This window comes from Brachyistius frenatus, unplaced genomic scaffold (assembly GCF_029030835.1).
Source record: "Brachyistius frenatus isolate BFR_SWC_R1_liver_20210118 unplaced genomic scaffold, ASM2903083v1 Contig_247, whole genome shotgun sequence".
NCBI lineage: Eukaryota > Metazoa > Chordata > Actinopteri > Embiotocidae > Brachyistius > Brachyistius frenatus.
In genome coordinates, this window is record NW_027210846.1 from 74,004 (window position 1) to 134,951 (window position 60,948).

General features: G+C 44.3%; 2 protein-coding genes across 2 annotated transcripts; both read left to right on the forward strand.

The window, feature by feature from the left end:
* The first annotated feature begins 6,003 nt into the window (after positions 1 to 6,003).
* Positions 6,004 to 14,635, forward strand: meox2a (mesenchyme homeobox 2a). The gene is given in 4 exon segments (XM_069720709.1): positions 6,004 to 6,825; positions 6,828 to 7,053; positions 11,095 to 11,267; positions 13,675 to 14,635. Coding segments are annotated over 4 exon segments (975 nt in total). The 5' UTR covers positions 6,004 to 6,468; the 3' UTR covers positions 13,894 to 14,635.
* Positions 14,636 to 16,221: 1,586 nt separating this feature from the next.
* agmo (alkylglycerol monooxygenase) lies at positions 16,222 to 60,609 on the forward strand. Its single transcript, XM_069720698.1, has 13 exons — positions 16,222 to 16,439; positions 21,375 to 21,505; positions 21,970 to 22,121; positions 34,300 to 34,403; positions 35,048 to 35,143; positions 36,608 to 36,674; positions 36,913 to 36,978; positions 38,128 to 38,207; positions 38,626 to 38,760; positions 41,083 to 41,199; positions 44,872 to 44,954; positions 45,892 to 45,997; positions 60,072 to 60,609. Exons 1-13 carry the CDS (start codon positions 16,320 to 16,322, stop codon positions 60,150 to 60,152), a joined length of 1,338 nt encoding a protein of 445 aa, XP_069576799.1. The 5' UTR covers positions 16,222 to 16,319; the 3' UTR covers positions 60,153 to 60,609.
* Positions 60,610 to 60,948: the final 339 nt, after the last annotated feature.

Below are 60,948 nucleotides of genomic sequence, written 5' to 3' on the forward strand. Positions count from 1 at the left end.
ACACACACACACACACCCACACACACACACACACACTAACACACCCACACACACACACACACACACTAACACACTGCTGCGCTCGCCTCGACGACGGCGCGGAGTGTGAAGGGGCCGAAAAATGAAGGAGGGAGCGTTTTACAAATTTAGTCTGGGAGGAAACGAGCTTTAGCGCTTTGCGGCTGGCTGAGGTCGGTGCCGCTTTTGGGTTTTTTTGGCGGCCGCGCCGGGTCCTGATCTAAATGGAGTTTTTTTTTTTAATGCGGCCGACCCCGGGCTGTTTGAGGTGTGGTCTGAACTCGGCGCGGGGGCCCTGCACAGCATCACACGCCTCTACTCAGGCTCCAGCGCCTTTCGAGCTGGAGGAGGCGGAGGAGGGTAGGGGTGGGGGGGTGGGGGGGGGCTCCCACCCCCCCATTATAGATGATGATCTCACCCCCGGGCTGTCCGCGGCCATTACAGGCTCAGAAAATGGCCACCTAAGAGCAGCAAAGTGTGTCAGATGACACCTTTTAGAGCAGCAAAACAGACTCCGCAGGCACATTTCTTCACCAAGACATCATGCGGCTTCTTTTGGTAGGCTTATTTTTAATCTTTGATTTTTGAATTTGTCAGAAGAAAAACTACTTTGACTTCTTTCATGTGATTGAAAATACAGCAAATTACCATTAAATCAGTTTGAAATAAATTAAAGAAACGATTGAGAAAGAGTTTCCTAGTAACACTCCAAAAATGAATACAAATATTATTTTAAAGTTGGGTTTCTGCCCTCAATCAGCAAGTTTGATTAAAAGCGAGTCTGCTACCTCAATTTCCATAAATGTTCTTGAAAGCAAAATAATTTGAACTGTATTTAAAACTTTCCCCCTCACAACTTATTTTTTTTGCCCTCATGCAAACGGAAATCCGTAAAATCTCCGAGTGAATACGCGAAACGGTTTTTCGTCCACTTCAAGCCAAAAGAAGTGAGATTTAAAAAATGACAAATGCTTTTGGAAGCCCCCACCCGCCCCACCCGCCCCCACCATCCCACCACCCCACCCCGGTTCCCCACCACTTAATGCGTTGGTGCTGTCACTCCCCGAGCAGGCTGCTGTTCTCTTCAATGTAACCCAGCTGTAAACGGAGACAACATTTACTGTCCGTCTTCGTCATAATTCACCCGACGTCCCGCTCTTCCTCGCGCACGGACAACGTCCCTGACAACTGCTGTAAATCTGCGGCTGAGAGTTTGAAAGGAAATGAGCGGCGGCGACGGTTTCCGCGCCTCATCTCAAAACGCTCCCGACACCCGTCTCCGTCTCCGTTGTTAGTCACAGGATCAAAACACCAGGGGAGACGTGTCGTTTACATTTGAAGCTGAGCGGACGTTTCAGGATCTTCACATGATGAAGAATCTCAGCTCTGAAAAGTTTATTTGAATTAATCCGTCCCCCCCCAAAAAAAGAAATGGGCCTTCGTGGTTTTTTTTGTTTTGTTTGTTATATATATATATATATATATATATATATATATATATATATATATATATATATATATATATATATATATATATATATATATATATATATATATATATATATATATATATATATATATATATTTGTTATTTGTTTCTTTGCTGATTGTTCTGGGACCATTTCAGATGCTGATTTATTTAATTTTTTTTTACTTATAATAAAATTGTATTGAATTTCACTGTCGCTGAAAGAGCGACTTTCAACATCAGACGTCAGGTTTTTTGAAATCTCGTAATAATTTTTTTTAAAAAAGAGCGAAAAATCTTCCGTCGTATTCAACCTCGTGACAAAAAATAAATAAATACAAAAATCTCCGCTCTTGCGCAGGTTTCCTTTTTTTTTAATTTATTTACAAGGGTGACGCTGACTCAGTACGTCTTCTTCATGAGGTTTTACTGCCGGCTACGAAACGCATCACGTCTTAATCTCACCGTGCTCGGCTGCGTGATTTACACATGGAGGGAAGCTCTGCTGAGTGTTATACGCTCTGAAAGGTTTCCATATTAACTGGAGGCTTAAACAAGAGGAAAATGTCTAATAATGATTCCACACACACACTTTTTTTTTTTTTAGTTTGAAATGCTCTTATTATACTCTGAAGCCGCCGGCTACATCAAAAGCTTCTTTTTTTTTTTTTCCTGCGGCGAGGCGTGCTACACATCCGGAGGCTGGTGAACTTTAGGGAAGCAAAGTGCAGCAAGTGGCGACAAAAAAAAAAAAAAAAAAAAGTAAATAAAACAGCTAAAAGGGATTTAAATTTGTAATCACACGGCCGTTGGAGAGCGAGCGTCGTACCGTACCGTGCAGCTATTACAGTTATCAGTCAGCGATGCTCGCATTTACTTCAGATTTGACCTTTTAGGGTCATCAAACACAACCTCTTCGTATTTTAACCCCAACTTAGAAACACTATATGAACATGTAAAAAAAACAAAAAACGGATTATGACACGCTCCAATGTACGTGGCTATAAGGACGTTTCAAATGTTTATTAGCAGAAAATATGAGTCTAACTTGACACACAAAGACTTGCCATACAAAGACATATTTCACATTGAAGGTCATGTATTTTACTATATTGTCGTGATTTATATGTTTTATATGACTTGTGGACACTCACAGGAGGAGTTATATTTGTAGGCACATAAATTGAATGCTCACTGGTCTTACGAAGTGTGTTTTAAGCCTTTTGTTAGCTGCTTATGTGGCCTAAAAAAAAATAGATTTAAAAAAAAACAACGATCCTTGATTTTGTTAAACTTTAGGAGCTTTTAAAAGACACCTCAAAGGCTGCTCTAATTTTTCAGTGTGCTCTTTTATTTTTAAAGTAGAAGCCACAGAAGTCACTGCTGCCGAGTGCAGTAACTCGAACGTTATCCAGGAGTGAAGTTTTGCTTATTTTTTTTGAACACGGCAGCAACTTAAAAAAAAAAAAAAAAAAAAAAAAGGGCCGATGTGGTCGTTGCAGTAGTTTGTTTTGGTGACACCGAGCTGCGTTCGGCTGTAACCCTTCCTGCCTGCGTGTGTGTGACTGACAGCCACAGGTTGGTTCCACCTTCGGTTTCTGTCTACTACGAGGAAAACACCCCCCCAACCCGGCCTCCCCCTCCCCTCCCAACCCCTCCCCCGGCCCGTCACGGAGTCACGATCTGCACGAACGAACAAACAAAAAAGCTCTCGGCATCCTCTCCTTTTACTCCTTTTTAAAAGCGTTACACCTGCTGACATTTATAAAACCTGCTCGTCTCCTGTTTTTTTTTTTTTTTTTTTTTTTTTTTTTAAATCCCCCATTTCATTTCACACGTCACCCCCCTGGAAAGTTAGACAAATATGTGCTTCTTCTGGACGCCAGCGCTGGTAGTTTTGGATCCATATCACTGGAATGTTTGTGTCAATATTTACAATAGCTTAAAAACCAAAAATAAATAAGAAGTTTTCCTTTTCAAGTTTTGCTCAATTTAGACAGAAATTGCATCATGGGACACTAAAACTCACGCAATCTGAACTAAAGACATTTTATTTTGAGGTTGGCAGCTTGTTAAATTCCCCCTCGATAATTCAGGGAAGAGATTTAAGGATACAGCAAAGTGGAAAAAAACCAAAACAATAACTCACAAATTAAAAGAGTAAAATGTGTAGAGATAGTAGCATTTAATTGATGCGGAAGTGGTTGACATGACGAGTGATGCCTCGTATTTTCACAATAAAAGTCCAGTATTGGCCCAGTGTGTGTGTGTGTGTGTGTGTGTGTGTGTGTGTGTGTCCCTATTTCCCACACACTGAGATTTTTGCCTCATATAGCTCACAAGGGGGGCAAAGACTGTAACTGACTGTAAAAGACCCGGGCCATCAGCGCCGCCGTGAGACCCGAGAGCGGATTGGAAACATGTGTGTATTAATACCTGCTCGAGGGCCCTGAGCGAATATACCGCCCGGGCTAACCTGCTAATAGCCTTAATTTGTAAGATAAACAGTAGAAGAGTTTGACACTCACTCACCTATAAGGTGCCTTTCCTCTGCCGCGCTTTGCCTCTGCTGCCTTTCGGAGGCTTCGGAGGGACTAGAGGAGGAGGAGGAGGAGGTGTGTGTGTGTGTGTGTGTGTGTGGTGGTGGTGGTGGTGGGGGGGGGGCAAAGTTACCGCCTGCCTCAGCCCTGCTATCTGTTAAAGTCATTTTCTCTCAAAGAGGAATTAATTTCCTTTCTCCGGCGGCCCACGGAGCCCCGTGGCACAGCCCGCCTTCGTCCAAACGGATCCCCCAGAGGAGGCGAGTTATTGTGACCGTCCCACCGTTAAAAAAAAAAAAAAGAACCCGACCGAGCCTCGGAAACTCTGACGCAGATTTATGTGTGCTTTATGTTTGATTTGTTTTTAATTTATACAGTATATATTCCTTTAATTTTACACTCCGATCAATACACAATATCGTGGACGCTGTGACCGACGTTGCTTTAAGTTTTTAAAGAAGGGGGAATGTGTGTCAAGTGGTTATTCATCTTTATCTTTAATCAAAGTGCAATAAATATTGATTTGTAAGATTTTTAATTGTCTGCTGCAATTACATAAAACCAGACTTTTGTCACTTCCCGGATTAAATCCGGATTATTTATCATCTTTACATTTCCATATTGTCTGTCTTTGTATCAGAAATGATGTCATTGAGTTCGAGAGCGATTGTATAAATAAATAAATGTCTTGAGCCATCATATAACTTCAGATAGTAATAATTAGTGAGACTAAGATAAATCGGAGACACATTTCAAGATGTTTACCGGCTTTTTATTTCTACTTTACTCCTTGAAAATGTAACTTTGAAATGGTCAAATTTATGTACTGAGACACCGACGTGAGTGATGACGACGTGTGACGCGAGTGCTTGATGTATTTTTAGGTGGTTGAAATATTTTATCTTAAATGATCTCCGGGGATTTCTGGGGGACATTTCTTCTGGTCTCTCAGACTTTAAGCGCTTTAAAACAGTATTTTAAAATAACAATAGAAAATTGTGAGCGATCTGATTCCATGGTATTGACATCTTAAAAAGTTATTTTTAAATTACAGATAATCTCAAAAGTAACTGAATGTGTTTATTAAATGCAGCTTTTTGGAATATATTAAAAAAAAAAAAAACAGACTTTGACCTTCGTGACCTCGTAGAAAAAGTCCAAACGGTGTCTATATTCAAGTGTTGGTCAGTTTGATGATGTGTTTCATTTCAAAATGAGATAAACACCATTTGTAAAAAAAAAAAAAAAAAAGACAACAACACTCAAATCGTTCGGTGAAACAACATCAGAATGAACTTTGGTTCTCTGTTGTTGTTTTTTTTGAGGTAGCAGGTCAACTTTTGTTTGTTTGTTTTCACATTTCAGTCTATATATAGATATATATATTGTACTTATAAATGGCTATAATAGAATAAAACATATTTTGCTTTAAGCGGGAGGGAAGGTCAGGCACACGGTGAATGAACTGGAGCGGTTCAACATCAGACGAGCGGACCGAACGATGGAAACCGTTCGTGGAAGCGTCCTCGCCTGCTTCCACAGCGTATCTGAAAGGGGTCAACGCTGACAAAGACAGGGTGACATGCTTAATTAACCTCTGACACCTCCCCACTCCACCCTTGAGTCCCTCCACTTCCCCTCATACGACCCCCCCACCCCCACACCTTCCACCCCCCCCCCTCCCTGACCCCACCCATCCACTGTTAAAGCTGTGTTTTCTTTTTTCTTGAAGGAAAAAAAGAAAAAAAAAAAAAAGATGGCCACCGGAGGTCAGATCCAAGTCCAAAATAAATTGCCTTCTTTTCCTGAGGCTCAGCCATTTTAATAGTGCAGATTTATTGTGCTGTGCTTTTTGGAGGGGCGATCATATGTATGTGGTCAGTAGCGCCTATGCGAGTCTGTGACCCAGCCTCCCTCTCACGTTACACCCTATTTATAACATCCCCTCCGCCGGCTCCCCTTCGTTCTGCAGTTCCTAGGAACCTCCTTCCTGCCTCGAGCTCCAGTCTCCCACTCCTCCCGACATCCGAGAGGCTCTCGCTGCAGCTCACCCCCGGGCTGACTGTTTATCCTGCGACCAGCCTGGCAACCGGCCGCACGCTCCGGATTATCGCAGGACGCCCCCGGTTTCAAAACACATTTTGCTTTTCTGCTCTCTTGACTGTTCCACTTTTCTGACTGAGAGGAGAAGTTTTGTGGATAGTCGAAGGAGGAAGGAGAAGAAAAACAAAACAAACAAAAAAAGAGAGAGAGAAGCATCTCGGATATGTGCTTGTGATCTTTTTCTGTTTCTGGTTGATTTAGTAACTTTACCTGCTTTCACTTGCCCTTCTCACCTTTCCTGGAAGGGCCCGTGTGTGTGTGTGTGAGTGAGTGTGTGAGTGTGTGTGTGTGTGTGTGTGTGTGTGTGTGTGTGTGTGTGTGTGTGTGTTTTTGCACACGATGGATCACACGCTGTTCGGCTGCCTGCGGAGCCCCCACGCCCCGGCGCAGGCCCTTCATCCCGCCTTCACCCAGTCGCCCCTGACTCTCCACGGACGCTCGGACCACGTCTCCTACCCGGACCTGGCCTCCTCCTCGTCCTCGTCCTCCACCTCCTCGCCGTCGCCCTGCATCATCTCCAGCTACCCGGGCGACGACGGCGGCGGCGGCCTGTTCCCCGGACAGCACCACCACCACCACCACCACCACCCCCCCCACCCCCACCGCGGCCACCTGCCCTCGCAGCAGCATCACCACCCGCCTCAGCACCACGCGTCCTGGCACATCCCACAGATGCCGTCGCCGGCGGCGGCGGCTCGCGCCACAGCCTCTGCCACCCGCACTCCCACTCGTCCCACGACAACGGGCCCACGCCTCCGGACCTGGGGCACCCCGGCGGGCCCAGTATGTGTGCCAGCACCCCGAGTCTGGGCAGCGGCAGCACCCCCACGGGGGCCTCCTGCGTGCCTGCCGACTTTGGCAGACAGACTCTGTCACCTGCTGAGGCCGAGAAGAGGAACGGCAAAAGGAAAAGTGACAGTTCAGGTAAGAAGAGTCGGGACAGAAGTTTCAATTTTTAACGAAGGCGAAACACTTTTAGAGTTGTTGTTTTTTTTTTTAAATTATTGTTCTCATAGTTTTTCTCCAAATATTAAAAAAAAAGAAAGTTTTTGGACATTTATCGCAACATTGCTGAGCTCTCCGCAGGCATTTCCAGCGCGTCTTTTCTTGTTTTTTTTTGTTAGATAAACACTTTTAACATAAATATCAGCATTTTACGAAATTCCACGCCGAGCTGAAGAATAACACAAACATCTGTTCGCGTCACTCTAAATCACTCGACGCCTCGGCCGCCGAGAATTCTGCAGCTCCGATAGAAAAACAAGAAAACTGTGTGAGAAGCAGTTCGTAGGTGTCGGCTGACGGTCCGCCTGCCGCCTGCAGCGTGGAGCGAGAAAACACACACAAAAATGTTTTTTTTTTTTAAAAATGGGCACATCAGAACCGGCGCGAGGCACATCTGACTTACTGGCATGTTTAGTTTAAAAAAAAAAAAAAATCACATCTGGTTGGTTGCGACGCTCCTCAGAGGGAAAGAGAATGAGGCACACGGTAAAGAATTAATGTCACGGATTGTAAAAAGACTACACCAGCGCCTCGCACCACACTAAACACCCCCGGATGGCTTTTCAGCCCCTTTTTTTTTTTTTTGTTGTTTTTTTTTTTTTCTCCTCTAAATCTGTCAGGTTAAAATAAATCACAGTCAGGTTTACTGAACTGAAATGAACGAGAATTATTCAGTGTCAAAGTTTAATAGGACTCTTGCTCGTAGTTTGCAAAAATGCCTTTATCTGTTGTTATTAATCATGAAAGAAATTATTATTTTAATATCTAAAGAAAACATCCCAACTTGTGCTTTGAAAAATACTTAAAGGACCAGTCTGGAGATGACCAGTATATATATATATATATATATATATATATATATATATATATATATAAATATATACATTTGTAAGTATATATATATATGTAGTGAACTGTGTTCAAAGGCTTTGAGCTTTAAGGACACTTTTTCTGTAGTTGTTATTGAATTTGTAACTTTGTAAAATTTGTGTTTCTGCAGCTTCAGGCTCCCTTAAAAACCACAACAACAACAAAAACATCCCTAAATTGTGCATGTAAATGTTTTAAATGACGTAGAGTCGCAAGAACTGATCATGTAGAAAAACTAGAAACCGCAGTGTTCATGAACCCGTATTCTCTCCACACATTTATAAAACCCAAATGCCTCCTCCCGGACCCCCCCCCCCCCCCCCCGATAGATAACTCGCCCTCCCCGACGTCTCCAGCCTGCGGTCACAACAATCAATCACAGCGGTGACAAACTTGCCGAGCTCGGGTCGTTGGAGTTCTCGCCGGGAACGTGATCTTAGTTTCCAGGCGAAACCGTGTTCGACCGTCCTCCTCTGTCCATTTGAGGATCACGAGGGCCCTTCGGCACTGATCCCCCCCCCACCCCTTTTTTTTTTTTTCTTTTTTTTTTTTTTTTAAGGCCTCTTTGTATTAAGACTTGGCATCGCACGCACTTGACTGTTGATATTCACATTAATTAGTCGTCGTGCAGGATGCCGGTTGCGAGGCCGACCGTTCCCCTCCTGACAACTGATCCTGATGAAGTTTGCACAATATAATGGAATGAACTCTAAACTGGCTGTTAATTAACACGCAATCAAACGGCCACAGGAGATGATGCCGTTTAAAACCCACATCCCCTGATCCCTGCACGATAAAATAACCCACAAATAATGACCTTTTTTTTTTTTTTTCTTTCCCCCAAAGCTCAACATGAATTTTGATGGTTTAAGTTTGTGTTAAATCTCCAGTTATCCGCACGTAAACCGCCGCACGAGTATATTTAATCCATTAATTGAACGCCCGACCTCCTATTTCCTCTCCTCGTTTGTCAAATCGTTGGGAAACCGAGCCTCTGCCTCCAAATCCCACATCCCCCTCCGACGATGCTTCACCCCCACACTCGTTGCATGTGCCGTGCCTTAACGCCAATCACGCACTGATTATCGTCTAACGAGGCCGCCGACTCAATCAGCTGTCTAAATATCGGCCCCCGTCGCACGAGATACAGAGCTTCTGATTAGATTTCAACCATCTGGACCCGAAACCTGAATTTAGATACAGAAATAATAACAACAACAAAAAAACTAATATGAAGCATCTTGACTTTCTGCCGTGTAATAACCTGCTTGTGATTGTTTCCTCCAGTGGTGGTGGTGGGGGGGGGGTATGAGTCAGGGTGTCTGGTTTCAAAGGGGGCGGGGGGGGGGCGGTGTTACCTGCTTGGTTTTGTAGCGAGGTGTCGTGGGAGTGGTTTCTGTCTGGAACAATAAAAAGTGCCCGAAGTCTTATTTTGTTGTAAAAAGGAGCAAACGAAAGCCTCTCGTTTTAAAAACAACAACAACAACAACAACAACATCGACGACAACGTGGACGTATCGTTGCGTTTTTCTTGTATACGCAAAAGAAAAATAAATCACAGCTTTTCACTCCCTTCATCGCGGGTTCTCGGGCTATTTTCCCGGACGGCATCCGTCCGTCCCGCTCCGCGTCGGGTTGATGGCGGCGCCCGTAACGACCCGCCCCCGTCTGGCTGCCTGGATTTTTCTCATATTATTGCTCCTTTTTATTTTTTGTGTGTGTTTTTTTTTTGTGGACAGATGAAAGTTACAGTGGAGCGACCTAATTGCTGCGGTGTTAGCGGCCGCGTCATAAAAGCCCGACGCTCGTTTTTTTAACTCCAGTCGTGCTTTTTATTTTTGTTGTTGTTGTTCCTCTTCACACGGCGTCTGTGTTTACCCGAGAGCCGAGGCGGACGCGTCTGAAGGGCACCTCCGCTTCGGTTTGGAAATTACAGGGAGGTGGACTGGAGAGGTCAAAGGGCGCGAGCCGGACTCGAGCGACGATCTCGTTTCATTTCATAAAATCTGAGTGGAAATTCTTTCCGTTTTTTTTTTTTTTTTTTTTTTTTTATATATATATCTGTTTTGTTTCGTCCGTGACAAATATAACTTCCCCTTTTCTTTTTTTTTTATTTTACCCCTCATCTTCTCTTCAGGCTTCGCTCTGGAAAAAAAAAAAACAAAAAACATCCACTTAATTAAAAGGAGGATTTTTTTTTCCTGGTGATAGAAAACAGAAGCAGCAGGGGTTCCAGCTGTGTGTGTTGGGGAGGGGGGTTCTTAGGTGCAGAGATAGTTCCTCCTCCTACGACATGGAAATCTGGCTCCCGGAGCTGCAGGACTATTTACAGTTTGGCTTGACGCAGGCCTGTTGGATTAACACACAACTACAAGAACAGGACCGCAGATGAATTAGCACGCGATCGCTGCCGAGTGCGACGTGCAGCTGAAGCGCGTCCAACAGGGAAAAACCACAAAGGGCTGCTCACAATAGGAAAGTTTTCAACCAGATGTGTGTCTTTTTTTTTTTTTTCTTCTTTTTTTTTTTTTTCTACGGAAAGTTTGTGGAACTACAAAAAAAACAACAAAAAAAAGTACTTTCTTCGGTTCGGGGTGACGAGCTCGTCCGTTTACGGCAGTTTTATTGTTTGACTGACTTTCTGGACTTAAAATACACAGAGGAAGGAAAAAACAACAACAACAAACCTCTTGCAAAGTTGTCGTACTTTGTCCGATTTCGCTTCGCTCGTTGTTTGGTTCCATATTAAAAGAAATGAAGCCGAGGAAAGCAGACTTTCTTCAAGACAAATTAAAGCCATGCTAGCGGTATATGAGCCCAGCTGCCGCAGTCAGACACATGTGTTGCCGCCCACGAGTCCTTCCAGCCACTTAAAGTATTCATAAACAATGACTGAACAATAAAGTGTGACTGACAGCTCCCATTGTTTCTCCCCTTTTTTTCTTTTACCTTTGCCTCCTTTTCCCTTTTCCCCTCCTGCTGACTTGCACCTGCCACATAACATTTGCCTTTTATTTTAATTTTTTTTTTGCTGCATATAAATCTGCTCCACAAAAAAAAAAAAAAACCTGTGTTGGTGTTCGGTTTCAGAGTCCCAGGACGGGAATTACAAGTCGGACGTGAGCAGCAAACCCAGGAAGGAGAGGACGGCGTTCACCAAGGAGCAGATCCGAGAGCTGGAGGCCGAGTTCGCCCACCACAACTACCTGACCCGGCTAAGGCGCTACGAGATCGCCGTCAACCTCGACCTCACCGAAAGACAGGTAGGTTCATCCAACCAACCCCCCCGCCCCCGCCCCCTCCACCCTCTCCATCCCCCGCCCTCACATTAGCACGTTAATGCCATGTTGTGAAAACAGAGGCGGCCCCCGAGACGACGAGGAGGCTTTTCAGCTCGCTACTGTGTTTTTGTAACGTGGTGCTCCAGATGTGGCCTTGTGTGTGACGGGGACTATCATATTCCAGATGTTCCTGTCTGTTTCTTCCAGGGCGGAGGCAGGGAGACGGGTTTTTTATTTTTTTTTTATTTTTGGGGGGGAGGAAGTGCGCTGTCTAAGCGAGTCATTGTAAAAAAAAAACGAGACGTCTCTATGTTAAATTAAGAAGTTGAACGACTGCGTCATCCAAAACTACAGAAACAAGCTTTTATTTTATTTTTTTAAGTCAACGTTACTCCACTTAAGGTGAATAATAAGGTTTAATAGACCTTCGTAAAAGCAGGTGTAAACAGATACCATCTACCGGGCTCCTGCTTTTTATCATGCATACTGGTTTAAAGGCGCTACATGAGTCATCACTTCTGCTTTTAGTTACACCTGTCACATATACAAATGTTTTGACGTGAGAAAGTGTTTTATAAAAGACAGATGAACAAAAGAAAAAAAAGTAAGGAAGTTAAGTTTATTTATAAAGCGCCTTTTCGAAAGCAGTTACACGATGCAACTGTCCCCTTTCAGTTTTTAACCTCGATCTGGGGACAACCGGAAAGGTCAGTCGACCTCGGTGATCGCACAACAATTCAGGAACATGACGTGGGTCCCCCGAAGAGATAAAACAGGTGAATTTGAGTCAATTTAGTGCAAAATACGGATCAACGATCCCAATTTTTCAATTTATTCAAAAAGGAAGTTATAAAGCAACAGAAGTCTAAGAGTTGGAGGAACACGTTTGAGTTTCTGGGTCGTGAAATGTCTCAAAAAACATCAAAAGTGACTTAAATCTGTCGTCCTACAACTGCTTTACTTCAGTAAGTAAACATTTCATATCTAAACGTCATTGATAATTCAGCTGAAAACAATCAGAGAGGCTCGATTCTAACGTCCAACACTCGTTGATGCTGTTTAAGGATCTTCAGATAAAAAGTGTCTTAAAAGAGAAATTTGACTTTTACGGCGGATGATTTTTTATTTTCTTCAGGTGTGTGTGTGTTTTTTTTTTTAGGGATTTTTCAAAGTGAAGCGAGTTGTAAACCTGCGCTGTCACATTGAGCTTCTTTTATTTTTTACTCCTCGCGGACCTTGATTTATTGTTGCGTGAGCTGTTTGGAGAAGCCTGATGGATGTTTTTAGGTCTTTGTTGGAAGCTGGAATATTTCTCACCTCGTGCACGCTCAGGGAGGTTAAACCAGACTTTAAAACCAGACTTTAAAACCAGACTTTAAAACCAGGCTGAATTAGGTTGAAAATAGATGTTTTTCCAGAGACCTTAAATACAAATGTTTTTAACAGCATTTAAAAGAGGTTATTTCATGGTGAAGTAGATACGAGGAGCAAATTGGCGATAAAAAGCTGTAAAACCACCAAACAATTTGACGTCTTTTTTTTTTTTTAACTTTGAGCCTAAAAGTCTAAAAAAAATTTGGGCTTGAAAACCAAATCAAACTGATTGAGTTGTGGTCGTGTCCTTTACGTGCGTTGATTTCTTGCATCGGTAGAGTGTTTTGTGGGTACGTTTCTCGAGCGGCCCCCGTTGGTGCTGCACTGAGGTTTAAATGAGCCATCGCGAACCTCCGCGTCAGCACTTCTCCTGCCCGGGCGCTGAGCTCAGGAGTCTCTTGAGTGTCACCAGTGAGTGTGAATGCTGCCCCCCCCCCCCCGCCCTCCCGTGAGAATAACACGTCTGTGTTGATATTAGAGCCATAAATAAACCATTACCTTTTTTTTTTATTTTTTTTTTTTTGCTGCTTTCAGAAAAAGGGCCTCGAGGCTTGTAAAGGAGCCGATACTCGGGCTCAAGACAAACGTCTGTGCTGTCGAACTGACTTCCTGAACATGTGACCGCCGCTCGGGTCCCCTCGGAATGACACTCCCCAAAAATAAACCCACCCGACCCCTCCACCTCCTCCACCTCCTCCACCCTCCCCACCTCCCTCCCTTCAGCGAGCCTCTGCTGCTGCTGCTGCTTCTTGACGTGTAAACCGTTTTAAGCAACAGCTTAATCATCAATCTGAGAGACGTAAATACGGGGGAGGCCGCTGAGTCAGGGAAAAGCGGCGAGACGCCGAGCAGCAGATGGAACAGCAGATCCACTGCATAATTGCCGCCGTAGAAAATAGCTGAGAGAAAGTTGCTGTCCTTTTTTTCCCTGACCTTTAAAGGGGAGGAGGGGTGGGGGGGGGAGAAGTGCTGAATGTGACATTATTTATTTATTTTCCTTTCCACGTCCCGCTAGGTGAAGGTGTGGTTCCAGAACCGGAGGATGAAGTGGAAACGGGTGAAAGGTGGCCAGCAGGGGGCGGCGGCGCGGGAGAAAGAACTGGTGAATGTGAAAAAGGGGACGCTGCTGCCGTCGGAGTTCTCCGGCATCGCGGCGCTGCACCACTCCACGGACTCCTTAGCCAACGAGGACAGTCACGACAGCGACCAGAGCTCCGAGCACGCTCACTTATGATGGAGACGCATCAGTGACCCCCCCCCCCCCCCTCCTCCACACAGCCCCTACAGAGTTCAGGCACCGCCCCCCGCCTCAGGACCGTCCCCAGACGGACTGCTGATTTGCCCGATCGTCACGCTAACGACGCTAAATAAGTGTACAGACGTACAGAGGAGTGATTGTATGTTAGAAAAAAAAAAAAAAAAAAAAACGGAGTCGTCACGCAAATGTAAATTTCAAGCACAAAAAAAAGTCTTTCAAAGTACCATTGGTTTAAAAAAAAAAAATTTTTTTTTAAAAATGACCTCGACAAAATGGCAGAAAAAAAAAAAAAAAAGGAACATTATAAATATTTAACGTGATGTCGTGGTCGGAGATTCGGTCACGTTCAGTTAAAAACTGTTTGCTAACATTCCACGTTCGCGCCCCGAAGTGGGGGGGAAGCAGGCCGAGGCTCCGATTTGCACTGTTTCAACATACAAGTCTCGCACCTCCGGAGGTTTCTACTGTATAAAAATGTAAATTATTGATCCAATCGAAGTGCCCGGGGGAAATCAATTTTTTTTTTTTTTTTTTTGCCCCCGCTAATATAAAAAAAAAAAAAAAAATGATGTGTAAATAATCCCTCACTATCGTCTTAAACCTTAACAGGTTGTTCTATACGTCAGCCGACACTCAGAAGACAAAATCTGAAACCTGAAATAAGTGTTTTATTAAATCTTTTTCAGGGACAAATTGAATAAAAAAAAATTTAACCAGTGGTGAAAATATTTCTTATGTATAATTTGTTTTTTTTCTTCCTTCTGTGCAGCCGTGTGAATCCGGAGGGGGGGGGGTATGAAGCAGTGAGTTGTAGAGAAGCTGGTAATGTGGCTGCATTGCTGAAAGGTTTTTTTGCCTGGAGGAGGGGGGGGGAGGGGGGAGTCGGGACCGCTGCCAGAGAAAAAACCCGCACGGGGGATCAGATTCTGTTCCAGAACCGACCCGGTTCAGAATAATTTCACGACCTCGATCTCGTCTTTCAGCGCTTTTTGTGATCGTGCATTCTAATGTGTCCAAGAGGAAACCTCGCAAAGACGTTGGAGGGATTTAACCCCACCTCCCCCCCAAAAAAAAAAGTATCCCAGAGGATGATCCATTTTCTTTTTCTTTTTTACTTTGCAGCTGTAATTCAGTGCAGAGTTTTCACAAACTCACTTCTTCCGCTGAGCTTTAAATATTCAGCGCACGCTCGCCTCCCCGCAGCGACCAAATCGCCCGAAGTGTTTCTTCATGTTAATGTTTCGACTCGAGGCTGAAGCTCATTAGCTCGTCTGGTGGAGAGTTGAATGAAAAAAAAAAAAAAAAAACTTAAAGCATAAAGACTGAAAACAGGTGGAGGCGGGTTCGGCCACCACACGACGGAGAGACATGCCGAACGACAGTAAAGAAATGAATAGAAACGGGTGCAAAATGGCCGCGGAATAATAGAAAACGAAAAACTTTCCACCGAGTCGTAAAAAATAACAAAGACACCAAAAAAAAAAAAAAGCTACTAAAGAGACGATATGAGCACAAAGACATCCTGTTCGCACCGCGGCATCAATGTTTGTTCTTCTGCTCCTTTTATTTTATTTGTTTTTCAATGGAAAAAAAAAAAAAAGCTTTTAGGTTGCATGGCCGCCACCTTCTGGCAGGAGTAACGCATTACAACCCGCCGCCGATTATAAAGGAAGGACAGTTCGTCGCGTGTATGTACACGATTCTCCTGTCCAGTCCCTATAATCTTCTTCTGTAAAATGTTGACCTGTTCCTTTAAATTTGACCACTAACAAACAAAAAACTGCATTCTGAAAAAAATATATATATGTTTAGTCAAAATAAACATGAAAATGTCAAAACTTGAGAAAAAAAAAAAAAAAAGTTTAGTGTAAAGGATCCCCCAGCCCCTTAAAATCCTGGTTTACGGCCCTGGTTATGTCCTTCAGTATATATGGGCCGTGCATAAGTCATACTTGTATAACAATTACCTAACATGACATTGAGTGACCATGAACCTGCTCAAATTTGCACGCTCTTAGTACTTGTAAACAGCAGACGGCGTGAACCACATCAACTCTCGCGAGATTACGTGACGTGGGCGTCTCACCCCGACGAAAGGTAAACAAGCGGCTGCGTTAATAAGTCGAGTCTCAGTAACTCGGGACACTTTTAAACCGTCACGGACATGTTGGTCTTTTTTTAGGTTGTTATTTTTTGCAGCACGTGAACAGTTTGCGGATCACCTCGCGCGCTCTTCATTTCGTAACTGACCTACTTCAACTTCAAAAAAAAAAAAAAAACAACCGGAGCTGGACATTTAAGAAGAAGAAAAAGAAAACTTCTGCTATTTTTTTATTTATTTATTTATTTATTTTTTTAACACACACCTGACTCAGGTAACAGAAAGAGGGGAGCTGACGACCATGTCTGCGGCGGTGGAGCTCGGTTCCGTGTCCAGTGGGTTCAGGTCCATTTTCTTCATGCTCACGCCGAACGAGTCCTCTTTCGAGCAGGTGGAAGACGTCCCTCAGTACGTGCAGCAGGTGGGTGTCGCCTCCTTCTTCTCCTCCTTCTCCTCCTTCTCCTTCTTCACGTTGAGGAAATGTGACGACAAGTTACTGTGGTAAAAAACAAAAAAAACAACGACTCTTGAAGCTGCAGCCACACTTGCTGCTTATTGTATTATTCATTTATTAGTGCGCGAGATGTTGTTATTATTATTATTATTATTATTATTATTATTATTACGTAAAGTGATTTTCCTTTTTGAAGGCTTTATCATATTCAAAAACTCATGAAAGTGGATACACGTATGTCTGCCTGTGAAAAATTTCTAATTCTAGTGGAGTCGCAAGTGGGCGTGGCCAAACGGCTCGAGAGCGCCCCCTACAGAGATGCCCCGGCGGCCACATCTACCTAAATTCACGAAATCCGGTGGACACGTGTATCGCACCGAGACGCACAAAAAAGTTACACTGCACCGTTACGTCAACTCGACGGGAAGTCCACCATTTTGAATTTAGTCGCCATTTTGGGCGATTCTGACACGTTGTACTTTGTCGAACTCCTCCGAGGGATTTTGTCGGACCGACTTGAATTTAGTTTCTATGGATAGAAAACATGTTTGGGATTTAAAGTTATCAAAATAATTTGTTTTCGTCGATACGTGTGCCCGTAAAGAGGCGGCCATTTTGAGTGTCTCGCCATGAAACTACGAGTTGCTTTAAATCTTATGCACATGGACCGACCTTCTCCAAACATCACAGGTATGATAACAGCCCCGCCCTGAAGACACCTGTGGGGTAATATTCGCTCATAGTCATAGCGCCCCCTGTTGGCCACCGGAAATGACACTTTTCATACTTTCACATTCTACGTCGAGCTGGTTGATCACATGAACGTAAAGTCGGGTCACAATAACCTAAATATGTAGTTGATGATATATTGAGACATTTGTTCGACTTTGTCAATGGGCGTCGCCGTGACGATACGGCAAAGTTGGATGTCTCGCCGTGACACAGGAAGTTGATGTTTAAGGTCAAAGGATGCTTGAAACCTCACGAAACGTGTCACATACATTTTCCGTGGTGAGACGATACATCTGATGTGTTTTGTGAGTGGGCGTGGCCAAACGGATCGCCAGCGCCCCCTGCTGGAGACAGGAAACGAGACAAAAATAGCAACTTTAAGCGGGTATACCTGGTCCCTTGCGCGCTGCACGTCGGGGAGACGGCTTCAGGGAGGAGGCGCGCCGGAGTGCGAGGGCCCGTACATCACTGCTTGCAGTTTTAAATATTTAACTGTTTTTTGTTTACTTCATAAAAAGTTTGATTCATTTTGTTTCTCACAAATGTTTTAAAATAGGCATTAAAAGCTGAAAAAGTGATTTCTGTCAAACTTTTACTAAAAGTAATTCAACGTAACTTGAATTTAAACTGGAACACTGTATTTTTTTTTTTTTTTTTTTTTTTTTTTTTAAAGCACAACCGAACCGAAACCAATCACGAGTTTGGAAGGAAAAATGTTCCCAGAAACCTGAAAGCCAACACCTGCGATTAACATCCGACCCTGATGGTGAGCTAAAAGTACTCGTGGACTCCAGAAGAAATCATTTGAGGCTGAACAAATAAAAACAAACGATCACAGCAATAACACAAAGCTGACAGAGATGAGATGGTAACCACAGTTGAGCTTTGAGTTAAACTGTTTAACTCTCAAATGAAGGAAGATTTAACCTGTAAGATGAATTCAAATCAACAAAAACATCAAATTTAAGAAGGTTATATGAGAAGCTTAGAAACTTTTTTTTTTTTTTGGACTGTGACTCAGACCTCTAAGTGTCGTCAGAAGATGTGTTTTACGAGTTTATTTGAACAACAAGGCAATTCAAAAGTGCTTCACATAAAACCATTAAAAGCATCAAAACATCAGGAAAAAGAAAAGGACAAGTGATTAAAACATTAAAAACAGTCGTTAAAACAGTAAGCAAGCTATAAAACAAAATTACAGTAAATTGCACTCGACCTCTAGCAAAATATACGCCAAAATATCTGCAGCTGTATTTATTTCACCCAGAAATCAACCTGTTTTTTGTGCCCTGTGTTTAACACACTCAATAAACACATCGATTCTTCTGTCCGGCAGCAATTAGTAAAAAAAACAAAAAAACAAAAACTTTTATTTGGTTGTTCGGGAACAGCTGCAAGCCTCCTTTCAGACGCCTTAATTTGAAAATCCTTTAAAGTCAGTGGCCCCGCCCCCTTTTCCTTTTCCTCCACGTAGCCGTCGAGGGTTGGAAAGTGCTCCAGCGTTTCAACACTTCTTTTTTTTATTTTATTTTTTGGACCGTTTTGAGTGCACCATCCCGGTACTTCGTAGTTTAACGCACTTTTTTATTTTTATCGCGCTCGACAGTGTTAACGCGCTTCAAATATCCAGTCGGCCGTTCGTAACTCACCGTCTGCGGTGGAGGTTTCGGCTGTTCTGCACCTTTTCACCCAAATGTCACGATAATTTCTGCTGGTAGTTTTTTTGTTTGTTTTTTCACAGTAATCCTGCAGACAAACAAACAAAAACAGAAAAACTCCACCAGGAATACGTGTCGCTAACTTCACAAAGTGCACCTGCAGAAGAGCCGATCTTCTTAATTTACGATATATAAACAACAAAAAAAAATTTTTTTTTTTTTTTTTTTTTTTTACTGTCACTTTACGGTGTCTCACTTAACTTTTATCGTGGTGAACGTCTGGTGCACGTTTTACAAGCACATGTTTATTATGAGCTTTTATTTTATTTTTTTACTGGGCACATCAGGGGGAGGAGAGCAATTACCCCCCCAGCAGGGAGTCCCCATAATCCAGCAGCAGGCGTGATTACGCAGATTTGTGTTGTTGTTGCTGCTGCGGAGCTCGATTGTAAAAAAATTTTTTTTTACAAAATTAAAAAAAACGAGGCGTGCCGGAGCAGTTTACTGACTCGGCGCCGTTTACAGCGTGAGACGTGTCATCAATTACTCGTCGCCGCTGTTGTTCTGTGATCCCAGCAGGCCGAATTAATCAGAACCAAAACAAAACGCCGGCGTCTAATAGGACGTCGCTTGGAATTATTTTTTTCTTTATTTTTTTTTTTTTTGGCGGGGACGTTGCCAGGTCCTCATTTGATATTCCTCAGATATAAAGCGTACCGTCAGCCCGTCTGCGTGTTTGCAGCCAACATCCAGTCATCCGTGACCTTGTAAAATAAAAATAAAATAAAAAAAAATGGGGTCTGTTTGAAAAAAAAAAAAAAAAGAAAAAGAAAATGCAGACATCTGGTCCACAAATGTCGTGTTCCATGTAAGGCTGAATTCAGAGGAAAGTAAAACGCAATCATTAGACGCCACAACAAAGAAAAAGTCAACACGCTAATACAGATGTTTAAAGTGCACGAAGGATCACAAAGAAGCGACTTTTAAAGTACGATTTTTATACGAAGTAAAAGGCAGTGAAACTCGGAGGTGGGAAAATAACAAAGACTTCTTCTCTCGTCGTCTTTTTTTTTTTTTTTTTCTGCTTTAAAATGAGCCGACCCCGCTGAATAATTTTGTCCCGAGCTGTCAAGAAGGAGGTAAACCTATCTGCTAAGACAGAAGAAAGAAAGAAAAAAAAAAAGGAGTGAAGGTTTTTCAGGCCGACGTCCAGCATGATATTCTCTCTCTCTCTCTGTCTCTCGCCGGGTTTTTTTTTTTTTTTTTTTTTTGGAGGAGGAGGAGGAGGACTGCCGGCGCTGCGAGCCCATTCGTTAGCCGCCCCGCAGCCGTCGGCTCACCAGATGTTGGGAGATTTGCGTGTGATCGCGGTTCCCTGGTGGCGCTCTCACACACACACACACACACACACACACACACACACACACACACACACACACACACACACACACACCTGCATGTTAAAAGTGGAGTCATTCACGTGGGGATATATGCACACACACACACACTTCCTCCTCCCCCTCCTACAGATGTGCTCCTCTGTGGTCCCGTCACACCCATTCGTTCCTAGCCGTTGCCGGGGCCATGCGCCCCCCCCCAACTCCCCCCAACTCCCCTCCCCTGACCCCCCTCGGTTACGGCCGACGCGCTGCCGAAGTCGCAGTCGTGACCTGTTTGCTCACCCCGTCCCTCTACTAATTTGTTCCATGTTTGACAAAACCCATTAAGAGGTTATTACATGTTTCCAGCTCCATCAGAAATAAAAAAAAAAAAAAAAAAAAAGCCCGTCAGCGACCGGTTTGGTCAGCGGCGCCGTTTGTTTTGTCAGAAGTAGTTACGGCACGTCGTCTTTTCTTTGCAACTCTTTCCATCTGTTTATTTATTTTTTTTGCTATTCTGCTATTAAGTCCCCGACTGGTAATATTACCAAAAATATGAAATTTGCAAGTCATTTTTCAGACTTTGAAACAACTTGATTTTACTTTGAATCCTCTGTTTTGTCGCGTTCAAATTTGATCCGAATTGATTTTAGAACATCTGGATTTTTTTTAAATATTTTTTATCAGTGAGCGACAAGAAAAAAAAAAAAAGAAGTTTCCTAACATAAACAATAACAACAAAATCTCTCCCTCCTTGCTTTTTTTTTCTTTCTTTTTTTCTTGGCCCCCAGCCAAACATCACAAACACGAAAAGAAACGGTGACGTTTGTTCGCGCTGACGTTTGATTCGTCCGCTGACATAGTTTCTCCCTCAGACAAATGTTTGTCTTGTCCGACCCGCCAGCTCGTTGTGGTTTTAAACCCGTTTGCTCCGGTCTCGTACGGAGAAACAAACTTCTCGGATCACGAGACTTCAAAGTCCTGCGTGAAGCTTTCTGACTCGTCGGCCGAGACGAACCGAAAACAAACGGTGGAAGAAGCGTCGGACTCCAAACCGTCGCTGTCACAGTTAAATCATGATTTATTTATTTCTGTGTGTGTGTGTGTGTGTGTGTGCGTGTGCGTGTGCGCAGGCGACTCCTTTCTTTGTGGGTCTGATGGTTCTGGAGCTGCTGGTCGGCGTGTTGAAGACCGGAGCTCCGCCCGTCACCATCAGTGATGGAATCACCTCCATCTCTTCTGGGATGATCTCCAGACTCCCCATGTGAGTGGAGCTCAGCAGGAGCAGGAAGAAGTCACATGACTCTTCTTCTTCTTCTGTTTTTCTTTTTTTTTTTATATGTCGCTCTGTTCTGAAGCACTTCGGGGCTTCAGGCTTGTCTGGAAAAAGGAGGTGTAGAAACAAAGCTCGGTTGAGTTACTGATGCAGATACGTGGCCGCGAATTTGGTACGAAAAGAGTGAAGCGACGCGTTTATAATGTCGAGATCGTTCACGGCGCAAAACTGCTCGTCGACCCAAAACGAGCAAGTTTATCTCCGGCTTTAGAATCCAGAAATTTCAACGCCTCTAAAACTTTACCTTTTATTATAGACGAGCAAAAAGTTCAAAATGCCAAAGGTCCTAAAAGCTAGTTAAGAAAAAAAAAAAACATTCGGTGCTGCGTTTCGAGTATCGTTGTTGTCCCGCTGTGACCCGACGCGGCGCTCTGACCGTCCGTCTCCTTCAGGCTGCTGATGAGAGGCTGCGAGCTGAGCGCTTACATGTATCTGTGGGACCACTGCCGCCTGGTGGAGCTGCCCTGGGACTCGGCCTGGACCTGGTGGCTCACCTTCCTGGGAGTGGACTTCTGCTACTACTGGGTCCACCGCTTCGGTCACGGTAACCACCGTTCGACGCTCACACTGACCTCCGCTAATTCAAAGCTGTTAATTCAACTTATTGTTTTTTTTTTTTTTCGTTAAATCATGTGAAATGCCTATAAATCTCTCATTTGAGAAAGAAACCTCCACATTTAGGCTTCCGAAGAAGGCGGATGCATCAGCTTTGAAGCTTGCTCCTCCGCAGAGCGTGGTGGCTGTGGTCAGCCTGGATTCATGGTGGTTGCAATGGATTCGAACAGTGACCTCTTTTCCAAGTGGAAAAAAGTAGTAAAAAAAAAAAAAAAGCATGCCTCTAAGCATAATCCTATTCTCCTCTGACCATACGAAGTGCAGTCAAAATGTTCAGACTGCGTTTTTAACAACCCAAAAACTGTACCTGATTTAAATCTGGCTGCCTTCCCCCCCGTCGTGCAGCGACACGCCGCTTCCCAACACGGAAGTCCTGATCTGTAAATGCTTAAAGCGCCATCTGCGATTCCCGGCGCTGGATCTCCTCCAACTTGTCAAAAACGACGACCTTTCAGCTTGAACTTGATTTGGGTGGAACAAAAGGAAGTTGCAGGGAGCCGAATCCAGCGGGTAAGGAGGGAGGCGGGGGAGCTGTTGTGTTGTGTGTGTTTTTGTTTTTTTTGTTTTTTTTTAAAGCCGGTACGTTGTCGTGATGGACAATCAAAAGTTCCACCGCGCCAGCGAATGTTTTTCCCCCTCAGACGCCTCAGAAGGTCCCGGTAGAACTCGGTGTTGACAGTCCGACCCTTTGGGGGGGGGGAACGAGTTCACGGTGACACGACCTCCGCCTACGTCAAAGAAAAAAAACACCTGGTGTATCCTGATCTTCGGTCTTGGACGCTGAAGCTCCGCCCTCTCTCGAAAAGCGAAAATCACTCCGAACACCTCGACCGGCTCGTCGCTTCATCGCCGCAGACTTTCTGAAGCATTTCAAGGGTCCCGGTTTTTCCCGAATTCGACATTAATTCCTCAAATGTGCGCGGACCAGCGGTCACGCGTCGCTCGGTGTACTTTCTATTCAAAGTCATCGCTTCCTCCCGCTTCGATGCACATTTGCATCAAAAATATGCCTAAATGAGTCGCTTCCGCCTCGCGCGTCAAATACGACGCTTGAGCCTCCTGCGTCGTTCGCGTTCTCGGCGGTATTGGAATGGCAGATCGCTTCGTCCAAAACAAAACAAAAATAATAACCCGCCCGACAACCCTCGTCCGTCACGCCGCCCCTCGGAGTCGGACTAACAAAGACCGGCGAAGCCAGCCGATGATAAATGGCTGCAAAAATATTGATGTAGTTGACATCCGTCCCCCGTCCCCCGTCCCCCCCCACACACACACACACCCACTCCCCCTCCCCCGCCGGGAGGAGTCGCGGAAGATACGACACACATCGTGCTTTCCCGGACGCTGTTAAGAGGAAGCAATTACTTTTGAGTTACATCCAGCTGCTGTCGGAGCCGTGCAGATGTGAGAGGCCTCGGGGTCCCCGGAGGGCTCGGCGGCCTCGGACCCACCGGGAGCTGTCACGGCAACGGGCCTTTCTCTGCAGCAGCGACGTCCTGCAGCATCACTTTAAAAATACACCGATTGGGGAAATAAAAGAATAAAAGTTTACCCCCGGATGCAGTATCTCTGCAGCAGCGGCTCGAACATCTCTTTTCTTTTTTCTCGCCGTCTCTTTTCCGTGTGTCGGCCCGCTGATGCGCGTGCCAGATGCTCGGCTGCCGCTCAGCACACCGGAAGAGAGGGATTTATTCGCGGCCTTGCGCTGATGTTTATTCGCGTCGCTGGCGCGTCGAAGCTGCTCGCCGTCCAGTCCGGATAGTTGTGGATGAAAGTCCGCTGCCGTTGTTGACTTTGGGATCCGTGCGCGTTGTTTGTAGACCGTCGCCCCGGGGATGCCGGCGGTCAAGTCGTACTTTTGTTTTGCTTTCAATATGAACTCGGTCGCGTTTTTAGTCGACGCGTCATCCGTAAAACCACAAGTTCACCCTGCAGAAAAAAAAAGGCGATCTGATTAGATATCGGAGAACTTTCTTGCATTGTTTATCATCGGCGAGGATGCGCCGCAGTTCTTGAAACGGTTACGAGATTGCTTTTTTTTTTTTTTTTTTTTTGTTCATACGACTTAACACGTCTGATGCAAACCTGCAAAGACGAGACAGTCGACGTAAAGATCTGCGCAAGTCCTGCGGGAGACGAAATGATTTCAAATGGTTGAACTTTTTAATCTTCTGCCGCTTAATATTTTTCAATCAATCCCGCCGGTGATTGGATCGCGATATATGCTGTTTAAATTTGGCAGACTTGTAAACAAACATGGCGTATTTGAGGTCAAGCCTCGGGTCTGTTTGCTTGTTTGTTTTGGAAAACCAAACCGATACTTCAGCTGGATGAAAGCAGCCGACGTTGTGGATCGCTCTGTGGAAAAATACCGGACTTCAAAAACAAATAAAAATAAATCCAGGAACACGAGATGTTGAGCAGCGTGCGCTGATGTTTTAAAGGTGGATTGACTTTATGGTTGTTGTTTTTTTATGATATCTGTGTGTTTTGCATTGAAGGGAAAAAAAACTTCAATAAGACAGAAGACGGACCGAAGTGTGTTTCCCCGCCGCCGCGTCCTCTCCCGTCGTCTTGACGACGACGCCCGCGGTCTCTCGACGTCCGCGCGGTGTATTCGCTGGGAATCGTTTCATTTCCGAACTGCAGACTCATATTTTTTGTTTTTGTTTTTTGTCTCCAAAATAAAAAAACAACTTTCCCGTTCCACTTCCCCTTTTTTTTTTTTCTTCCTGCCCCGTCAGAGAGTTTGTTATTGTGGAACATTGTGGGGTCGCGGATGATCGGCTGGTGCTGAGTTTTTTTAAAGGGGGAAGTGCCGTCTCCGACCGCGGGAGCAGCGAGGCCGGCAACGGTCCTCAGTCCTCAAGTCTGGTCAGCCGAGGTCATCTTCGGTGAACCGAAGTCTGACCTCCGGCTTCTTCCAGAGGACGATTCGACCGAAATACTCCAGCGAGAGGTTACGCGCGGCGCGGATAATGAAGGATGCCGTTTAACTTCTGTCAAAACTGTTATGTAACGGAGCTTCGGGAGCCGCCGTCTTCTTTTTATTGCACTCGTATCTTGGCAGAATTATACGATCTCGCCTCAGAACAACAAGAAACGCAGCATTTGTAACCCTGTTGGGTCGAGCGATGCGAGCCGTGAATCTTCGCAGCGCGTTAAAAGGGAAAGATCACGATAGAAAAACATGCGAGAGGAAGCAGAAATGACGTCGTCTGCTGGGAAACACGAGCCCCTTATTGGACCTCGGCGTAAAATATCGTTCTTAGTTTGAGCGGCTTCATGATCACTTCCATAGTTTCCCCTCTCGTGACTTCCACATAAAAAGGAGAGCTCGGAGACAATTAAGTGGAAAGTACAGTCATCTCGAACCGACGCCGTCTTTACTGGGGGGGGGGGGAGTGTTCCTGCTGCTGCCAGACAGACGCTGTTGATCATGGAGATAGCAAAACAGATTGAAAGGAAACCGAACCCTCCTCCCCCAAATCTGCCCCTTTTTCAACATTTTAGGCCCTGGATGAAATTCAGGATCCTCCACTCACGCGGACGTATTAACGAAAAAGCCCCCGCAAACCGCTCCGGGTTTACTGCTTTCGGCATTCGGTTGGAATCCGCTCGGACAAACAGCAGTCGCGGTTCAAGTTTTGGGGGCAAATATGGAATCTCAAACATTTAGACGACCTTTGTGCGCACACGCAGACCCCGAATGAAGTGCTTCTTCGGTCTGACTCCTGATAGCAGTATTTGCTGGAGGCCTTTATCGGCGCTGCACGTCCCAGGGTCAATGCTGCGCCCTTTCGGGGGCCAGAAGCGCTTCCACAATTAAGTCGTTTTTTTTTTTTTTTTTTTTGTGGTTTTATTTTGCATACATGTACCTTTTTCAACGTCTGACAGAGAATTTCCAGAAAGTCGAACTCGTCTACCCGCTGAAATAATAATACGACCCCTGCTAAACTTTTAACCACCGGTTTATGTATTAACAGCCAGCGAAGCCGCCTTTTATAAACACATCGGTTCAATAACCCGATGACTGATGAGCGTATATAACAAAATTCCAATATACCCAACTTTTTTTTTTTTTTTTCTGCCCCTCTCCCCCAACCGTCCTCCTTCCTGGTTATATATGTTCAAACCCTTGTGTGTTTTTTTTTTTCTGGTCCGAACCGGTCTGGAACCGTGATGTTTTTTTGTTTTTTTTTTGGGTGCGCTGGAGGCCCGGCTCGGTTCAGATGCGGCCATGTTGTTGACAGGCCCGTTGATTCTGTTTATTCTAACCTCATATCGCGAGCGCCACTAATAGCAGCTCTGCTCCCGGGGCAGCGTTCTATATCCAGGCGTGCCAGCTCGGATGAGGCCATTAATCAGCCAGTCAGCTGTCCGTGCCGTGATTATACGTGAGGTCACGGTAGTTACGCTGCAGTCGTCTCACCGCACCGACTGCCGCTTGCTCTACGATACACTTATAGCTCAGAAAAAGAAAAAAAAAAGAGACGTCAGAGCGTCGCTTAAAGGTCTTCGTGAAACGGTATCATTAACCTTCCTCAAATTGATGGAGTTCATGTTGAGCTTTGATCTTGACTTTAAACCAGTTTTGTTTTGGTTATTTCGGAGAAAGAAGCGTTTGATCTGATTTAAAAGACAAACAGCTGAAATATTTAGAAAATGTTTAATGCCATCATTTCTTACTCCAACTGGTGCCAAACTTTCTTTTTTTTTTTCCTCTGAGAGCTACTTTGACAAAAATAAAAGTGTCTTTAGCTTCTCCTGCTCGAGAGTCTGGATTTGGGATCTCACCCGGTTCTCCGTCCTCTCTGACAGATGTCTTGTTGCCTGATCCACTCCATTAAAGGGGGGGGGGGCGCAGCCATGACAGACAGTGCGTTTTACTGAATTTAAATTGGGCTAAATCATAAACTTTAAGTGTGCCTCTGTCTGACATTTTTCTTCCTGTTAAAGGAGAGTTTTTCTTTCCCACTAAGTTTTTTTTTGTGTTCCTGTTACTTTTCTTTGAGGCCTAAAATCTACTTAATGTCAGACTTATTTTCAGAACGACAACCAGAAAACGAATCAGAGTGAATAAACCAAATTAAACCGCAATGACTTTTTTTTTTTTTTCGTATTTCATGAGAGAAATTGATGCTTTTCGAACAAGCGTCTGTTGGAGCCAGATCCCTAGTGGCCATCGGCGGTACCGCACTTTACGGCACATTTTGCCTGTTATATCGACAGAAATTTGGGGCCTTGACCTTTACGCGTTCAACACGCTGAGGGGCCCTCCGCCCCCCCGAAATGAGCCCCCCTTTAAAAGTATTTTTGCTTTGCTTGCACTGTAAGTGTTTGCCGGCGTGTCCGCGCCCTCCCGCTCATCCAGCCCTGCAGACAGCAGCATGTTGTTAAGACAAACAGATGTGCTCGGCACTCCTCCGCTGTCCTCCGACGTGGATGTTATTGTTTCAAAGAGGAGCTCCTCCTGGATGTGGGGCAGGGTGGTGGTGGTGGTGGTGGTGGTGGGGGGGTAAAATGCCCCCCCCCGGGACGCGTCTCCATAAATCTTCGGCCTGACGCGAGTTCCTGGCCCCGTGCAGGTTGCGGGGGCCGACAAAAGAATCGGGGCCCCCCCCTTGCTCGGTTCGGTGGGTACGGGGGGGGGGGGGGTATTTTTTATTTTTTTGGTCCAGGATGTGGGGGTCGGTCTCGCTCACGGCAGCAGAAGAGAGCGAGCGAAAGGCCTCACGGGAGGCAAAGATAACATCAACAGTGATCTACAGGCCTCCGTGCTCGAACTCGCCGTCTGCCGTGTGCGCGTTGAAAGAGAGCGACGCTGAACGTAGACGCCACAAAGAGATAATATCCACAGCGCTGCTTTTTAGACCGAGCGCAGGAAAAGAAGAGTGTGTTGTGATCGGTGTGGGTGGCGGCGGCGGCGGCGGTGGTGGTGGTGTTGGGGGAGGGAGGGGGGGTGGGGGGGTGTCCCCGGCTGCGTGCTGCCCTCGTGTGCGACCAGACTTCCCCTCCGTCGGCGGCGTTGACAGAAGAGGTGATCTGGAAGGGATGAAGTGTGAACGCGAAGGACGAATACGAGTGAGGAGAGATTTCGGAGGAAAAAGTCTTCACACAGCTCGACTGTTTCCACCATTAACGGCGATATTTCTTTCTATTAGCGGCTGAGTTTGGTGCAAAAGGAAGGAAGGAAAAAAAAAAAGGGAGAAATTAACGATTTTTTTTTTCTTCTCCAAACAGCGCGTTAGATTTTTTTTTTTGTCCAGACTGTGTTGTGCTACTATACTTAGTGTGACTGTGAGAACATGTAATAATGCAGAGCAGGATTATCGCTGATGTATCGGGTGTGAAATTATTTTGAGGTCATTTCTTTCGTCATTTGGGGTCCACCTTTTTTGAAACTGCACTTCTTTCACCACCTTTTTTCCCTCCTCAATTTTCCTTCGGTGAACTCTTGAGATGTTTATTTTTGTGAACATATTTCAGTAGTTTTCAGCTGTTTGTTTTGTCTGTTCAGCTGAACCTTCTCTTACTCACTGGCTGTTAATGTGTAGAGAGGAAAATTAACTTCACGACGGCAACGTCATTTTTAGAAATATATTTTACATTTTTTTGAACGGGTGTTTATTCCAGTCTTGTTATGGAAGATTTAAGATGCCCAAATGAAAAGCCAATCAGTCAAGAAATTAATCAAATCACAATATAGGGGTTTATGTCTGCAGTTACTGTGTTATAATAGTATTTTAGTATGGACAGAGTGTCTCCTTTACAGAAAAGAAAAGACTAGCTAAGGGTTAAAGCTAAGTTATTTTTTTTTTAGCATTGGCCATTTTAAACTCCTCTTTACTTACCCCCCCCCCACCCCCGCCCACCCGCACGACCACTTTCCTGCATTAAAAATTAATGTCACAATGAAAAAAAAACAGTTTGTTTTAAAACAGTGAAAGCGTACATACAAAGGAAATACATTTAAAATATGTCTTGGATTTCACCGTTTCCTTTTTTCTTTGAGACATTGTAAGTATTTCGTAATTCCCGTGGTTTTTATGGCATTAAAATCCAACACAATGACCCTACTGAGAGCGGTAAAACAGTAGAGAACAAGCGTTTTGGATTTTAGTACGTAAAAGGAATGAAACTGGAAATATGATCAATTAAACCAGAATGTTAATGTAATAAAACGCAACAAGAAAAGCAGATTTTTTTTTTTTTTTTTACCTCCTCCTGTCACTTTCTGCACATAGTGTTTTTTTACACCCTGTTTGTGAGAGCCGTAAGTGGGCCTGACCGGGGTTAGTGTGTTTAGTTTAGAGTGTGTGACTGAGTTGTGCGGACAGCATGAAGTATGGCAGCGACGGGGCGGGTGGGTGGTTGGGCGGGTGTTGGTGGGGGGGGGGGGGGGGGTTGGCCGACCGTCCCGTCGAGTCCTGCGCTCTTAATGTTTGGGTTGGCACCGGCACCAAGAGCCCTCCAATCCAAACACTGGAGGGCCGTTCACAGCCCATTAGTCCCGTGATTGACAGGTCGGCCGTCCACTCAGAGGGCGGCGCGTGAAGGATGTTGCTTGTTATACTTCCAGGAGTTTGTCGCCGAGGGTGATGATTTAGGCAGCTGATTGATTGTAACTGTAAAAAGCTTCTTTTTTTTTTTTTTTTTTTTTTTTTACATGCTGAGTGGTTAAAGAGTGTCAGTTTAGATCTCCTCCTTCGCTGAATTTTTTTTTTTTTCTTTCTTTTGTACAGTCATACTTTCTTTTTATGGCAGCTTTATTCAAGGTGGAGGTTGGCACTCGGTGGAAACTCTCCTGGAGGAATGCATTTCTCAGTAGGACTTTGGTTCCTGCATTTATATGACTCCGGTTATGTAAGCAGTGCTCCTGACAGGGTTCACATGGATGTAAACAGACTAAGTCAAAGTCTAACTCGGTCTCGTTACATGACTGATTATGACTTATAGGCCTTGATTGTGTGTCACGTTAAAATTCAACAATTCAACCAAAAAAGTCAAATATTGTGTCGCCGTTCTGCCTGAACTTCCCTCTTCTGTTTTCTGTTCACAGAGAAGTGTGTTTACAATATTTGCAAATATATGGAAAAAGTCCAGATCAGAACGGGTTCGGCAACAATTTTGTGGATTAATTGATCAACCGAAAGTTTATCAGCAAATATTTGAACAATTAAACGATGTCAAACATTCTGTGTTCTTTCTTAAATACAAGGTGCAATCAAATGACACATCCTCCGCCAACGTCAAAGACAAACCCGCCCGGTGTCTCCTGAACCTGACGCACCTTCTTCGGTCTCGGACGGTGAAGCTCCGCCCCCTCCGGAAACGTCACTCAAACAACCTCGACCGGCTCTTTGCTTGATCGCCGTCGACTTTCAGGAACATTTCAAGGGTCTCTGTTGACGATATCTCCGGTTTGAAACAAATTTGATGTCTGCTTTCTTGAAAATGTGGACGTACCAGTGGTGGCAAAAATGTATGTTGATCAAACCACGTAACTTTGATTACTTTTTTTTTTTTTTTACAAAGGTCGATGCTTCCTTACGTCACTGTCCCGACGGTCTTTCGAAACTTTTTGCTCACAATTTTTGGTGGATTTACTTTTCTTTTTAATTCAATATTGGGAAAATATATTTCAAGGAGTTCAGGCAGGCAGATTGTCAGTTGAACTCTTCCTGACCAATTGTTCAGGAATTCAGTCTGTCCCACCCAATTAGTGCATCTTGTATAATCACTAAGGCAACGACCTAAAACACATCTCCTCCTCCTCCTCCTCCTCCTCCTCTGGCAAAAAATATTTCCTTATAATGCGTCGCAATCCCTCCCATTTAAATGGGTCGACGAAATGTTAGGAACGCCTGTCGGTCCGACAGCACCGCAAATTAGTCTCCAAAACGACCATTCAAATAAATGAACACCTGTCAATCAGGCCGTTCGCTGGTTTTAACGTTCGGGTTTGACTGTCCCGCATGATGTCGCGATTTCATGACGTGAAGGTGGGATTAGTTTACGCGTAGAACGGGGAGTAAACAGCGCAGCGCAGCTCGGGACATTTTCGAGGTATCCTGAGTTACCCGGACGCCGATTCGCAGACGAGTATTTTTTCCTACGAGTGCCGTCGTAAATGTCGGTCGCATCATTAGCGCGCGCTCATCCTCGTTATTCCCGAGAAAATCCCGAAGTTAGCGCTCGCCGGTGAGGTGGGGGGGGGGGGGTGAGGGGGAGGAGGGGAAGAGCCCCCCCCTCGAGATGGAAGTGCCGTCCTCAGCACTTCTCCCGCTCCTCGCTGGGAAAGCGGCCTTTTGTGGCGTCGGTTCTCACCATTAACGGGGCTTCCCTCCTGAATAGGCGCTGCCAAACTATGCAGCGTCCCGCCGAGTCCAGAGATGAGGACATGGGCTTGCAGTGAAGCCTAGCGGTTCCAACTTCCTATCAATGACAACAAACATCAATCTTAGCCGCCCCTTAGTCCTGGACCCTGCCAAGCATGACTCCAGCGAGGAGAGAGAGAGAGAGAGAAAAACAAAAAAGAAAGCACCGAAGGCCTCAAGGCTGCTGGAATTAAACAAAGGCTGGATTATCCTCTGACTGTGTCTCTTAGCGGGACAGTTCATCTTTGAATCCCCGACGGCGCCGAGCGGAAGGAACGTCATCGTTTTTTGGGGGTTTTTTTGCGCCCCGGCTGCTGCAGACGCGGTCGGTCTTCCTCGTCTGCAAGTCTTCCGTCTGCTGCGTTCGAGAGGCCGATTTAAAGTTTGAAATCCAACTCGGTTGCTTCCGTTCGGACTCGATTCCAAAATACACCGTTTAAACGCGCCTCGTGTCACTTTCAGAAACGTTCCCCGCGACATTTATTCTCCCACACCTGCCGGCAATAACCCGCCCGTTTAAATAAGCGAGGTGTGGAGCGGTAGTTGTTCACTCGGGGGTCGTCTCCCCCCCCCTCCCCGCCCAAAATAAAACACTCGAGGAAGTCCGCCTCGGTTTCGGTGATTAGAAACTTGTCTCGGGACGTGTTCCTCCGCCGGCGCTCTCGCAGCAACTCACCTTCAGCTCTCAGCGGCGTGTTTGTTCAGGTGCAGCGGAGTCACGACTTTATTAAACGGAGGGAAAGGAGGAGTTCGATTGTGGCTTTTGAGTGATTACCTGTAAACACAGCGGATTAATCCCTCGAGCTGTTGTGGTTTTAAATGTGCGTGTTGTTGCACACGTGTGCGGGCGTCAGCACCGTTGTCGCTTGCTGGTTTCTGTGTTTGTGCCAAGCCGCTGGCGGAAAAGCGAACAAGCCTTTCCCAAAGTGTCAAATATTTCCCATTTCTATTAACGGTGTAATTTGTTGGTATTAAAGCCCGTCTTTTAGTACCTCTTTGCACATTAGGGGGCGGTAGTGAGACGAGGCCCTCGGATCAGTATGTGTGACCCCCATCAGATTCTGTTACCGACACTGACGATGTCGGGGCGGGTCACAGAACCAGATGGAGGACAGATTTCAGTGTAACACCGACTCCCCCAGTTTTTGTTAGTTTGGTAGGATTTACCTATTTTTGTCATGTCGGCAGTTAGTTTGTGGAAAAACTGCTTGATTCTTAAACCCTAAAAAAAAAAAAAAACACCTGCTGTTGTCCCAAAGGAAATATATTTATGTTGCAGCATAGGAAACTATATTTCTTCATTACAGTCCCGCAAAAAATACACATGCAGAGTACAGCTTTATAATAAACATCTGGGGGGGAGGGGTCTGTTTGATTGACAGGCCCGTGGTGCAGTAAGGGTTCCGCTAACGGCGGGCGGGTCATTGTGTCGTCCGCTTTCCAATCAGGTCGAGTCAGATCCACCGCTGGCTCCTCCCCCCGGCTCGTCCAAATATGGTCACGTCCTGCTCCAAACTAGCGAAGATGGCATGCGACGGATAAAATCCGAACTCGAGGCTTCATAACGGCCGCTCGCAAACCGACGGGTGACGTCACCGCTGGTTGTCGCTTGGACTGAGGGCAGACGGGACGCCGCACCGACTCACTGCACCGTCTGGTGGTGCGACGTGGTATTACGAGACAGGACGTGGGCCACAGCTAACTTAGTAGATATCTCCGCAACACAATACACAGATGTCTTTGACGTCAAAGGTGCGATTTCTTTCACATTCTGTGGATCATTTTATTGAATTTGGAAAAGTTTCAAACTAAAAAAAAAAAAAAATCTTAATTAAAGCCCCCTGAAGGGAGAAAATCACAACGATTTTCAGATAAATAATTAAGGTTGTGTCCGTACATGAAGACGCAGACACGTACTCACTTATGTCACGTGTGATCGGAACCCTGACATTTGGTCTTTTCACCGACCCAAACGTGACCACATTGGTTCGTCCTTAAAATCTTACTGAAGTTTAATTGTTTGACAATATATCCCTTAATCACAAATCCCATCACACATCAAGGCTGCCACATAAAACTTAAAACCCCACTTAATAACTTGGGCTGCTTTTATTATAGCGAATATATTACTATACATAGTGCTCTGAATATAGGGTTTCTTTTTTTTTTTTTTTTTTTTTGTGTGTGGTTCTGCAATATCTGAAGGTTACTGTTCTCCGTTGGACGGCAGCAGAAGCCAAAGTGGGACGTGGAGGTGCCAAAAAAGCAACAGACCAGACGGGGTGGTCCGGAAACTGCCTCGAGATCCAGTGAAACTTAACAAGCATGTTCCCGTTGGATGTTAAAATGAAGTGTAACACAGATATTAATGTAGCAAGTATCACAACACAGCAGAGGAATGTAAACTAGAGCACTGGGACATCAGGCTGGACGCTAACCAGCTGCAGCCGAATACCCCCCACCCCCCCTCCCAAATCATAACAGCCTGAACCCCCCCCCCCCACCCCCACCCTCCTCCAGCCTCAGGTTTTTCATCACAGCTGGCCAGGGAGTCGAAATGAGTCTTTCTGGGGATGGAGGTGTCTCGTTACTCATCTGGTGGGGAAGCAGGGTTAATTGTCGTGTTGGAGGGGTTTGGAAGGAGCGAATTTAAACGGGTTTCTGATAACCTCGACTCCTGTTTTACGTCGAATCTCTGTGCCTTTTTTTTTTTTTTTTCCCCTCCAGAGGTGGCGTTCCTTTGGGCCGCGCATCAGGTTCACCACAGCTCAGAGTACTACAACCTCACCACGGCCCTCAGACAGCCCCTCACCCAGCAGATGACCTCATGGGTGAGAAAATTATTCATTCTCTGACAGCAGATGTTCCCAAACGTTTTTTTCAGAGCCTTCGTCCAAAACTAAATGCTCCCGAAAACCCTTTTTTCCACAGTGCGGGTACCAACAAAGGTCGTTAAAAAAAACAACATTGTACGAATAAAGCTGAGAAAAATAACAACACCGGGCTACGGTTTTCAAAATCGAAGAATATATTTGCGTGTCTCGCTTTAAAGTTGCGGCTCAACTCGTTTCCGCTTCTATCTCGACCAGGTAGCCTTTTTAAAACTCCTCTCAGTCCTCTCAAATCAAATCAAATACAGAACTGAGGAGTCAAAACCCGACTGGGTGACGTCACAAGCGGATTTTATTCTGAAATACTTAAATTATGACCCAAAAATTTGAATTCAATCTGTTTTTTTTGGGGACTTTGGCCAGTTCGAGTGAAGTTTTTGGGGTCTTTCAGCGAGACTCGCATGTGCAACAGTTTGTAAAAATTTAAAAAAAGATTGCTGCTGGTTTTGCCTACAATTAAAGCATCACAGGGTACTTTGAATAGAAATATAGACTGTATGTTTCATTGCTCGGCCGCGGTGGAGTTTGTCCTACGAAGACGTTGCTGTAGATTTCTTCGACTCCCTTTTGTGTTCTCTCCTCAGATCTTCTACCTGCCGATGGCTCTGGCTCTTCCTCCGTCCGTCTTCGCTGTCCACATCCAGTTAAACCTGCTCTACCAGTTCTGGATCCACACGGAGGTAATTACACAAAACACACACTTCGTAGTAGTGCTCGCGAAAGAAAATAAATAAATACTGAATCGATCGTTGATCCGACGGCCTCTTCAAATAGTTGCGTAGACCATTTGAAGCTGTGGCAGGTAGAGCTCATTGTACGAAGGAGACACCTTTTTTGTTTGAATGGAGCTCCGGCTCTCCCCCTCCCCACCCACCCACCCACCCAGCCACCCCATCTGCACTGTGATTACAGTCTGGAAACCCCCGTTTGCCGGTCGGCCCGCGCTTTGTTTGATGAGTGGTCAACGCTGATTGGTTAAAAGCAGCTCTGATTGTTTTAAAATGAACCCTACGTTTACTCCCAGAAGGAAGCAACGATTTGAAAACAATCCCAAATGGAAAGTTTCCAGACCGCAGTGGCTTTACTGATATTAATTGATTTTTTTTTTCATTGGTCAGACGAACTAAGTTCTTTTAATAAATAACAATCAATATTGAAAAAAAATGTTTTTAAATGTGGCTGTTTACAAGCTTCATGCAGCATGAACACATTATTGTTCAGCTCTTTATGAACATACTCATCACTGTTAGAGTTAAAATGAAGAATAAAAAAAGTCTGTGAAGTTATCTTTCTCCCGGTGCCAATACGAATCCGTCTGTGAAGTCGGGCTTTTGGTGGACTCGGTTGTGGAACCTGTATTCAATAAAAAATAATGAGATTTTATGAAATATTCCAAACAGAAGCATGAGCACTCTGTCTGCCTTTAAAGTGACTTGGGAGTATCACTTTTACAGTCCCCACCATCGTTAGAGGGAAGGAATGGATCTGGAACGCCTTCCATCTTTTAGTGCACTATTAGTGAAAACAGTCGTAATAGTCACGATTTTCTGAGGGGATGTAATTTATGCCTCCTTTATAGGCTTTTTTTTTTTTTTTTTTTTTTTTTGATGTCATGTAATTTACTGGCACGCCATTCGCTGCAGCTTCAAGAGCTGTACTGAAGTGGTGGGAGACCCCCTTTTTCATTCAAGATAAAAAACTCTCACGCTCGGCTGCCAGACGCGGCCATTACGTGGAAATAATGAATCACCGAGAAAATCCCGTGCAGCCGCCTGCGCACATATTTTTCTGCAGATTGAGAGGTTCTGGCATAAGTGACGCGAGCCATCGAAATGATCAGAGTGCAACCAAAAGAAAAACACAATAACATAACAATGACTCTACTTTCTTTCCCTCGGACGTTAATGTCGGGACAAACAGCCTGTTTGACTTACAGTTTGAATTTTGAAGAAACTACAACAACATAATATGTTGTTGTTTTCTGAGAGGAAACGTATTGAACATCGAGCTTCTGCATAATTTAAACGCAAAACAACGTGTTTTTATTATGTCGTAATTGTTTCTGAGCCAAGAAAGAACGCAACAGACGAGAAAATGTATTGATTAAATTATTTTTTTTAATTTTTGTATTCCATTAATTTCAGCTGATCAAAGACCTCGGCCCTTTGGAGTGGGTCTTCAACACCCCGAAACATCACAGAGTTCATCACGGTGAGATCAGTTTGATTTTATACATTAGACTGAGCGATCAATGATGATGATGATGATGATGATGATTATTATTATTATTATTATTATTATTATTATTACTTTGACCAAATTCATACACGAGCTAAAGTATGGGTAAAAATGCCAATGAGATAATGGAGAATTTGAAATCGGAGATGTCCATTTTTATTTTATTTTTTAATTGAATTCTTTTCTGTGATGAATGTCTCAACGTCGACAGGAAGAAACCTTTACTGCATCGACAAGAACTACGGCGGGATTCTGATCATTTGGGACAGAATATTTGGTAAGAGAAAAGTCATCTCGTGTTTATTTCCTCGTCCCGATTGTCTTTTAAACGTGTCCACGTTCGATCGTCGTGACGACACTGGTGAACTGAGACGGTGACGGTCAGATCAGTACGGAGTCGTATCGACATCTGCATCTTTTCCAAAGTAAGAAGATTCACACTGTAGGATCAGAACTGAATATATACAATGCTGATCTTTGTTGTTTCCTGTCAGAGAGGAGATTAAACAACAAAGTGCACCTCGCAAAGATATTTAACTTCAGGAGGAATATGCGGGAGAACTCCGATTTATGATGCACCAAAGTTATGAATTCTGCAGAATGTGTATTTATTTCTTATTGCACAGTTTTTGCCAGATTTTTACTTTGGCGGGGCGCACAGGTGCATCAACAGGCAACACCAGTGTATTCAGTGTACCCCACCTCCACCTCCACCTCCACCTCCACCTGTTCGTTCTGGTGCGGTGAGAAGTTGGATGTTTTTTGGGGGTCGACCTCTGTATCACATGTACATACGTAACATATCACACTCGAGCTGAAATGAAACAGGTGAACGTGAATCAGGTAAAATAACAGAAATTCAATTTTTGGCTGGTCCGCGGCCGACGGTGCCAGAACTATAAATGTGAAAGTTTCGTCACTGAATGCAACAACTTCCTGTATTGGTTTAAAAAAAAAAAAGCTTGACATCTGTAAATTTGCAACAACAGAAAATAAACCTGGGTGACGCTCTCCCCTCTCTAAAACGCATGAGTCTCTGTATGCACATTGGTCACGCGGTACATTTTCAACCTATTAACACTATTAATATTATTATTAATATTCTAGATGTCTTGAAATATAAATCACTATACAACTTCTCCTGAGTTACAAACATCAAAACAGACAAAACTGATGACGAGCCGGTGAACGTCGTGGAGCGTTTAGCGACTACAAATCTTTTTCGAGTTTGTGGAGACCGAGATAGAAAAGGAGATGGGCGTATCGGACGGATGATGCGTTTTATGCAACTGGTTGCTAATTATTTTATCATGTCAGCTTTAATAAATGTGTCAGTATTGGAAATATTGTTGTTTTGATTTTGCTAAATCCAGAAACCAAACAAGACGAATCACAAGATCACATTATTGTGTTTCGTCCTCCTCAGGGACCTTCGCAGAAGAGTCGGATAAAGTGGTGTACGGCCTGGTGTTCCCCATCAAGACGTTCGAGATCCTCTACGTTCAGGTCGGTCTCGATTCGGCCACTCGCGAAGCCGTCCGGTCGCTGCGGCGCCTCGCCTCCGTCCGAGTATAAACACCTCGAGCAGATGAGGTGTGAGCTCATGTTTCCCTCGCTGGGCCGAGTGGCCGTTTTGTAACCATAACATTATTACTCCACTCTAAACAAACTGCCCAGCTGAGGTGAAAGAGGCCAGTGAAAAAAACAAAAAAAATGCCAGGTGGGATGTTATGCTTATTTTTGCTGCCCTCGCTCGTTTGGCAGCGCGGAGCGTGAGCGATGTCCCGCCCAATGAAAGCAGAAACATTCCTGCTCTGGACTAATTATCGCCGCTATTGCTTCGTTAGCACTCATCAGCTAAATGTAGTGTTTGATTGTGTATTAATGTGTTTTTTTTTTCTCTCTCTCTCTCTCTCTCTTCTAGTTACACTACTATTTATATTTGTGGAAAAGGTCCAACACTTACAAAACCATCAGCCACAAACTGGCCACTTTCCTCAACGGTCCGAGTTGGGCTCCCGGTAAACGTCGGCTGGGCGACCACGTCAACAATCCCAAGGTTTTACATCGTTCCTGAAGTAAAAAAAAAAAAACACACAAAACGAAACAAACCCTCAGCCTTCAATACTAAATGACTCAGAGCATTCCTGATTGAAGGGATTCATATATTCTGCGAGTTTTTACAAGGAACGGCCACATCAAATAAAAAAAGCGGCAGAGCCTTTGTAGAGGCGACACAATAAGTTCAGTTCCACTGTCTTAAAACGCAGTCTGCGGGGACAAAAACCGCATGCAGTTTTGAGTGTGTGTGTGTGTGTGTGTGTGTGTGTGTGTGTGTGTGTGTGTGTGTGTGTGTGTGTGTGTGTGTGTGTGTGTGTGTGTGTGTGTGTGTGTGTGTGTGTGTGTGTGTGTGTAACCGAGGCTCCAGTTGAATGCCCCGGTGGTTAGCTTTGAAATAACGCTGATGGTGTCACATATTTAGTTCGCTCATGCTTCACACTTAGAGAGAAGGAAAAAAAAAACAACAACAACAACAACAACAACAAAAAAGCCTTTACCATTAAATCGGCCCTTAAAAAAAAGCCAGCGTGGCGATTTTCTAAACTCAGACAGAGCTGGAATTGAACTGAATATATCTTGAAAGGCTTCGTGTCGGGGGCGGCTGCTTGTTGATATCTTGTCGGTGAGGAGAAAGAAAAAGGAAAAGAGAAGAAGGGAGAGAGAGAAAGAGCAGGACGAGTTTCAGCTTCTTTGAGAATAAGCAGAGCAGCCGGCTGAAATACCTACAGGGCCGCGGATGGAGGGGGGGGGGGGACACATGTGGTAGGTTTTGGTTCTTCGGGATCCTGGGAAACCCCCCAAATCCGAGACAGGCATCTACAATCGGACACTTTTTTTTTTTTTTTTTTTTTTTTTTTGCATTTCATTCCCAAGAGAGGTCACAGTTTAAATATAAAGCCCTCACGCCAAATCACTTATCGCTCCGGACACGCAGGCAAGACAAAGACGGGGTCAGATGACTCAGGGAATTCTTACAGAAGGACTCATATATTCCCTCGGAGTTTGTAGGAAACCGCTACGCCCAATAAATCCTGGAGGACTTTTGGTAAATGGAAAAACAACAAGCTAATTTTCACCCGTTTTAAAAAGTTCCTCCTGTCGGAGGCTGAAGTAACGAAAGAGGAAAATAAACTCTTTGATTGGGCAGAAAAGGAATCGAGAAGTGAGAAAGATCAGAAGACAAATTTAAACATCAGCATGAACACAAATATGCTCACAAGGCTCCCCCAGCGATTTTTTTTTTTTTGTTCCCCCGTTAGATTGAGACTTTTTTTTTTCCTTTGACGCTCTTGTTGTTTTTTTTATATCCTCTTGTTTCTGTACTATTATAGCGCTCGTAGTTCTGTTCGTTCGTAGCATTTTCCATTTCACCGTCATTGATTGGCATTCTGTGATCGTAGATTTTATTGTTTCTGGCAGAGTGCTTTTTTTTTTTCATGCACGATTGAAATGACGTGGCGACGCACGAGGAATTTGCAGGAAATGCAAACATACTGAACATGATGCAGAAAATCCCGCTGCAGTTTTTGCTGACTGTTTAAGTCTTCTCTGTTAAAATATCCCTTTTTATTTTTATTTTTTTTTACTGACTCGACTCTTCTCGTGTTTTTTGGGGGTCAGTTGTGAACTATATACTTATTTAGTATATTATTACTAAACTATATTTTTAGTATGTTTTCTATCTAGTTTCCAAACTAGCTGAGCCAAAACTAAAAGGTGCCGCGAGAACACCGCAGACCGCCGATTGGTCGGAGAGAAATCGTCACCAATCGCCGCGTCGACGCGTTGAAACCCGCCATCGTTAACCAGCCGAGCTACGAGAACGGGCGCGATGCTGTCGGACTAAAACTTTCCCAAACTCTCCTATTTTTCTCGGATGTCTTTTGGCCTCGCTGCTTTCAGCGTCTTCCCAGATTCAAATTTGTGTCCTCGCTGCGGCTTTCTTCACTGTCGTCGTCGTCGTCTGGAAACCGCGTTCACGTTAGCGTTTACTCAGCCCGTCTGAAGGCCGGACCGATCAGCGGCCATCGTCGACGACTCGGCGGGAACCGTTACAGAATGACTACGACTTGTCTGACAAAATAACAACCGATGGTTTTTCAAGCCAGAAAAAAATGGACAGAACACGTTATTATTCACATGCGTTCATACAGGTGGTTCATCAGGAGCTTTTCTTTTCCCACTGAAGGTGCCGCTTTACTGTAAAATATCTTGATTGAAGCGCAGGCATACTCTTTATATACTCTATTTATATATTTTCTTTCACAAAAAAAAAAATCAGGTTTGCAGAATTTGAGCGTGTTTATTTTTCCTTGTGCAGGTCACCGGAAAGGAAGTGCCTCACGATCCCAGCTGGTCGCTGCCTCTGCACGTCTACGTGGTCGTACACTTCGTGCTGGTGCTGAAGATTTACCACGAACTGTTCCAGGACAAGGCGGTACGTATTTGTCACTCTTAAGAAAACCGTAAACGAGGATTTTGTTTTTTTAAAACTCGACGGGAAGGCTCCGACTCTGGACTCTAGTAGGATTGAAGCTGTCGACCTTTCGGTCGCGGTTTTTGACTCGCCGGTATGTTTAGGCTACTGTAATCCCTCAAATAAAGAATGACAAGGTGGTCCGGAGCTCCTAATTTGAGACCGCCCGAGCCGTGTGCGTGTTTGTTTGCCAACATTATTTCACCCAATTATGCAGTTTGTTGCGGCCGGTGCCTCGGCGGATTGGAGTCCTCTACTTAGCCAGCAGGGAAAAAAAAAAGACTAGGCCTGTGTAACGTCGTGACAGGATGACGGATCGGCGTTCCCCTTTAGAACAACCTTTGTCTATTATTTTCCACTCGACAAGCCAAAAGACCCCCTTCCTCCTCCTTCAGGAAAAAAAAAAAAAAGAAGAAGCAGGTCTCCTCAGCAGTTATCTTTGGAAGGCTTTTTTTTTTTTTTTCTCCCCCGAGGCATAGTTTTGGTTAGCCAAAAAAGCTCCGTCACGCCCAGCCTCTTCAAACTCCCAAATAATACGGCCTGTCTCTTTTTCTTTTTTTTTTTTTTTTTTTTCAAAACTGATCGCGACCTCCTTCAGTTGTGGTCCACTCTCACAAACACACACACACACACACACACACACACACACACACACACACACACACACACACACACGTGCACACACCTCCTCAGCAGCGTCGAGGGCTCCCCTTCCCCTCTCGGCGAATGAAACGCCAGCTGGTGGTCCAGCAGTGAACACAAACGCTTTAATTGTCGAGTCAACCGTTTCCCAACCCAAATAGCCTTCAGGATGCAGCAATCAGGACTTGGAGGGAGTGTGTGTGTGTGTGTGTGTGGAGGGTGGTGGGGGGTGGTGGGGGGTAACAAAGTGAGCTCTCCGGCCCGACAGTAAATCATGTCAGTGTTATGTATTTATACCTACATGTTCGCTAGCCGCTTATTTGGCCCGACAATTGATGATACGCTTGCCCAACAATTTACGGGCTTTGCGTTAATTCGAAGTCATGAAAACACGGCTATTTCAAACAAGTGAAGCTGCTCTTCAATTACATCATCATCATCATCATCATCATCATCATCATCATCGGGCCGACCTGCGCGTTTTATTATAGGTTCGCTAAACAGTTGCTATTAGAGGCAGCGAGGGGAAATTGAGCGTGACAACAGTATTTTTTTTTTGTATTTTTTTTTTATCTCAGCCAACATCTCGAGCGTTTTGAAGTTTGGACGTCGAATTTAAAACCCTACAGAGCCACATGTTGTGCGCAGCCCAGACGTTTGACATAAATTTTGTTGGACCCCACTTAGCAACAAGTATAATTTTAGTGTCCCGTACAAATTGCCGTGTTTTCCCAGGGTTTTATTGAAGTTGTCATTTAGCGGTGATTCAGTATTTACGTTTCTAGTTTACATCATTCAGACCGCAGGAACTGTTTCACAGTTTTCTAAGAACAGTGGGAGGGAGTTCCTGCTTCTTTTTTCTTCTTCTTCTTTATATGCACAAGGGGAACTTAGAACCTTTTAAGTTCCTAGAACTCAGTTTTGTGGTACTTCTTTAGCTCCTATACCCCCCCCGGGAGTTTAAAACTCAGCGTAATCAGTAAACTACGGCTACGAACGAAGCCGTTTAAAAACGGCAGTGGAAAGAGTTTCGACTGGAGGCCAAAAATACTGAGAAATGGAAAGTCCAGGCTTTATTAAGCCTCATACGCGTCGGAGGAAATACTTCGATTGCGCTCCGTTTACATCGCGCTACGTCATGTCACAGGTCGCGAACGCTAACTGCGTTAAAGGTCCGTGGTTGTCGTTTCCTCTCGAGAAAGTCCTTCCAGCCGTTTGGTCCGAAAAAGCCTCTTCTTGTGGAAACGCAAAAATACAGTACTTAAATAATCATTATTTTTTTTATTTGGGCTCGTCATCATTTCTACCAATAAGTACCAAAAGCATACCGTATCTCCGTCTGTCCCGTTCTCCTGGTCGCAACATCTCAAGAACGCCTCGAGGGCGTTTCTTCTAACGTTGAAAAAAAACATTCATTGAGCACCAACGATGAACTGATACGATTTTGGTGGTCAAAGGTCAGAGGTCAAGGTCAGTGTCACCTCACATTGACCTATGCCTTTCAATTTCTTTTTCCAAAATTGTCAGAAACATTCACCGTGACTCAAAGACGAACTGATACGGTTTTTGGTGGTCAAAGGTCAAAGGTCAAGCTCACTGTGAGTTCACATCCGTTTCCCACTGTGAACTGTGAATATCTCAGAAACGCCTCGAGGAAATCTCGTCAAATGTGGAACAAACATTCATTTGGACTCGAGGATGAACTGGTGACATTTTGAAGGTCAAAGGTGAAGGTCACTGTGACTTCGCTTCCATTTTCCCATTGTCAATGCGACATCTCTGTTTTGTGAGGATGAAAGTTTCGGTGCGAACCATCCGCGTTTTTTTTTTTTTTTTTTTATACGATAGCTTCTTTGCAGCAACGTGTATATGAGCGACGGGTAATCGAACGAAAAGAAAAGATCACGTGACCGAACGCGTCTGGGTTATTTAACACGGATAAGTTCACACAACTTTTGACACCAAAATAAATCTGCACTCGTAACATTTCTTACCAAAAAAAAAACAACAACTTTACCTGCAGCCGCTGAACTTTAACGCAGTGATCATCCAGCTTCAGTAAACTCTTGTCAGTCCGGAGGCGACTTCTGATCGTTCACTCTGATAAATGGATGAATTCCCAAAATCTTCCACCCAATTTGATTCATGGCAAACATAATCGCATCATCCCTCTGCGTTCCACCTACGAGGGCTGAGATAATAGAGTTCTTATGGGGGCTTATGGATTATGACTCTCGGACATAAAGAAATACGGTTCTATTGCATCCTGTTGATTTTATGTTGACGATATGTGGCCTTCTGGGTGTGCGTACGGCATGGGAGCAGTCAGTGAGATTTGGCCGTTAGTCTCTGTATTGAGTGTCGGGGAAATATAAACCCGAGCTGACAGCCCGCAGCATCCCTCCGGAGACACCGGCTTTCCAGCTGCTACACCCGAGCCAAGGCCGTAGGTTAGAGGAACACAAATTTAGGCCGTACATCACGTTCTGTACTTTTTGTGTGTGTGTGTGTGTTTGTGTTGTTGTGCGAGTCTGTTTGTGTGTGTGTGTGTGTGTGTCTGTACGTCCCAAATAGCTCGCGGAGGGAAAAAAGGTCAGCGAGAATCTTGCATGGGATATTCTGCTCGGTATGTTGGTTGTTTTGGCTCCGTTCGAGGGGGGATTCGAACTTCGGCTGCGGTCAAGTCCCCTGTCAGGTCCTATTGGGGATGATTAGAGCGTCCATGTAAACTAGGCATGTCAGTGTAAAGTAAGAGGCAAGAGCGTGCACTGTTGTGTGTGCCAGTGCACTTATTCTGAAGGTCAGACATGTTTAGGTTGGCATCGAATAGCAAGCAGTCGAACAGCCGTGCGGTTTTTACGACCGCGCTCCCGGTCGGGTCTCCTGCGATCGTAACTCGACCGGCCATGATATTAATTTAAGGTTTTGATTCTAATGTATTTTTTCCTCGCCATGTTTCTCATAGCATGCAAATGTGCCTCGATTTCCTAGATGCTGTCCCAGTCAACCATTCTGGGTGTGACCGGCTACGTCCTGCTCACGCTCACCTCGCTGGGCTTCATCATCGACCAGAGGTACGGTACCGACGTTTTGTTTACAGATTCGTTTGCATGGAAACATTCAGAACACATTTGCATATTTGACACCTTAAAGTGCAATAACCACCGAGGGCCACCAGGGGCTGGCTCCAAAAAAGCTTCTGGCTCCACAGACTCCCATTCAAAAAGCGTCAACTTCTCTCATGAAATACAAAGTCAGTAAATGTTTTCCATCAACCATTATGGTATCTTTAATTAGATTCACTCCTTCTGATTAGTTTTCTGGTGGTCCTTCTAAAAATATATTTATTATCAATCAGATATTGGCCCTCAAAGAGTCGGCCGAAATGCCAAACTCGAGGCTTCTAAACGGCAGCTCACAAACTGAACATGGTTCGACGAGACAATTAAAAAGTTGAGAGGGAAATAATCTGAATCTGACTGGTCGTGGTTCTCAAGCTTTGGGTTGAGATCCTGTACGAGATCGCAGAATGTATTGTGATTGTTTAAGTCCCCTATCAAGTAAAACATGTCTGTTGTCTCCATATTTTCAAAACTGCTTTTCTTCTCTGCTAATTATGTTCATAAATGAGAAAAAATTTTCATTCCTTTCACTCTTCTTTGAATCCAGTCTGAGAGGAGAATCTTTGTTTTAAAATCTTTGGGAGCCACTAATTTTGGTCTGAAGGCCCGGATTAATATTCAAGGGGGGCAGGATGGGTCATGAAATGTTTGCCCTGCCTCTCACTAACTAAACCCTCTGAAAAGAGCCCTTGTAATGGCTTGGCTTTATGTACCGTCCATAGTGCGAGTTCCCAAATAAAACTCGATGTTTTGAATGCGAGTAATATTTAAAGTGTCAGTCGACCTCCTAACAGACCGCGATTCTCCTCATCGACGTCGGATCTATTTCAAATTAGCCATCTCGCATTAAGACCACAGTTATTCCACCTCGTGTGTCCTTTTCGTTCAGGCCGACGTCGGCTGTCTTGGAGATGCTTCGCTTTGTCGTCATGGTGACGATGCAGTGCTGCGGCTACTTGAAGCCACTCCCGCCTTCGCTGGTTGTTCCCACGGAGGTAAGGCGACCTGTTGCGTGTTACAGTGCAATTTTAGGTTGTATTTAAAAAAAAATTTTATTCCACACAGCCTTTTTTTTTTTTTTTTTTGCTAGCAATGCTACTCAAGCGGTCCAAAATGTTAGTGTTACGCAAGTAGCAGCTGATGTCACGACGAGGGAGCTACGGACGTTTCTTAAAAGTTTTTTTTTCTTTTTACTTGTAGACTTCTGAACCAGCCAATGCGGACTAGCGCTGTCCAATTGGCAAAATTGGCAATGCAATATATATCAGGATACAGGTGTTATGATTCAATACGACGTGACATGTTACAGAACTGAAAGCAAGGCGATATGTTGTGATTCATCCAATTGGTGGCGACATTACTCGTCGGTTGGGTTCGCTAATGGCTGAAGATAGATGACAGAGTTGAGTCTGAAGTCATAAAATTGCAGATGTTCAATTTTCCTTTTTATTTTTTTTGGAGTACTTTTTTGTTTCTTTTGGCCGAACGGTCGAGTTTCAGAGCTCCTGGAAACAGCAGTTGACCAAACAGTCTAACCTCAAGGTCCATTTAGTAGCTTTTCTCTGGCTTTCAATCATATCACATGACCTTCATTTTAGGATTGTTGCATACTTTGTACCCCCCAGTGGCCCAAACCTCCCAACAATCATTGCAGACATCATTATTATAGCCCTCGCTAAGCGGACACTGAACTGACCTGAGAGCACGGGTTTCCAAAATATGTGTGTGCTGATTATGAATTTGTCATTTTTTTTATGTAGAGGAAGCTTATTCAGCTGGTTTGGGCAGAGCTCAGCTATGTCAATAAATGTTTCTAAACATGAGTAGCTCTCGGACACTTTTACTTTGTCAAATTAGCTTTCAGAGTAAAAAAAAAAAAAAAAAAAAAAAAAAAAGCGTGAGTAAAAGAGCGTCCGTTACATTTTTTTTTTTTTTTTTACCAAAACTATCTCATTATTTTTCACTGTGTAATAATGACATGTTGTGGAAACTTTTTCTTTATTTGCGTTGATTTTCAAGTGTAGTTGAATGTGAACCAGAGAAACACGTCGTGTCCAACAAAGGACGCAAAGTCGACCGGCAAACACCCAATTAACCCCGATTGGTTTACGGCTCTACGGCGAATCGGTGCTCGCGTTATTGATCGAGTCCGCCGGTAACATTCTCCGTTTGGTCTTTTTTTTCTCGCTCCTCTATTTAAAGCTAACCGCAGCTCCGAATGTTTAAAAAAAAAAAATGGGATTACACATCTCGGTAACTGGAAACCACCAGAAACGCGAGACAATATAAAGAATGACTTTCACGCCGGTGACGATAAACCTTAATAAGACGGCTGAGTGATTTAAGATACAGAAGTTACGAAGCATTAAAACGGTGTGTATTAAAATCATGTTCCTCCGGTGTGTGTGTGTGTGTGTGTGTGTGTGTGTGTGTGTGTGTGTGTGTGTGTGTGTGTGTGTGTGTGTGTGTGTGTGTGTGTGTGTGTGTGTGTGTGTGTGTGCGTGCGTGTGCGTGTGTGTGTGTAGCCTGTGATTGTGTGTGTTGTGTGGTCCGTTTTGTGTGTGTGTGTGAGCTGGGTGCTAAGTCTAGCCCTGCAGCCCTGTGATCTATGAGTCCAGATGCGTCGTCCAATTGACCATAAAATTGGCGTGCCTCTCCGGCTCTGGCAGCCCGACTGTAGATGGCGGCTGACCTCTCATTACTCGCCCTCCCTCGCTCCAACTGCCTTTTCTTTTTTTTTTCTTCTTCTTCTTTTCTTTCTGCCCTCGCTCGCTGCTTCGCCATCGCAGCGAGCGTGAATAAGAGCGAAGCTTCTGGAACCAATTAGTGTCGTCTGCTGCTAACTAGCACCGGCTGATGAGATTTGCACGTGAGATTTGCCATCGGCTGCTTTTTACGTCCTCCGACTCCACATCTGCGCCGCTCAGGTGTTCGAACGACAACTCGAGGTCTTTCCCACAGTTTTCTTTTTCTCACCATAAAATGAAATAAAACTGAATGGATTATATATATATATATATATATTTTTTTTTCCTTTTTTAATATATATTTTTTTTTTCTAAAACAAAGCGTATCAGATTTAAAAAAAAAAAAGAAGAAGTTTTAAACGTGTTGATTTATGCTGCATGTGCTGCACGGCTGTGTCCTCTTTGACAGCGCTGTAAGTTTTACGCAGCCATTTCCTCCAGCAAATCATTAGGCCCCATTTCAAGTCGCGGTACATCAAGTTGAGCTGAATAAACGTCACGCTCGCAGGTGGGGGCTCGTTGGAAATCCTCACGATTTACTTGTAATGGTTCCTGACATATTTGTGCCCCTTTGTTCAGAACTACAGCAAAAAGAGGGGGGGTGAACACAAACGGTGGAACCCTTAAACTTTTTAAGGTACTTTAATGATATACGGGTCTGAAGCGTGATGGGGGGAACGGGCCCCGGGTCTTTGTTGCATGTGGGGGCGGGAGGGGAGTGTTTTGAAGTCGGGCCAATCAATTAACAGTCACTCGAAATGTCGAGGAGGGAAATTCACATTTAATTGTATTCAGGCACTGTACGTTTGGGGGGGGCAATACAAAAAAAAAAAAACTACAAAAACTAGGTCGGTTTGTGGTCCTTCAAAACCAGTGGTGTGATATACTGCACCCTTAAAGCTCACAGTGGTATTTATAGTGGCTCTGGAGATTTCCCTTATAAAGCTGCAGGCTTGACCTGTAAACCAGGGCTGCCTCTCTCTCCCAGCCGCCCACTCGCCCGCCCAAAAAAACCCCACATGAAGGCCTCGCTGCTGCAGACCAGACCGGGTTGGTGTGTGTGTGTGTGTGTGTGTGTGTGTGAGAACGAGTGTGTGAGGTTGTAGTTTTATGTGTTTGTGTGTCGCTTTTAGTCAAATATTTGAAATAAAGAGTCTCGTAGGAGATTTGTGCCGAGCAGGACAGTTTCTTCATTACAGCAAACATCTTTTGGTATTTCCCGTTCTGCAGTTTTTAACATCAAAGCAACGGTCGATATTCTGATTTCAACGGTTCTGTTGAACTTGGGGCAATTTATTGGATTTACACACACGTAAAAAGCCAGAAAGTTGCTTTTTATGAGGCTTTAAGCATATTTTCTGTCCATTTTTGGAATAACTTAAGTTTCATGGAAGATGATGTTTTTTTTGGTTCACTGCGATGATACGTTACACAACATGTTGGGCTGCTGCAGTACTTTTTTTTTGTATTAGTCCGCTACAGTATTATATGTTTTTTTAGATCAGTTATTGTAAAGAGTCTGCGAAGGTAGACTTGAAACACTGATACATGCCTAGTTTTCCAGCCTCGCAACTTAAACCACATCTCCACCGATGGTACCGGCTCGACTCGACCCGACTCGCTTTTGGTATCAGCTACTTTTCTGGATTTAGTTTTCCAGTGCTGATAATTCCCCCTCCCCCACCCCCTCCAGCCCCATCCCCCCACCCCCCCTCATTACTGTAGTGACACTGCATGAATCTGACGTAACGCAGGACAGCTGCAGATGTATTTTGCTCATGACATTGTTTGGAAAAACCATTTCATGGAAAAACCAATTTGACAATAGTCATAGTTTGCATGCAGATGTAACAGTTCCTTTAAACAAGAACCTGAATTGAATTATGCATTAGATTTGTTTTTTTTAAATTATCCTTCAGGTTTTGTTCAGAACTACAGCAAAATCTCATCAGCCGGTGGACCACACAACACTCACAATCACAGGCTACATGCTCCTTCGACCAAACATGAACCAGATATTTTAGGGATTGAGGTCGTTGGTTAGGGCGATTTTATTGCTGATAATCATTTTGTCATTTATCGTGTAGTTGTTGGGAAAAAAAACAACAACAACATCGGAATTTCCCAAATCGGAAAGTGACTTCTCCAGTTTTGTTCAAACAATCAAATATCGTGTTTGCAACGACATAAATCAGAGAAAATCAACGAAACGATTGGATTTTAAAAGCTGTATTCAGGAAATTATTGGAATTTCTTTGAAAGAAAATTGAAAGAATTGATCGAATACTACAAAAAGAAATTCATCAACAACATCAGCTAATTAACAGATGCATTAATTAGCGTTCGTTTCGACTCTAGATGTGTGTGTGTGTGTGTGAGGACCCCGACTGAAGCAGATGATGTTACATAAAAGCTTCGCTTTAACCTTGAACACTTTATACTGACAAAAGAGCATCAACTCTAGTCTCCATGGTGACTGAAATCAGCAGCTTTCTGAATGTGTCAACAATACCACTTCAGAAAGGTCCATTTTTTTTTTCTCTTTTTATTGTGTTTGAGTGCATCTCAATATCTGGACTTATTTCATCCGCCACCTGTCCACATGTATTTCTGTGTGCTGTCAGGGGGCCACTTTGTGGAGACGTGGGCTGTAATGATGTAACACATGTGCCGTGTGGGCCCCACGGTTTTGCCTGAAGGCTGCCGAGCCGAACGCAGACACGGTATATCTCAGAGTAATTAGGCAGCTATTCTCTCAAACGGCCTCTAACCGCCGGTGAAGTCACAGTAATTTACAAGGAGAGCTCATAAAAATACACCTGCCTTTGGTTGTCTCAGGGATTCCCGTCGGCCGCTTCAACTTTCAGGGATAAAAATTAAACGGGAAAAAAAAAAAAATGACGGCTTCCTTTTGGTTTTGCTCCAATTCTTTCCGTCAGTGTTCCTTTTTCTTTTTTAATTGTCATAAAATAAAGCAAAAACAACAAAAAAAAGTCCCCCAAATAGAATAATAAAAAGCCTCCGAGGTTTTTTTTTTTTTTTTTTACTTTGCTTTTCTTTTACAATATGACTGAAATGTTCCCTTGTAATAAAAGACTTAAGTGGTGTATTAGCTCATGCAAGTTTGACACTCGAGAAGCGAATCTGAATCTGTGTAATCCCTTTGATTCCAAAATATATATAAAAAAAAAATATATAAAAAAAATCCATCTAAATTGTTTTGAAACCCTGTTAGATTTTCCATCTTTTTCCTCTCGGTGTTGATAACTGTTTTCCAGCCGTACAAGAGCCTCTTTTTCTGTCAGACTTTAACTGGAAAGATAAATGGCCCAAAGAAGAGGGAAGAACAATATTATTAAGTTCATGTCAAACACAAAAAGCACAAAACCGGCTTCATCTCCGACACGTCACCTGACCTGTCTTTAAAATAATACCAAAAAAAAAAAAAAAATCACAAACCCCCGCCCCGTCTTTCCCCAACCAATCCCGGCAGATAAGACGACTAACGGCGAGAGGTCGCCGTTTCCTCTCGCCACAGCTCAGGTGCGAGAGGTTAGCAACCCCCCCCCCCCCCTTCCTCCTCCTCCCTCCCCCCCGCCACCATTTTTTTTTTTTTTTTTTTCCTCCCCCGAAGCAGGAATGTGTGGTGGCGAGAGGCAGCGCTGAGGTTAACGGGCTTGTTTGGGTGAGCTGTGGAAACTCGGCGAGCATGACATCATCTGAGAGCTCGCAGGAATGGAAAGGAAAGGAAATCTCCTCCCAGGGAGGGAAAATGGAGGGATTTGAAAGAGAGAGAAAAAAAAAGAAAAAGAAAAAAGGCTTGGGTAGGACCATCGGAGTAAACAGCGGGGTGGTCGAGCATACACAGTGTGAAATATTATCACTCAATGTGCAGGGGATCGTGCCCGTCAAAGACTTAACCGCTCGGTTTATGTTGTCAGACCACTTGCCAGGTAAAGCGATGGAAATCTAACAGCAAGTGGCCCTCGGGGAGTTTTTTCTTGCAGTATTTAGTTTGGCTCTCGTCGGTTGTTTTTTGTTTTTTGTTCGGATGCGCAAGCCAACACCGACTTTCTCTTCGATTTGTCTTCCTATTTGTGCTTTAATTCCCGGGTGAAAAACACGCCAGTCGTTGTTTTTTCGGGTTGTTTTTTGTTGTTTTTTTGCGTTCCAGCCGTCGGACCCGATTGAACCCGACGGTCGCCGGTTTACTCCGAGGGTCTTAATTTCTGCCGCCGGGCTGATTTCACCGAAATTAAACCGCCAACTCCCGAAGACGTGGAAACATTACGAAACGATGGAAAGTCACGAGGTTCAAAACGTCAAGGTTTTGACGCAAAATATTCCTGAATGAAGGCTCAGCACGTTTAATTTAGCTATCTTTATTGCAGTTTGAGCTTTCATCACTCCACGTTCAGCTTGTTAATCTCTCTCTCTCTCCGCCACGCTCATTAACTCTCTGGCTAACAGTTACACATCTGATATTGTAGTAAAATTAAATTCTTCACGGCCCTTTTCTTTTCTTTTCTTTTTTTTTTTTTACACAATAGCTGCAGTAGTTTGTCTGAAGTGAGCTGGAAAATGTCTCCTGCTGCCAGGAGTCGTGAGCATTTGGTGGGGTGGTGGTGGTGGTGGTGGCGGGGGGAGGGGGGGGTTCAAGTTAGAAAAAGCTTCAGATCTAAGGTTGTAAAAGGCTTTGAGGAGCCAACGTCACGCAAAGACTGAAGCCACAATGAGCCGTCCCGGTTCATCAAAAGCTCCACCGATCAATATCTTCCGCACGGACGAAGGATCGGTCGATGAGGTGCGACGAGAAGGTCGCGAGGTCGCCGGTTTCTTGGGGGAAAGACTGTAATGCGATGCCTGACCTCAGGGTTGATTAGACGCCCGTGAATGTCCACCTCCTGTCCAGCGCATCGGTCAGAGACCGGCAGCTGTCGACTTCCATCCGTGGAGTTGGATGTTTATTTCGAGCCTTTTTCTAAACCGTTTGAGCCCAAATCCTCAAACTGCATTTTAAGGTCCAAATCCACGTTTCTCGTGCTGAACTCGTGCAAACCCGAGCGTGCACGTTCGAGATCTCGTTCGGACTCTCGAAGCCTTCGCGTCGGGTTGGTGACGGCCTCTGAACACTCAGTGATCCGTCGTCTCGTTTTCTGGCCTTCAGCTGCTCCTCGGTGCAGAAGTTGTTTTATTTGAGGAGGTTAAAAAAAAAAAAAAAAAAATATGGCTCCTGAGTTATCATCCTCACAAAACCTCATTCTCCCTCCCGAAGGCTGTTTCTTCACTTGCGAAAGGCACCCGAACACTTCACGCTCTCCCGCGGTGACAGATTTCTTCCTCTCTGAACAGACATTGTTTTCTTCTTTTTTTTTAAAAAAAACGCCGAGTTGAGCTGTTTATCTCATTTTCCTGCCCGATTCCTGAATGTCCAATTATTTTATCTTTTTAAAGAGAAGATCTGATTTCTGATTTTCTCCTCATTGTCTTAGTCAAATAAACCCAAACCGGGCAGCACATCTTTGTTTACCAGTTTTTGTGCCAGCGTCTCGGCTCAGGCCGGCGGAGATGGACATTTTTTTTTTTTTTTTTTTTTCCTGATTGTTGTTAATTACTAACTACCCAGAGATCCACACACATGTGGCAGGAAAACAGCTTCGAGAAGAGCTGGCTCCAAACTCCACGGCAGGAATGTACAAAAGAGACGGTTGTGATTTTTGTAAATATCAGTGGGTGGACTGAAGCAGTCGAGGTAAAGATACACCTCTCGCGGGCCCTCGGAGACCCATTTATCTGCGCCGCTTTTTCAGAGGAATCCACTGAACTAAATCACAGTGGATCCAGACGTCTTCTCTTTGCTCCTTGAAATACAAACAGGGGCTTCATTTCCGCTGCGCACACTTCGTCTTTTTGCTCCCGTCTCCTTCGCTGGACGTTTGCCGTCCCACATTTCCGCCCGGCTGGCGCGTTTTTTTTCGCCGACTCGTCCGCCCAGGAAGCTGCGGTTCGATGATGAGGTGACGACTTCTCTTGAATGGAGCTGAAGTGTGGCCGAGCTTGCCGGTGGGGGGCGAGTGGGGTGAGGGGGGCGGGGGGGGGGGGGCGTGAAGTTAATGGAAGAGATACGAAGATATGAGTTTTAATCGCGCCCTTTCAAATGAGGCGCGGCGGTCGGGGCGAGTCGTCGCCGGCCTCGAGTTGCGACGTCCCCGACGGACGGCGAACACCAGATGTGGAAAAAGGAACGCGTCCAAAACGAGCCGTATCGTCCCGGGTCGTATCGTCCCGGGACGCCGTATCGTCCCCGTGTTTCTTGCTCCTCGTCCCGCCGCGCGGGGACGTGACGTCGCGCGTTTTTCCACGTGTGTTTTGTCTGGACGTGCGTGGGAGCGCAGCGGCCGTGTTTCTCACGGCAGCGCTGCGGATTGACGACCGCGCCGACTCTCTGGTGGGACGTTAACCTGCCCGGCGTGTCCTTCCTGAGTCTGCTCGAACAAGCCGAGCGAGAGAGACTGTAGATCTGCTCGTAATGAAAACGGACAGGAAGCCCCTCTGCTGTGTGTGTGTGTGTGTGTGTGTGTGTGTGTGTGTGTGTGTGTGTGTGTGTGTGTGTGTGTGTGTGTGTGTGTGTGTGTGTGTGTGTGTGTGCGCGCACATGTGTATCAGCGGGAGGATTTATTCTCACTGTGTGGGCGAACATTCCTTCTAATTTGTTTTGACGTATTCCTGTTAGGCCTCAGCTCTTTGTTTTTCGCAGTTTTATGTGGAACAGTTGAATTAAAACGGACTCAATTCCAGACTTCGGCTTCGCGAGGCACGACCTCGTGGTCCTCGGCGACGCACCCGCCGACGTCGAAGCGGGCGGGACGAACGGTCGCCGAGGACGAACAGACGGAGATTTCTGAACTCATTTCGAGAGATGAGACGCGGTAGGAGTGCCGACGCTGCGGTAAACCTCCGGTGGACACGGTAGCGTCTGTGTTTAAGGGAAGAAATGTACCCTCCCTAAACAAATGAGGGCAAGTAGCTAGGCTTTGCCAGCCGGTGTCAAATGTTAAAAAAAAAAAAAAAAAAAAAAAAACGGCAGGACATCAAAACGTAGAAATGACGTCGCCCTCCGGTGAGCTCCAGTTCATCCCCGGGTCGGTTCACGTGGTCGCCGACGAGATTGTTTGTCACTTTTCTCTTTCGTGAACGCTCTCGCCCGGGAAGAGGAACGTTACCAAACGAAATAAAATCGTCCGAACAGCGCGTCGACGCCGACCCGAGCGGAGGTTTCATCTTTCATCTTATAGACCTTTTGTGTTCGAAGCCTTCAGTCTGCAAAGTAACTGCAATTGAAAACCCTTCAAAATAAGTAAAAGATCACAATGTTTCCCTCTGAAACATAAGAGGAAGAGACGCGAGTTGGAAACACTCGTGCGTGCATCGCTCGGCCGGAGTTGCTCGTTTCCTTTTGTCCTCACGGTAGATTATTGGCACAAAACGAGCGGAGCAGAATTATTTTGTAAACCGCAAAATCAGCCGAATTGTCACATGAAGAAAAAGAAAATACAAACAGTGAAGCTTCAGTTTGAATTATCGTATACTTCACTGTTGTGTTTGTGTGTCAGGACCCGTAATACTAGAATCATGGACTATAAACAAAATATTTTTTGCAGCAGCAGCAGCAGCAGACTCCGCCCACTCAGCCAGTTTTACACAAAAAAAAACTTAAAAGCTTGGAGTGATTTTCCGATACAGTTCAGGCCAGGTCTGGTGGACTGTAGGCAGCCATATGGAGAGAGGCAGCTCTGGAAACATCCCATTACAGGTCGTATATCACACGTCTGACAGCAGCCATTCTGCCTTGTTTTCATTTCAATCTGGAGCTGCAGCTGGAGAACAGCGAGGCTCTGCCACGTTAACCCGCTGAGGGCCGGGGGATCGCTGCCACCGCGGTGCGGTGCGGTGCAACCCCCCCCCCACCCGCCCTCCACCCCTCTCCCCTCCCCCTCCTCCAGGGGGGTCTTTGAACGCATCTCCCCGGGGGGGGGGGTATCAACAGAACAGAAAATGGCTCCGTACAATGGGTTGTTTTCAATTTACTCTGATGAGTTTACGTGGGAACGGCAAAACAAAAGATGTTGGACGTTGTTTACCGACTGCTCACAAAAGTCTCTTTTAAAACAAAACAAAACAAAAAAAAAAAAAATGAGCTGCTGTTTCTCAAACTGAACTGGTGTTTTTAGTGGCTGTAAAACTGGGGGATTCGGGACAGTTTTTTTTTGTTTTACTTAATAAAATGTATAATGGGCATTACTAGCAGAAACACTATTTGCTTTGAACTATTCGACTGCAACTATTATCCACGCTTCCCTTGCAAACCTCTCCGTTCTGTTTAATGGCTGCTGGTAGACATCTTTTACGTGCATTATCGCCACCTGTGGTGAGAGCGACAACATAACAACTTTCAGTGCTCAGTACACGAAAAAAAATGCCATTTGTTGATTGGATTTACACAACTTAACACGATTCATAAATATAATTTATCTTACTGTGACTTCACAGTATGTTTTTACTAACGGGGCCAAAATTCATCTGTTTTTTGCCGAAAAGTGGCGCCGTTGGACAGCAGAGTTTCTCCCGTATGAAGAGAAAGCGATTCAGTTATTCAGCCTGCTGTCATTTATATAAATGAGGTAAACAAAGATACAGGAAGACGTCAGTTTAACACAATACACATTAGCAGCAGCACAAACTATCGAGCCTCGGGAGGATCAACAGCTTTCTCAAACAACAGCTGAACTTTGAAACCTTCACGAAAGTGGAATTCATCGCCGGATGCTGTTTTAGACCGTGAAGTTCAGACTTCTTTTTAGCCACAGCAGGCTGGTCCTCACTGAATAAATAAAGGTCAACAAAGAAGCAGGGGAGAAAAAAAAATAATCATAATAACCTACAGAAACCACATGTCGGTGGGTTTTTGTATTACTTCCCTTAACAAAGTGCCCCTCTGCCCAAAACAGAGCGAGTGCGAGAGGATCTGCTGAGATCTCTACTTTGGGCGGCGGTGCCGTCCGGCCGTAGTGCTTATTTGTAGACGATCAAACCTGCTTCCTTCCAACGATGTAATCCGTCCCACATGGATTTCCCTCCGAGTCCATTAAAATGTAGCAGAGCGGGTGGGGGTGGGTGGAGGGGGCGGGTGGGTGGGTGGGACGAGTGGAGATGGGAGCGGAGGAAAAAACACTAGGTGCCCTCAACATGCGGCTTTAATAGAAAAAAAAAAAAAAAAAAAACCTCTTGTCATGTTTCGGTCTTGAGTTTGAGTGAAATGTGATTTGCGAGGTTCTGCCGGGTCGGGCGCTGCGCTCTCGATCCCAATCCGTCTCAAGAGATAGACGCGAATATTTCAAATCCTCCATCTGGTTTTCCTTCTTGGGAGTTTTAGACTTTTCGCCGTCATGTTTAAGCTGCATTAAGAAGAGCAGGTTGTGAAATGACTTTATCCGACGTGATTTTTAAAAGCGATTCCTGAGCTGCTACGTGAACCACGAGCTCCGGAGAAACCTGTTGGATACGTGAAAAACTCCCCAACAAACCTCCGGTTCATTAATTTAACGTTTTCCTCGGTAAAACCGTCTTACCTTTCGTTTCCGTCTTATCTTTTATGGCGTTGGTTTTGGTAGAAGTAGATGTATTTCCTTCACCTTGAATTCCTGTCATCTCATAAAGTGTTCAAGCAGCTTTTGTGGCCCTCTGATTGGATAACGTCACCGAGCAGACAGGAAGTGGAACAGGAAGGGCCGACCTGTCTGTTGTTTTTGTTTTTTTCATTTTGCTCATGTTTATATATTTTTTTTTTTCAGTTATTTGACATTGACTCATCTAAAGGAACGAGACTGTTGGATGTTGACATTAATGACAGAAAAAAACACATTTTGAATGAGATGAAATTAATTTCTATGTTTCAATTCCCAACACACAAATTAAATGAAGAAATTTTCCCTCGGGGATTAATAAAGTGTATAAAATAAAAATAAATTAAAAAAAATTAAAAAAAATAGACAATATTTTAGTCCTGATTTAATCTTGACAAAAAAAAACAACAAAAAAAAGATCTGATGCTTCTCTCTACAAATCATTTCATTTCCCGTCATTAAAAATGTTAAATGTCAATTTTTCTTCCCGCTTGGCTTTAGATTTCATTTAAATAAGTCACATATGCACACAAATTCATCGTTTCATCTTCTCATTCTCTCTGATATAATCATTAATACAGGAAACATCCTCAAGTTAAAAGGAATTATTTCAAATTTCATGCCGCTATTATAATTAAGGTGCCATTAAGGAATTCAAATTAAAAGTAGTCTTCATAAAATTTACTTTTATATTATAATGTTTCATCGTTATTATTATTATTATTATTATTATTATTATTGATATTTCAATGCATGAGGAGCATTTGAATGTTGTAGACGTTGAAACCAGAGCTGGTTTTAACGTCTCTGTTTGCTGTCGGGAGTTTTAATCCGTCAAATGGGTCGTATTTTATATATTTGCATCATTTATATGTGCAAATCTTCATCTGAGAAGGTGAAGGAGAAGAAAAAGCGCATTACGTTCCTCCGATATGAAGTGTAAAGTACGCTGATTTCCATCTTCAAGTTTGTTCTGCAACTGATCCGAATACGGTTTTAAAATCTGGTGGATTTTCGGTGTAAAACTGCCGAGTTGTCGTTCTTGGACGACTGGAAACGGCGGAAGTTGAACCGACCGGATCGCTGACATGTTTTGGATCTGTTAACGCTCTCCGTACGTTTTTATTTTTTATTTTTTTTTCCTCCTTTGTTTCATCTTTTGTTTCCCTGCTGTTCTGTCTCAGCAGGGAGTCTGTTTCTCAGAGCAGGTAGTGAGAGGCAGAAAAACGTTCTCTCAGAGGAAAACAGCTGCCGCATCCAGCAGGAAATTTAGCTGGTTTTTTTTTTTTTTTTCCATGTGATGGACAACGGTCTGGTTTTTGGCTCTAGTTGCGATGTAGGATGCAGTTTATGGGCCAGAACTCAGAGAGAGGTGGAGGCTGTTTCTGGCAGAGAGCCCCCCCGCCCCGTCCCCCCGCACCACCACCACCCACCCTCAATTTCTCCGAATAGCGGGGTCCCCCCACGGTTGTGACCCTTTTGACCCCGTCGCGAGAGCGTCGAGGGAGACGACCCGCTCCTTAACCTCTGAGCCCACTTCTTAACATCATTTCGAGCATCTGAGGGAGTCTCACTGTTTTCTTTCAATTTAACAGATCCACTTTCCGAAAGTGTCACTGTTTATTTTCATGTCCTTTTTTTTTTTTTTTTTTAAATGTGACAAACCAACCTGCTTTTATTCAGCAGTTTTACAGTCCGGCTAATTTCATTATCGTAAATCTGAAGAGGTGCGTTAATCTCTGCTGTGCTCAACATTAAAAAAACAACAACACGGAGCAAATATCCAACCGATGCGGCTCTCAGTGTTTGTACAGTTTAATAGAAACGTTAACATCTGATCGACAAAATAATGTTAAAGTGAACACATCTTTATACCAAAAAAAAAAGTGGAGAAAACAGTTCATTAATTTCAAGTGTCCATTAACATCTGTAGAGACAGATAATAATGAGGAAATGCCCATACTGTCTTTGTAGGAGTTTTTAATGTTGGCTCTTTAATTGATTAAGAAAACGAATCTATGATTTATTGCATAAATGAAGTGTGGACAGAAAATAAAATCCAGAAGTGGCTGGATTAAGATACAAACATCTGTCACGCGGACAGTTTTCTACACCGAAAATTCATTCATGGTCATTTTCAAAGAAATAAATGCCAAAATTTGAACGATTCAAACTTCTCAAATGTTTATATGTATAGGTTTTCTTATTCTTATATTTTAGTTAAATGTGAAATGAAATCCTTAGATAATAAATAAACATATGTCCTCTTGGACTCTGACATTTTTATGAAGTTTTTGGTTTGTTCTGATATTAAGAGATTTATTTAGAAAGCAACTGGCAGATCAGCATGTAATTTATATATATATATATATATAAATATGATATTTAAGAAAAACATCTTTACAAAACACTGGTAATCCAATAAATCAACACGTAGTCAAGTTTAAAGTTATTAAGACTTTTACAGATCAAAATCTTTCTGGGACTTCTGGAAGTTTGAGCAGATTTTCAGCATCTGTTGCTTTCACTTCTCAATGAACAGTGTAACTCGTCTCCTTCTCCCAGGTCGCTAATGAGTCTTTTTTTTAAGCCGAGTTGAATGTTTTTGAATCCTCTCCCTGTGTCTCCATCTTGTCCAGGCCTTTGTCTCCCTCTCTCTGCTGTACTGGGCTCTGCAGAGCTGCTCTCAGCTGTTCAGCATCAGGAAGAAGGCCGACTGAGACGACTCGAAGGCGACGCAGAGCGATGGCGGCTGTGAAAAATTTGGAGTCATCGTTGTTGAAATAAGTTATCTGTAACTGCTTGAAGCCTGTTTATTTCTAAAATACATGTTTTGTGTAGATCAGCAATTAGCCGAGGAAAGGTGCTCTTTTTATCAAAAACAATGATGAATTTATTGTGGTTGATTTTTCTCTTTGCTGCTGTACTAATCATTCAAAAATGTTTATTGTTCCTCATGAACCACAATGCAACGACATACCTCTAATAAAGCGAGTTCATACCGATGCCTGTTAATTCCACTTTGCAATATTGCACAACACTGTACTCTCTTGTTTTCTATGTATCATTCCAATAAAATGCTGTAATTTGACTTTACCTGTTTTGTGATCCCCTAACTAACGCACATTGGACTGTCAAAATAGAAATGCAAAATAAAATCCCGGGAGGTTTCTGCTGCTTGTCGGCTTTAATTGGGTTTTTTGAAGCGGCAGATTTGTCATTTGAATTCCTCCGGATCTTGTGTGGGAGTGACAAACGGCCCACAGCAGATGGGGCTGTTATCACCCGTCATTACTCTCCTTTTAAAACAACGTCTTCTTTTAAAAAGGCACCTGTGCTCAAATATTTGAAATTAAGACATTCATTAAAATACTCAGAGGGGTAAAAGAAATATCACATCAAAGAGGGAAAAAAAAACCTTGTTGGCATCAAGACCACGACTTTGGTGGCTAAATATTCAATGACAGCTTGAAGTGGTTTAAAGCTAAAATATTTTGGAGCCTCATAAAGCATCAA

Coding starts and splice junctions, on each gene's coding strand:
- agmo (XM_069720698.1), top strand. CDS start 16,320: ATGTCTGCGGCGGTGGAGCTCGGTTCCGTGTCCAGTGGGTTCAGGTCC. Junction 22,122..34,299: donor GGTCCACCGCTTCGGTCACG/GTAACCACCGTT, acceptor TTTCCCCTCCAG/AGGTGGCGTTCCTTTGGGCC. Junction 44,955..45,891: donor GGCTTCATCATCGACCAGAG/GTACGGTACCGA, acceptor CTTTTCGTTCAG/GCCGACGTCGGCTGTCTTGG.